Here is a 72,089-nt window from a genome sequence, read left to right on the forward strand (position 1 = left end):
AGCCAAGGAAGGAGCTCTGGTTCTGGTTACTGGATACAGGCAGTTGACTCCTTAAGTAGGACTCAATCTGTTGTGTCACTGGTAAGTTTCAGGGTTAAGGGAGTAAAGCCCATGTCGTGCTAGGCCCACAGAGGCTGAGTCACAAGAAGAGTGAGAACAGAGGACTTTTTCCTCATTCTTTTTTTTTTTTCATTTATTATTTATTTATTTTATTTATTTTTTTTATTAAAAAAATTTTTTAAGTTTACATCCAAATTAGTTAGCATATGGTGCAACAATGATTTCAGGAGTAGGTTCCTTAGTGCCCATTATCCATTTAGCCCATCCTCCTCCCACACACCCTCCAGTAACCCTCAGTTTGTTCTCCATATTTATGAGTCTCTTCTGTTTTGTCCCCTCACTGTTTTTATATTATTTTTGTTTCTCTTCCCTTATGTTCATCTGTTTTGTCTCTTAAAGTCCTCATATGAGTCAAGTCATATGATTTTTGTTTTTCTCTGACTGACTAATTTCACTTAGCATAATACCCTCCAGTTCCTTCCACGTAGTTGCAAATGGCAAGATTAAATTCTTTTTGATTGCCAAGTAATACTCTATTGTATATATATACCACATCTTCTTTATCCATTCATCCACTGATGGACATTTGGACTCTTTCTGTACTTTGGCTATTGTTGATACTGCTGCTATAAACATGGCGGTGCATGTGTCCCTTTGAAACAGCACACCTGTATCCCTTGGATAAATGCCTAGTAGTGCAATTGCTGGGTCGTAGGGTAGTTCTATTTTTAGTTTTTTGAGAAACCTCCATACTGTTTTCCAGAGTGGCTACACCAGCTTGCATTCCCACCAACAATGCAAAAGAGATCCTCTTTTTCCACATCCTTGCTAACATCTGTTGTTGCCTGAGTTGTTAATGTTAGCCATTCTGACAGGTATCAGGTGGTATCTCATTGTGGTTTTGATTTATATTTTTCTGATGATGAATGATGTGGAGCATTTTTTCATGTGTCAGTTGGCCATCTGGATGGCTTCTTTGGAGAAGTGTCTATTTATGTCTTTTGCCCACTTCTTCACTGGATAATTTGTTTTTTGGGTGTTGAGTTTGATAAGTTCTTTATAGGTTTTGGATACTAACCCTTTATCTGATATGTCATTTGCAAATATCTTCTCCCATTTTGTCGGTTGCCTTTTAGTTTTGCTGATAGTTTCCTTTTCTGTGCAGAAGATTTTAATTTTGATGAGGTCCCAGTATTCATTTTTGCTTTTGTTTCCCTTGCCTCCAGAGACGTGTTGAGTAAGAAGTTGCTGCGGCCAAGTTCAAAGAGGTTTTTGCCTGCTTTCTCCTCAAGGATTTTGATGGCTTCCTGTCTTACATTGAGGTCTTTCATCCATTTTGAGTTTATTTTTGTGTATGGTGTAAGAAAGTGGACCAGGTTCATTCTTCTGAATGTCACTGTCCAGTTTTCCCAGCACCACTTGCTGAAGACACTGTCTTTATTCCATTGGATATTCTTTCCTGCTTTGTCAAAGATTAGTTGGCCATACGTTTGTGGGTCCATTTCTGGGCTCTCTATTCTGTTTCATTGATTTGAGTGTCTGTTCTTGTGCCAGTACCATACTGTCTTGATGATTACAGCTTGGTAGTATAGCTTGATGTCTGGGATTGTGATGCCTCCTGCTTTGGTTTTCTTTTTCAAGATTGCTTTGGCTATTCAGGGTCTTTTCCGGTTCCATACAAATTTTAGGATTATTTGTTCTAGCTCTGTGAAGAAGGCTGGTGTTACTTTGATATGGATTGCTTTGAATATGTAGATTGCTTTGGGTAGTATCGACATTTTCACAATATTTGTTCTTCCTATCTAGGAGCATGGAATCTTTTCCATTTTTTGTGTCTTCTTCAATCTCTTTCATAAGAAGAGATTTCTTCATGCTCTTTCTTTTGGGGTGAATTCCTTTGTTTTGTCATTTTGAAGGGAGAAAAAGAATTAATGAGGTAGAAAAATTGAAATTAAGAAAATTAAAATTAAAAAATATTAAAATTAAAAATTAAAAACATTCCCACACCAAATCGAATAGATGACGCTAGATCCAGGTGTGTTTTGGTATGAGTGTAGAAAGTTGTTTGACAGATTAGAGAAACAAACAAACAAAAAGGATAAAAGGGGGGGAGAGAAAAGAAAAAAAAAAGGAAATCGTTTGAGAATTTGAAAAAATAAATACACTAAAGTAGACTAAAATACATAAAAGTAGAGAATATAGTAGAAAAATTATAGAAAAATATTTTTAATAAAAATTAAAAAGAAATATGAATTTTTTCCTTTTCTGTGTTTAAGAAAAAAGAAAAGAAACGAAAAAGAGAAAAAAGATAAAAAAAGAAAAATGGAAAAGAGAAAAAGAAATTGAAAATTTGAAAAAGTGAATACACTGTAGTAGACTGAAATAAAATGATGGGAGTAAGATAGATTTGAAAAAATATACATAAAATCAAAAAATATAATAATAAAAATTAAATAAAAATATTTAAAAAAGAAATTGAAAGTAAAAATGAAGTTTTTCTATTTCTGCATTCAAGAAAGAGAAAAGAAATGAAAAAGATAAAAGGAAAAAGAATGTAAAAGGAAATTGTTTGAAAATTTGAAAAGATGAGTACATTGAAGTAGACTAAAATAAATTGATGGAAGTAAAGTAGAATTTGAAAAAATTTACACAAAAGTAAAAAATATAGTAATAAGAATTAAAGACATATTTTTAATAAAAACTGAAAATAAAAATGAGTTTTTTCTCTTTCTGTATTCAAGAAAAAGAAAAGAATTGTAAAAGAGAAAAAGGAGAAAGAGAAAAAAATTTGAATAGATGAATCTGTTAACAGATTGAAGTAGTACTGAAATTGCTTCGTTTTCCCCTAGAGGTCAGTCCATGTAGCTCTTTATAGTCCATAGATGAAGCTGGCGGTGAGGTTTGTGTTCTTTAAGAGTGAAGTTGGCCCAGTTGGGCAGGGCCTGGTGTAACAGCTCCGCTCTCCACTAGATGGCGCTGCTAGCCTACTGGGGTGGAGTGTTGCGGTGCATGTTGGTGCGCATGCGTGGGAGCGTTGGAAAATGGCGCCACTCAGCCACCCAGTCTGTTCTCCTGGATCAGCAGTCGCGCACTGGTCCTCCGTCTTCAGCTCTCGTCCACTCCCCGCTTTTTCCACTCTCCGTGACCAGTCCCCAGGCAGTACCTCTCTCCCAAGTTTTATCTCAGATGCGGCAGTTTTCCCTGGCCCTTACTTCCGAAGGACTGCAGCTTTGACCCGCTCCACCCCTCTGCGGGAGGGTCTCTCTGAGCAATGGCTGAATGAGCAATGGCTGAATGAGCAATGGCCGAATGTCGGCTGCACCCAGGAATGCCTGCTGCATCCTGCTGTTGCCGGTGCCCTGAGACTGCACCCAGGTGCCAGCCCACCCCCCAAAAAAATCGCGAGACAGTGTAGCAGCAGCATTACAGGCACCATGGAAAATCGCCACACACATTTGACACCAGGCTTCACCCTCAACAACCTTGCTTCAGCACCAGCGAATGTGGCTGCCTTCCGGGGTCTGCTGGGACCAGGTGGCTTCAACAGTCTCTACTAAATGTCCTTCCAGCAGTGGAACCACTTTTCCCCGTGTGGCCTGAGAACCTCCTGGACCCCACTCTGTTCCTGGGGATTCACCTTTCCCCCCAGAGCACCACCAGGTATTGAGCTGTGGAGTTGCAGCCTTCGCTCTCCCCTTGTTTCAGTCTTAATGGAATTTAAACCCTCTCTTTTCTCCTTTCTCCCTTTTTAGTTTAGTCCCTGTGGCTGTTTCCAATTTCCACTTTCTCTCCAGCTGCTTTTGGGGAGGGGTGCTTTTCCCATATGCTTCCCCCCTCCCCAGTCTCTGTCCTCTCTCCACCTGCAATAACGGTTCCCTACCTTTCAGGCCTTCTTGCTTCCCAAGTTCAGCTCTTCGTGTTGCATATCTGCTGAATTCTATGGTTCAGGTTGTGCAGATTGTTGTGTTAATCTTCCAATTGGTTTTCTAGGTGTGTAGGATGGTTTAGTGTTGGTCTGGCTGTATTTCATGGACATGAGACACACAAAGAGCTTCCACGTTGTTCCACCATCTTGGCTCCTCCCCGATTCCCAAATTCTTAAAGGCATTCGAAATGTTGAGAGTACTGATTTCTTGTTTTCAACAAATATTATCTTGTCTTTGCAATATCTCTTGACTGGTAAATGGCAAATATTGGATATAAAGGAATATACTATATAGCAGGTGGAGAGTTGGAGAACTGCTTGATTCCTTTAAGTATAAAGAGTATGAAAATGTGGTTTAAAATATTTTAAGGAAATTTTTTAAAGAATGAGCAGAACTTGATTATTAGTTGGATGTGTTGAGATGTGTGAGAAGGAGGGAAAGATGACTATATATGCATACTGATAATTGTGTGGATTTTGTTATCTCCAGTTTTTGTTTATTCAAGGAATATTGGCATAAAGTTCTCTTCTTATGAGTAAAGATAGCAGTTGGGTTCCTTAGAGCCAAACATAATTAACCTGGTGGCCTGGTCATAGAGCTGTCCTTGCTTAACCCTGTGGAAAATAAGATTCCTAGGTACACGGTATTTCCTGAGATGCTCATGTTAATTCTGAGTATACATCCTATTGTCTCCACACACGAAGAAGAACATTTTGATAGATTCTTCCCTTAAAAATAAATCTAAGTGCCATTCTTAATCTTCAAGGTCCTGAACTAGTCACATATGTGATTTCCCACATATCATGTGTATACTACTGTCCTTCATCTAGTCCTAAAATCTATTTTCTCCAAATTCCTTAGGTGAATTTTGTAGTCCCCAAATCACTATGACCTCAGGTTCCCCCAGAGGTGTATTTTCCACTCTCCGTGACCAGTCCCCAGGCAGTACCTCTCTCCCAAGTTTTGTCTCAGATGCGGCAGTTTTCCCTGGCCCCTTACTTCCGAAGGACTGCAGCTTTGACCCGCTCCACCCCTCTGCGGGAGGGTCTCTCTGAGCAATGGCTGAATGAGCAATGGCCGAATGTCGGCTGCACCCAGGAATGCCTGCTGCATCCTGCTGTTGCCGGTGCCCTGGGACTGCAGCCAGGGCTGCATAGTCTGCATATTGTAGTGCATAGTCTCCTAAGATACTAAGGCATCAGTTATAAGACAGATCTCTTCTGATTTGTGGTGAGGGTATGGGGCTTATGTAGTCACACATCCAACCCTGAGCCCAGGGAAGGGTCAGAAGTTAGATGGTGCTTTCATCTGATTGGCCAACATGAATTTACATACTTGAGAGGAACTTTAGCTTGTTGAAATGAACAACAAGGAGTAGATTTATCCTCTCACCAAAGCAACAACAAAACATTGGACAAAGTATATGAAATAATGGTTCTGAAGACACTGGACCTGAAGAAATGGAAGACAATGATCCCTGAGAGATAGGAAACAAATGTCCTGTTTATTGGACAAAGATTGTTACAGCTTATTGGAGAGAGATTCCAAGCCATTTTGAAGAAAGGGTGAACTTAGGTGTAGTCTGGTAGTCTTTCTGTATTCAGGAAAAGGACATGGGAATCAGGGAAGGCCAAAGTATCTAGAGTTCACAGGGTAGAGTATTAGTGCAGAGAGAACTGCATAGAAAGAGAATTCCCAAGATCTACAGAGGGCTCTCTAACATGCATGTGTGGAAACTATGAGACTTGTGTGCCAGACCCTTTTATTCTCTCATCAACTCATCTTTGGATGGGGGTTTCCCCAGGGGGAGAGCAAAACCTTGGAGAAGACAACTCCCATTGGCAAAGGCAGTGCCGCTAGAAGAACACAGCTGAATGCCCTGCCCTCATCACTGTTACTGTTCAGTGTGAAAGAGAACATCCTGACCAACACAGTAAGTCAAGGAAGAAAGAAGCGTTTTAAGGATCAGAGTAAAAATGGTTCAACTGTAATTATTTTTATGTGATATAATCAGTAAACTTAATAGAGTTTTAGAAGTAGTTATATGTTCAATAAGATGTTTAGATATAATAAACTGTAAAAAAATCAATAGTTGTCTTTATACCAACAAAAATAATCTAGAAATAATAGACATCATCCGCCATTTATGTAATAGAAAACTTATTAACTTATAGAAATTGGCATCTTTAAATACACAAGAATGCTATTTTAAAATTATGCTTAAAGTATTACAGTGAAGACCTGATTAAGTGTTGAGATAAACCATGTAAATGAAAGACACATGAACATTTTAAAGATGTCTGTTTTCAGGGGTGTCAGCATGGCTCAGTCAGTTAATTGTCCGACTCTTGGCTTCGGCTCAGGTCATGATCTCATGATTCGTGGGTTTGAGCCCCGTATCAGGTTCCGCACTGACAGTGCAGAGCCTACTTCGGATTCTCTCTCTCTCCCTTTCTCTGCCCCTCCCCTGCTTGCTCACGCTCTCTCTTTCTCTCAAAGTAAATAAATAAAGTTAAAAACAAAAGATGCTTGTTTTCAAATTAACTTATAGGGTCAATGCAATTTCAAGAAACATTCCAGCAAAGATTTTCAGAGGATGTTTGGTACAGTTATTCTGAAATGTAAAATATATATGCAAGTTAAAATTTCACCAAATGGAAGAGAATTTTTAAAAAGATTTGTCACACCTTACTAGATAATAAACCATACTACAAACTCATTGTATATCAAATGATTGTGCCTAGGATGAAAGCATGGATATAACACAGAGTTTATAACAGGCTCATGTATGTGAGTTAAATTGATATGGGATAATATCATTTACATGTATATGATCTTAATATACACATAGAAACACAGATGAAATATACACAGTAGATTGTAAATACCAGTTATTTCTAATGGGTGACATTTTGCTGGACATTAAATGGTAGACAGTATTACACGATTTGAATGTTATAATGTCAGTATATTATTTCATAATCAGAGGAAAAATTAAAAACTGCCATTGGTGGGCTATATTGTTCAGAGTGAGAATTCAAAGGATGAGTATCAGATTGAGGAGAAAAACTGTCAGTTTATGTCAGTAGAAAAGAAATGTAAGAAGTCAGTGAATTCAGGGACACATTTAAAGGTCACCAGTTAGGAACTTGTGGAGAACCAGTAAAACATAAGGGTGGGAGGACTGGGAACTACAAAGCAGTTCTTTCACTTTTCATTGGCTTGATTGTAGCATCCCTTTTGAATTTCAGTTTTGGCCATCAGTTTGTTCCGGTGCTATCTTTGCATGGCCCTATTGTGTTCCAGGTGCATACTTCCCAGCACAAGTGAATAGATCGATGTTATTGGGTTCCCATCAGAAACAGCTCACACCCTGCTTGCCAGCTGAGTGGTTAGCTCTTTGTTCTCATTGTATCTATTTCAGATGGACCCAATCCTCCTGTGCAATATAAACCCACAGGAAGCTCCAGACTGCTACAATTACACCAATCCCAAACAAATTTATAAAGGGCACTAGGAGAATAAGTTTCTGCCCATTTTCTAATGTAAGGTAGCTTCCAGGTGAATTATGTTTATAGGTAGATCAGATGAGGCAATAGGGAAATTAAATATTTATTACCTAACTAAATTGTTTGTCTAAAATCAGTGGGAGATCATATGGGCTAAATATTCACATCTCAAATTATTTCTCTCTTGAACATATTCTTTGCTTGAAGTCTAAGCCTTTCCTAAATTCCTCTCAGAGGTATCCTTTATTTAAGTAACTATACCATATGTATCTCCTTCTGTAATTATCAATTACTTTATATATATTTATTTTTCAATGGATTTTCATTGCTGGGAAAATGAAATATTTGAGGACTTACCTCAACCTGTACTCAAAACTTAACCCTTTTTTGTTTAAACCTTCAATTTTGACATCTCATTTTTGTGGTTGATCCACCTCTAAAATACAGATTTGAAACATCTACCTTCTGACTATCACCTTCTACCTTTGGGCTCAAATTTTCGACTCTCCTTAGGACAGTCACAATTGTTGGACATCAAGAGTCACAAGCCATTGGTTGAATCCCTTTCATGCTATCTTTCATCCCTTTCTTGTCCTGACTTTATTTTTTGTCTAGCTTAGATTCTATAGCCCATCATTTAACTACACTCTTGGAAATAATATAACCTCCTTTGTTTGCTCCTTCCATTGAAGTTGTTTAAAAAAAAACTAAATTCTGTTTAAATATCTGTTTCCTCTGTGAAAGACTGAAATTTGCTAGGAAAAAAATCCCTGAAATGAACTTACAGATTTCACATTAAATTTATTATTAGAAACGTCAGATGTAATTTCAATACCCAGAAATCTTAAATGTGTGATATCATTACAGTAAATGAGCCCATATTCACCAAGTTGTCCAGGACAGAATTCTAAGATTTATATTTGATTTCTACATTAAATACTTCAGTTCTAATTCATCATAAGTATATTGACTTGACTATTCTTCCAAAATTTGTTTATTCAAAGTCATTTCCTCTGCTACCAATATGGTCCATGCCACTACCATGTCTTACCTGGACCAGGTAATGGTCTTCTGCCTGACTTTTCTGCTTCTACCCTGTTTTCCTTCTTATTCATACCTCTTTTTGCTAAGACTTTTTTGATTTGCATTACCTAAACTAATGCTACCATGGTAATGCTCTATGATGGTACATGATAGGATTTTGTATACTTTATTTTGTATAATTACCAAAACTTTTGGCATTTCTTTGTTTTATACTTTTATCTGTATGGTCAAAAGGAAAGACTTTTAAAAATATTTAATTAAAAATAGTGTTTGTATGTGATTCAAAATTTTAAACCTTAAAAAGAATATTCAGTAAAAGAAATTCATTCTCCATTTCAGTTAGTATATTTCTGACTGCATATAGTAGAAGCTCCAAATAATAGTGACCACCAAATTACGATTTTTTTTCCTTTCATGTAGAAGAGTTTCAGAGATAGACATCCAAGGCTGAAACCACAGCTTCACCAGTTTCTCTCTTACTTCTTTATCATACTTAGAATCTGACTTTCATCCTCAAAATTGCTGATGGTTTGGGGTACCTGGGTGGCTCAGTCTGTTAAGCATCCGACTTCAGCTCAGGTCATGATTTTGCGGTTTGTGAGTTCGAGCCCTGCATTGGGCTCTGTGCTGACAGTGCAGAGCCTGAAGCCTGCTTTGGATTCTGTGTCTCCCTCTCTCTGCCCCTTCCCCAGCTCACACACACAGTCACTCTGTCTGTCTGTCTCTCAAAAGTAAGTAAACATTAAAAAAAATAGTTGCTGATGGTTTAAGCTGGAAATTCAGGTGTCAATCCTGTGCCTGTTCCATGGGAAAGGAGTGAGGGCTAATGACCTTTGTTTCTCAACGGAGTTCACATTAAAGAGTCTTCTTGGAAACCCCACCAAAGGACATCTACTAACATTCAGAATCTGAGAATCTGAGAGGTAGAGTATTTTAGCAGTATAGATGGGTACCCAAATAAAATTATGTTTTTTGATACTAAGGAAGAATAGGGGCATTGGGTAAACAACCAGCAATCTCTGAGACACCATTCTATTCTTGTCTGCCAAGCACACAATTTTCTTTCCCAGAAGCAACTGTTCTTACAAGATTCTTGTTTATCCTTCCAGAGGTAATTTGAATATTATACACACACACACACACACACACACACACATATATATATATATATATATATATATATACATATATATATATAATGTAAGAATATATATATTATATATAAGGATATATATTATATATAAGAATATATATTATATATAAGAATATATATAATAAAGTATGTATATATTATACATTTATTTATATGTATTCTTTGTATAGCATTAGAATTATTTTGTACACAAGTTCATTCTCTGAAGTTTTTGCCTCTTCCTTACTTAACAATATATCTTAGAAATTATTCAAATAAGTACATTTAAAGTTGCCTGTTTTCTTTTAACAAGCACATAATTAGAATGAACTCTTGGTGAGGACTGGAACCATGTTTGCCTTATTCACCATCGTATACAGTGCCTAATACAGTTTGTGGAGCATAGGTGGTAGTTAGTAGTTGTTTAATGAATGGGTCACACAAATAGCAAATGTCAGAGCTAGGGTTCAAATCTTGAATGGTTTTATCCCCATGATCTTATCCAGAATCTTGATGTGTTAGGTTGACAGATTTCCTTATACTGAACTCTCCTTGCATTCTTCAAAAGATAAATATAGTTGTCAGTTAAAAAAATGTTAAGTTTACTAAACTCAACTTGCTAGGATTTTGTTTAGGATATTAATACCTATGGTCATATTCATCAGTATAGTGGAGACAGTAGATAAGAGTCATTTAGAACACAGATATTGGAATCAGATTGATGTGGCTCTAAATGTAGGCTAACTGCAGTGAGTTTGGGCAAGGCTTCATCTTTCCATTCATCCCGTACCCAGTGGGGATAATAGTTCCTACTTCAGAGTTGCTCATTCATATCTAAGGGAGATGATTAAATGAGAAAAAATATAAAAGAACTTAAATAGTTTATGGATTGCCTGGGTGGCTCAGTTGGTTGAGTGCCCGACTTTGGCTCAGGTCATGATCTCACAGCTCATGAGCTTGAGCCCCTCATTGGGCTCTGTGCTGGCAGCTCAGAGCCTAGAGTCTGCTTCAGATTCTGTCTCTGTCTCTCTCTGCCCCTCCCTTCCTCTCTCTCTCTCTCTCTCTCTCTCTCAAATATAAATAAACATTAAAAAAATAACAAAAAAGAACTTAAACAGTTTAGGTCACTCAGAAATGTCATTCAAAACTTTAGAATTATAATAAAAGGGGTTGTTCTATAGCCTCTTTTCTTATAGTTTTTGACCATGTTTGCATGTCAGGTTTGTGCACCAGATCATTGGCCTCTGGACAAGTTCTTACCTTAATTTCAAACCACTCCATTCTTCACACCCCAACTCTGTACCTGCAGGAGTACCATAAGACAGGTCCCAAAGGACTCAGCTCTTCATCCCCTAAGTCTCTGCTTCCCAAGCCATCTTTTCCCAGCTGGGTCCAAAAAAGAGAGGGTAGGAGTGGAATAGGAACTCATAAAACTCTTCAGATGTATTCAGCAAAATTCCAGCACGTTTACCAATACAGCTGATATATCACAAAGGACTCATCCTTTATAACTTCTGTAAGTTCCAGGGCCAAGAGGGGATAGGACAGACTGAATTGGATCTCGATAGTCTGATCATTACCAACCTATCCATACAAAATCTGTCGCCCTCTACCAGTCTTTCCTCTCCTCCTTGACTCTTATCCTCTCTATATCCTATTTTCTCATCCCTATTGAGTGCCTTTCTTAGCACTTTGTCCTCTTCTAGCATTGTTTGACATAATCTTCACACCTGTTTATGCTTCTTCTCAAAGGCCTTTAGTAATGATCAGACCGAGGAAATTCAAGAAAATTCTTACCAGCATGTTAGGAGCAATAGAGTTGTTTTGTGTTTGTATTAAGGCAAAGGCAAAAGGTTTCTTATGTCAGATACCTAGCCCAGGGTTTTACCATTAACCAAGGAGCAGGCTCTTGAGGCACACCTGTAAAGAGTGGCATGCAGAAGTCCCTGAATTCCCACATGCATTTTGTGCCTTGCCCTGCCCCCTCAGTGACCACCATTAGTGGTATTGATCAGGACTTCTCCCTTCCATTCCTCAGTGTCCTCTTTAGCACACTGAAACTCTCCTAAATCTCCCCTTTTATTTTCCCTCCTTGAAATTTTCCATTAACGTAGAACACCAAAGCCCAATAATTCAAAAATCGTTTCAGTAGATTTTTATTAAGAGTCTGTGGGGTGTTAGAGGAATTTGGTGTGTATAAATACAAAAGTGTACCTTGTCTATCCTTAGTTACTTCACAGGGGGTGGAGGGAGACAAATAGGTACAAAAGCTATATGTTAAGTGTTATAGAGAAAAATGATAATAATGGTAATAAAATTGCCTTCTCAATAAACTACTTGTTATCTTACTTTCTTTCTGAATTTTAACCTTTCTCTAAACAATTAAGCATGCTACAGTATGTTTCATTCCTGTCTTGCTTTTTTCTTCACTTACAAACTTGAAATGAGTCTCTTAGCTGTATAGTCAACCCTCCCTATTTACACTTCCTCACTTATTAATTTCATTGCCCTTCCTTCTGAGTTCTGTTCCACCAGTCCAATGAACTACTCTTGTCCAGGTCACCATAAAATTTAATGGTTATTCATATTTTCATGTTATTGAACTTCTGCCGTATGTTGGCCATACATTACTTAAAATTTTCTCCCCAATTTTTCTTAGATCATCATATTGTTCTGATTTTCTTCATACTTTTCCAGACCCTCCTTCTATGGCTCTTTTTTATTTTTTCACCCTTGCAATTGCCATTTTCCAAGGTTTCAATCTCAGCCTTATGCTATTCTGACTACTTCAGCTATATAATTTTTTTTGAATTTATATCTTAGGATAAGATCCTTCTCATTTGTTCAAACTGCTCATTTCCAACAGTCTAAGATAATTCTCTATATAGAATTGTAAACACCTCAGTATTGATATATACTCATACACACAAAACCTGCTAATTCTCCTGTGTTTCACATCTTGGTGATTCTATTTATTCAAGTCAGAAAATTCTAGGCTTTTCACCTACTGTCTCTTTCATAACTGTCTATATTACCATGGGAATATGCCACTTCTTCCCATCCTCAGTGCTCAAACTTTCTTCAGACAACACTTCTCATCATAGATATTGTGGCTTCCATTCTTTTTGCTGCTACTGTCTCTACTTACTCAAATAATCCATAGCATTGTATCCAAAGTGAACTTCCTATAGTCCATACCCAGTCACTTCTCTCCACTAATGAAAATATTTCTTTATATTCTCTTTATGTGTGTGTGTGTGTGTGTGTGTGTGTGTGTGTGTGTGTATATATAGTCTCTTTATATGTAAGATTAATTCTAAATTCCTTAGCATAGAAAAGGTCTATCATGATCTGCTTTTCTCCCCCACCGCCCCAACATCATTTTCTGCTCTTTCTTTCAACTTCCCACCCTCTTGGCTCCAGTCAAATTAAATATTTCATAGGATCTCCCCCTGAAATTCCTCAACTTATTTCCATGCTTTTACACAACCCATTTCATATGCCTTAAATACACTGCCCACAGTTTTGGTGCACATCTAAGTTTTCCACATCCATCAAAGCTCAGCTAAGATGTTAGTAACTTTGTGAAGGCTTCCAAACTTTTCGTCTCAGGCTGATTTAGGAAATTTTATTTTGTGTCCCTCTATCACTCTGCTCATAAAACTAACAATTAATTTATTCTACAAATATTATTTGGCACCACTTCATGCCAAGTACTGCGCCAACTGGTGAACATGGTCTCTACTGTCATGGCATGAAATGTCTAACTGGACTTGGGGGAAGGAGTATTTAACCAAATTATTACATACACATCAACTGTGTTGAGGGGGTACAAAGTGCTGTGAGAACATAAAATAGGAGACCTTGGTTTTGTCTGGAGAGGATTAGAGAAAACCTCCCAGAGAATGGAATATTCAAACTGAGATATTAAGGATGGAAAAAAGTAAAGGGATGTATGTGTGGAAACATGGGATGCACAGTCTTCCAAGAGAAGTGGGAGAAGAAAGTGCATGTTATATTTGAAGATCTGAAAAAAAGGACAGTGTGGCTGGGGCTCTGGAAGCCTCAGGAGAGAGAGAGATCAGATTAGACTGGAAAATGGGAAAGGAGGCAAATGATATATTCATTCATTCATTCATTCATTTTCTTATTTATTAAATAATTTATTCAAGTAACTATGAGCACCTATAAAGGAATCTACCTATACACTGTACATATAGTGATGAAAAACATCAACAGACATGGTTTCTTCTCTCATGAACTTGTATCTAATAAAGTTAAGGATTTTGTTTTTTTTGCCTATTAACAATGAGAAGCCAATAGCATATTTTAAGTTGATGAGTGGCAAGATAATATTTATATTTGAAGATATTTCTCTGATTTCAATGTAGAGAAGGGTTTTATAATGAAACCTAGAATGCATTAAGAGGCAATTCCAGTAAATTTCACTCAAGAGACAATGATACTGTTTTTTTGGCTGGTGACAGTGGTGATGGAGATGTAGATCCAAGAGCTAATTAAAAGGCATATTTGACAGGTTTTGGTGGTGGGTTTGTAATGGGAAGTATAGGTGAAGGATATGTTCAAGATGGTTTCTAGCCTATGAGTTGTGGAATAGCCCATACACATATGCTATTCACTGAGAGAAGAGATGCTAGACAACCAGGCTTGGAAGAAAAATGGTAAATTAATTTTAGAGTTGGTGAATTTTGGATATCTGTGAAAGATGCAAGTTGATATATCGAGTAGGCATTTAGGAGGTGTAGGCAAGATATATAATTTAGTAATCATCAACATGGAGATGGTAATTGAGCATATGGAAAAAAGAAATGGAAGACAGGGTAGAAGAGATTAGCACGGAGGAGAGAAGAAAATCAAAGAGAACTCAGGACTGAACCTTAAAACCGATGTCAAAGTGGTGGATAAAAAAACACATGTAAGAGAAAATGAAGACACCAAGAGTGTGAGATAAACCAGGAGATTGTGATGCAAACAAAACCAAATGGAGTATGTCAGGAAGAGGATCTGGTCCATTGCTTTAGCAAGATTTAGAATCGACAGATGATTTTTTAAAAAGTTTATTTATCTATTGAGAGAGAGAAAGAGAGAGCATGGAGGAGGGGCAGGGAGAGAGGGGGTGGGAGAATACTAAGCAGTCTCTCCACTGTCAGCATAGAACCCAACAGGAGGTTCCCTCTCAAGGGCTGTGAGATTATGACCTGAACTGAAAGCAAGAGTTGGGTACTTAATCAGCTGAGCCACCCAGTCACCCCAACAGGTGATCTTTTTGAGAGGCATTTTGTGGAACTAATGGAGAAGGAGGCCATGCTGATGTGAACTGTAGAATGGATGTGAGGTGAGAACTGGAGACAGTGAGGGTGGCAGTGCTTGGAAGAAATTTGGGTGTGAAGGGAGGGAGATGGAAAAATAGCTGGAAGGAAATAAAGAGCCTTTTTATTTTTATTTTTAAAAATGAAAGATACTGGAGAATGTTTGAAAGACAAGGCAGATCCACTGAAGAAGGAAATATGACCCCAAATTAGGGAACAATTGATAGTGTAATTGCAAGGCTAGAAGGGCTACGATTCAGTGTAGGAAGTGGAAAGTTTGATGCATTGAGTATGGGCAGATTCTATATCAATGGGGGGAAATAAGGAAAGGATGGGAGAATGTGCAAATAGGTTGGTAAGTTTTATCTTGGGAAGTTGAAGAAAAATCTCATTGCACACCTTTTTTCTCTGCAAGGTAGTGGTTGATGTCCTCTTTTAAGAGAAGAAGTAGAGTTTGAGGTTTGAACAGAATGAAGAAGTTTTGAAAAAGGTTTTGGAAGAAGGGAAAGTTGATCAGGAAAGTTTTTTAGGATGGACAGGAAGCATTGAGGTCTCATTTAAAGTTGGTAACTATATAGTAAAAGCCATTTCTGTTACTTTAGGCTTATTCTAAGACCACTTGGGATGATCAGGTACAGATGCTGAAAGGTGAGTGGTTGTATTCAAATAGATTGGGGTTTTAGCAAAGGACTGGCTTAATCAATTTGACATTCTATTTTCTTCTAGTATACCATGAGTTTGTGGAGGGGATACAACAAAATTATCAATCCAAAATCATATTGGATATGGTAGTAGGTGAGCAGGTAATTAAAGGTTTTCTATCCCACATCAATGCCAATAATTATCTCAAAAACGCCTATTGAAGGATATTTTTCTCCACCATAGGTTTGATGCCACCCTCATCGTACACTAGATAATTGTAAAAACTAGGTGTGCTTTTGGCCTTTTTTATACTATTAACATTTTATTTTTCTTACACTGGTATCATACTGACATAATTTGTTGCACATTTTTAATGTTGTGAGGTTATTCCTTATCACTATTCACCTTTCAAATCTTAGTTTATTCACTGATTCCTTTTCCTTCGTAGACCATAGCTTTTATTTGTTGAGTCTCACCAGTCTATCTTTATGATATTGATTGGGATTTGCCTATTCAAGAAGAGTCTCCTATATATCACTAGCTGCCTAAAGAGTAAGAGGCACACTTTTGAAGTGGACTAAAAGAAATTGCTTCTTGTATCTGCCCATACAAAGAGTCCAGAAAAACCTCAGCTCCAGATTCATTCCATGGCATCACCCAGCAACTACTCCACTGCTCCAGCCTCTGAATTCCTCCTCATCTGCTTCCCTAACTACCGGAGTTGGCAGCACTGGCTGTCCCTGCCCCTCAGCCTCCTTTTTCTCCTGGCCATGGGGGCCAACGCCACCCTGTTGACCACTATCTGGCTGGAGGCATCTCTGCACGAGCCCATGTACTGCCTGCTCAGCCTGCTTTCCCTGCTGGACATCATGCTCTGCCTGACTGTCATCCCCAAGGTCCTGGCCATCTTCTGTTTGACCTCAGGTCCATCAGCTTTTCGGCCTGCTTCCTCCAGATGTTTATCATGAACAGCTTCCTCCCCATGGAGTCCTGCACATTCAGGGTCATGGCCTATGATCGCTCCATGGCTATCTGCCACCCACTACGATATCCTTCCATAATCACTGACCAATTTGTGGCCAAGGCTAATTTCTTCATAATCACACGAAATACCCTACTCACTGTACCTATTCCTATTCTCTCTTCCCAGCTCCATTACTGTGGGAAAATGTCATTGAGAACTGAATCTGTGCCAACTTGTCTGTGTCCAGGCTCTCCTGTGACAGTTTCACCCTTAACGGCATCTACCAATTTGTGTCTGGTTGGACGTTAATAGGCTCAGATTTCATCCTCATCTTCTCCTATACCTTCATCTTAAGAGCTGTGCTTAGGTTCAAGGCTGAGGGGGCTGCTGTCAAAGACCTGAACGCATGTGACTCTCATTTCATCCTCATCCTGTTCTTCAGCACCATTCTGCTGGTTGTGGTGTTGACAAACATGCCCAGAAAGAGGGTCCCCATGGACATCCTCATCCTGCTCAATGTCCTTCATCACCTCATACCCCCTGCCTTGAACCCTATTGTTTATGAGGTTCAGATCAAAGAGATAAAACAAGGAATTAAGAAATTGATGGAGACAGGGATGTGAATATATGAAATAGATCTAATTTCTTTTCTTCCTTCTCCTCAGTGATTTTGCCTAGACAGTGTATTGGAAAAAAGCTTGATGAGTATTTACTATATACTCTGAAGCTCACTTCATAACTGACCCAGATTTCTTCCATTCCTCTCTTCACCTGATTTTGGTGAAGGTAGGCAACAGGAAGAAACTGAGATTCCTTAATTGTGTTGAGCCCAGGCAATTTTATGTAAGTAAATTTAATCTTCACAACATTTCTGCAGGTGTCATTACTTCCTTTTTACATAGTAGGAAAAAAATGATGCTTTTTAAGATTGGAAACTGCTAAAGACCACATTATCTGGAAAATGGCAGAGATCAAAATCCAGACTCCAAAGCCCAGGTTCCTTCTACAGAAATTCCCCTTCAAGTGCAGTTGATGCTGGATACCTGACCTCTACCTTACTCTCCTTTGCTTGTGGTTTGTCCTTCTGGATATCTATTTCCTGCCTATACACACTTTCTTGAGAACTAGTGGGTTCTTAGAGATGACAGAATCCTGCCCAACAAAGCATCTGCAACCCTACAGGAGAAGAACGTTCATAATAACATATAGCAATACCAACCTCCTCTTCTATCTTATGCATTCTCACCATCTTCAGGGAGTCTTAGAAATGAGGATAAGTTGGGGGAGAGAGAGATGGGAGAAAGGAAGCCATTTCCCAGAAAATGGGGAAACTGACCAGTACGTTGGGTTGGCCACTTCCCCTAAATGTTTAAGCTACACAACCAGTGAATTGAAAATCAAATCTTATTTGATTTGTTGACTTTTGCTCAAGAGCTCTAGTTGAAAGTGAGAAGACATAGCAAAGTGTCAGGTTTCTGGATAATAGTGGGTCCGGTGAGGAGAAGAAAAGTCATACTGGTTATTTTCAGATTATTTAATGTAAGCAAATGGTTAAATGGATATTGGAAACCTAGAAACTAAAACAGGGGATACTGAAGTAATGGAGAGGTAGCACCTGTGGGAAGAACCTTACACTTGGGAAGAGTTTGGTCATTGGGCCCTAGAAAGTTGGAAGTGGGCCCATGGGGCTGTGTCTCACAACACTGAGGAAGGTGCTGCCTTGAACTGGTACAGTGTCACAGGAGCTCAGAAGAGGGGCCCTCAGAGCTGGGACTCAGATCTCTGAGGATGAATCCCTATCCTGCTGCTACCTCTGAGGGAGCTCAGTGAGGCTGATTTGACCGTGGGAGTTCCAAAACCAAATCCAAACCAAATCCAAACCAAACCCAAACCCAAATAAAACTGAAACTCAATATCCAACCAACCAACCAACCAACCAGCCCTGGAGACTAGAATCAATTCCACTGCCAGGTGAAGAGCCAATGCTTGGGGATACTGACAAGATAAGAACAGACAGGAAGAAGCAAGTATCCCTTGCCCTGCTTCAGCCTTCCAGTCTTTTCCTGTTGTTCTCTCTGGGTGAAAACTAACAGGGAGCCAGGTGTCTAACTAACAGAAGAGTCCCAGTGTCCAAGTCCCAGATCCCACAAGATCTGCATCCCAAAGCAGATCTGGATGGGTAGGTTTGAGGCTGAGAGACAAGAGTTAATGATTACACAACTCTTGTTGGTTCTGAGTCTGAGGGCTTGTGACTTGCCAGTGTTCACTGGCTCCCAGGGACTGGACACAGAATCAAGTTCTCCTGTTCAGGTACACGAAGAGACATGACAGTATAACATAATATTACAGGGGAAGCTTTCATAGCTGTGAAAGAATTTGGAGTTAGCTGTCAGCAGGAATAGAGAGTGATTGCATCACATTATGGGGATTCCACAGAGTAACTGCATCTCAGTGCTGCTGTGGGCTCCAGGGCAGACTCTTCTACATGCAGTAACAGCAGGAAAGGAAAATGACATCCACTTGTCTACAAGAAGGTACTCTTAATGTCCTTAGACTTGGCTCTCATTTCCTCAAGCCCAGCCACAGGTGTGACTCAGTATTTGTCATTTTCTACAAGAGAATTCTCTCTTAGGGCTCCCTCCATCTCATGGCTGTTAGAAGAGTTTTATACAGCACCACCTTCCTACTGTCCCTCAGAGGACAGAAGGGCCAACTTCAAACACTGTGGCCTAAAATTATACTAATAATCCCAATGTTCTTATATACTGATAATAATCATAGTCATGACAATGAAAATAAAAGCTCAAGTGTTTTGAGCACTTGCAATATACCAGTATCTGTGCATGATTCTTCTGTGGATGATAATAAAAATTCTTTAAGAAATCTAACAGAAAGGATATAATTCATAGGAATAGGACAGATTGTCATGTGATATTGTCCAGCATTTGGTCCACTCTGTTGGTCTCTCTAGGAGTGCTTTGTCTACCTCTGCTATGCTTCTCCCAGGTGCAAACCCAGAAGGGACTCAGAGGAATCGCTGTTAGTTGGTCATATTCAGATCTTAATCCCTTCACTAGGCTTTTCTAGATCAGTGCAAATCGCCAACATAATTATGAGTGGGTATACACAGTTACAGAAACTACAACTTGTGTTAAGGATTTGTAAGGGATTGGGGGCCAGCACACCTGTTGTCATTACTCACAGTGACAAGCACATCTTCTGGTACATCAAACGATTTAGGAAATATCCCCTTGCTTATGCTATTGAAGTGGCTAAGAGAAGAGTTAATCAATAGTGTCTACAATGCATCTTTAGTTCTAAGTAGTAGATTTCTCAACATAAGAATGGACAAGATATATGCTTGAGGTTGGCTCTCAATTCTGGTCCTTGAGAGACAGGTTAAGAGGACTACAATTTTTCATAGAATTGTCAAGCCCAGTGCAGGTGGCTTAAGGAACTGGACACAATGGCTCTAAGACAGATTTGGGCTGAGTCCTCATAGATAAAGGGGATGGAGGAATAGGATTACCCAAAGAGCCAGATCTTGAAGGGCAGACACAACTTTGCCATGAGGCTCCTGTAGCAAAAAAATGTTATTGAACATGTCTTGAATGGATAGACTGAAGTAGCAGAAACTAAAGGCATTTTAAATAGGCATTTTAAAGGTACAAGCTTTCAGTTTTAAGATAGATAAGTACTGGATATGTAATGTATAACACGATGACTATAGTTAATACTGCTGTTTGGTATATTTGAAAGTTGCTAAGAGAGTAGATTCTAAAAGTTCTCATCACCTGGAAAAAACATGTTTTTCTTCTCTTTTTTTGTATCCATGTGAGACACTAGATAATTTGTGGTAATCATTTAATCGTATACGTAAGTCAAATCATTATGCTGTATACCTTAGACTTATATAGCGCTGTATGTCATATCTCAATAAATTGGAAGAAAAAAATAAGGTCTTTCGTAAGTTAACTGAAAAATCTGTGGAGTAACTTTGCTAACACAGACTGACTATGGCCCAGTTGTACTGGAAAGTGTGTATTAATGAGAAGGGGACAGGAAGAAGCCAACTGATAGCCACTCACCACACTCCCTGGTTTGCGGGTTAGTCACATTTGCAAGAAGAACACAGAGCCTTTTGGAAAAGAATATCTGAAGCCATTGAACACTGATTTTCAGGACCAGAGAAGATTTAAATCTAGAGCCAATAGCAAGAAAGAGCAGTGTATCTCCTGGAATTAAATTACCTCGAGGAAAAACATGACCAATGCTCAAAGCAATGAAAGAACAAAATTACATTTTCTGCATATAATAAAGTGGAGTTTGGGAGCCTCTTAGTACATATCTATCCTGATACACTGTTCCTCAGATATTTTCTAAGTCTTTGGGTGTTAACAATGAGAGATGTGACCTGAGAGGCCCAGTGTGGGACATCAAAGCTGTGCAGCCAGGGAATCTACAAAGGCTGAAGTTATTGCCAGGAGTAAATAAATGCTTCATAGCCTGCAAGTCAACACTGCTCTCTTGTGGCTACCAGTGGGAATAGCAATACTATGGTGATTTCGGCTCTCCATCTCTACTTGATGTTTGAAAGGGGACTGACATCTCTGTGTTGTGAAAATTCCTGGGATCTCCAACACTTAGAAAGAGGTAGGGAGTGGCTTCAAGTAGAAGATATTGTACTTCTTGCTTATTAGCCATATGGGTATTTAAATGATTAATTAAAAAAATAAAAGGAATATAACAATTTATACTCTGATTTTCTTTTCTTCAGTGACATCCAAAATAAAAATCAAATCAATGACATGAATCAGGTATCATAAATGTAGAATGTATTTCAGTATTTAATAAGAAGTTACATTAGCAATATTGGCTAAGGACTGTATATAATAATAACATTTATTCCTTTCTTCATCTACTCAACCAAAAATTAGTTGAGTGCTTTGTGTGTCGTTAACATGTTAGTAATTAGCATAGATAGTTACCAAGAGGTAAACTACTTTTAGAGAAATTATGATTATAATTTTTGGAATTATCATTATTCCCAATTTTACAATTGAGCAGAAAGGTAAAAATACTAATGGTCATTGAACTAACAGAATCAAGAGAGAAATCAGGCATGTTTGTTAACTAAATCCATTGTTTCTATCACTTTGCCTAGGGATTAAGATATATTTTTAGACTTCTCCTGGACAGCTATGTAGTTTTCTGAAGTTTTTGTGCTCCAGATTACAGATAGCAAAGACCATGCACGTCAAAACCCACCATATATGCAATTAATCAAAGCTAGTAAAGTTAGTTATTACAACAAAGATATCACAGTAATTTAATACAAAACTAGCTTACTTCTCATCTAAACCCATTCCAATATGGGGGCTTTGCTTCGTGCCAACATTTAGGGCCTGAAGCATCTTTCATATGTGGATTCTCCATGTATTAAGCTCTCAGGGATCTCCAACAGGTACTTCTGAATCTGACTGACATACAAGCAAAGAGAGAGAATGTTCAAGATCTTGTAGGAGGTTTTAGGGGCTCAATCTGGGAAAGATTTACATCATTTTTTCTATCATCCCATTGGCCACATTCCTCACATAAATCCAACTGCCTACAGGAGAGGCTGCATCATTGAACATTCATCTCTTAAAAAAATTTTTTTTTAACATCTATTCATTTTTTTTTTTTTTTGAGACACAGAGACAGAACGTGAGCATGGGAGGGGCAGAGAGAGAGGGAGACACAGAATCTGAAGCAGCTCCAGGCTCTGAGATGTCAGCACAGAGCCCAATGTGGGGCTTGAACTCAAAAACCACGAGATTATGACCTGAGCTGAAGTTGGATGCTTAACCGACCGAGCCACCCAGGTGCCCCTGAATATTCATTAAAATTTTTTTAAAACGTTTATTTATTTTTGAGAGACACAGAGAGACAGAGAATGAGCAGGGGAGGGACAGAAAGAGAGGGAGACCCAGAATCTGAAGCAGACTCCAGGCTCTAAGCTGTCAGCACAGAGCCCAATATGGGGCTTGAACCCATGAGCCGTGAGATCGTGACCTGAGCCGAAGTCAGTTGCTCAGCCGACTGAGCCACCCAGGCGCCCCATGAATATTCATCTCTTAAGAGAAATGATACTAGAGAGACTCTTGCATGTAATATATACTTCTTCCCAAGGGAGACCACCCAAGCTCACATGCAGTCACTGTGTGCCACACAAAGTCCAAGATCTTGAGCAGTGTCTTCTCCATCAGGTCCTGATATGATTCCTCACAGGCCATTTTCCTCCTCCTACCACATATGTAATGGTGGAGCAGACACTGGTACCAGTCATTAAGATTCCCAGCTGGAAGCGAGGCATGGAATTCATTCAGCAGGAACTTGTTCATGGTAATGCTGGAATATTTTGGGGGCAGACACTGCAACATTGTTACCCACTGAAGTGGTGGAAGTTCCCTAACTAGACACTGGTTATGTTCTCTGGGTGAAACTCTCCATCGTATCTACGACCTCTAGTTCTGTCTCTGGGGGGTTGCGTCTTCATCAGTGTTCTCCATGGCATTATATCACACAGGCATTGGAATGTGTGACTTCTTTTGCATTACTGCTTTTGGAGGCTGCTTCTAGCTCATAAAATATTAAGATCAATAATTGCATTAATTCTTGATAAAAACTTTCTTTAAAAGCCAAGCTCAGGTATCTTTGGCAATAAACATCCTCAAAAAACAAACAGGTGTCTGATCTATTTGTATCAGGGCAGTTCCATGGACTAGTAATCACACCCAATTATTTTCCTAAGCATAATTTAAAATTTTTCTTTTGTTTCCTATTGTCTTTTCCATGCCACTCCTTTGTAGGTAATGGTGTCTATCTAAAGCCATTGGACATGAGTAAGACAACTGTACACATAATCTTCTCTCTTCTCAGTGCTGGTTTCTATGAGTCTTTGTTTTTTAAAGACAATCTAAAACTTTCTCTGAAACTTTGACCTTCCAAGCAGTAGGACAGTTCTTCAAAACTCCACATCTATGGACTGTGTCTATCAACAGTAATATATGCTTGAAGACTGGCCAACTTTCTGCTAAGGTCATCTACTTACCATAATAACTTGTCAATGGGATCAACAATTGCAAGCACATACAATTTTTGTCAATTGTTCCAACCTTTCCCCTAGACTTACCATTTAGTAGCCATGTCAGCTTTCCTTGTTGTATAATCTTTCTAGTATTGGATGTCAGTTTCCTCATTGTCTGAAGCATTACTCAGGATCACTTGCCAGCTGTTGAAATGAACAATTCCAATGTGTCAGTGGTTTAACACATACAACTTTATTTTTGACAACATCCATCCAATGCATATGGAGGGAGGCTCTCTTCCATGCTGTATTTTAGGGACCTAGCTTCCTCCAGTGTATCATTCCATCTTTTCTAGGGCTTCATGTTTTAGTGGATTATGTGCAACTGGCCAGAGGTGGGGCACACCAAGGAGGCTATAAAGGTTGTACCTGGAAGAGGTACATGCTATCTTTTTGGCCAGGCTCAGTCGTATAGTCCCATCTAACTATAGGTGATCCTGGAAAATGTAAATTTATCTGTGCATCTGGGAGGAGGAAGAACTCTAGTAAACTTAGGCTTGTCTCTGTCATTTATATACATTGATTGTCGGCTGAACTCCAAGCTGTGTAGTGAGAAGGGTGAGAGTGGTAGGAGACCTCTGGAGATCTTGTGGCTCTTCTGGTCTCTCTGAGACATTGTCAGCCCTAGAGCCTGGTCTGCTGTTTGTTTGCCTCCACCAGAAGCCTCATTAGGTAGATCATCAGGTTTTATTTTAGGCTCATAAAGAGAAGAAAAGAGGACCTTTGAGGTCCCTTGCATGTTTTCCAGTCACCCCCATGTCAGTGGTATGAATGAAGAAAGGGACCTTGATATGCTGGATCAGTGGATGGGTACAGGGATTTGAATACCCATGCCTCCAGATCCAGTCCTCAGGACTGGACTGTCCAAACATATTCCTGAAAACTGCCCTGAGATTTGCTAGGATGATATCAGGAGCCTGACATGGGACTCAAATGAGCAGGGCATTTTCTGCTCAGTCCTTGAGTTTATGCAGAGTTCTTGTGGCCTGTCAAGAGACATTGCTGTTAGGACACAGGGGGAGGGGGACCTGATGAGTTAATATTCCAGGGAAGGATAGACTTTGGTGGATTTCCTCCACAAAGTTACTAAATTTATTGTCTTTACTTGGATGTTTATAACAGAATTAAGAACTGTGTCCTGTTTGAGAAAGAGGCTGCGAGTTTCCTTAGACCTGTGCTTGCTTCTGAAAAAGTAAATATTGATTTGTCTGTAGATGGAGCCAAAAGAAGTCTGTTTATGGTCCATGTGCTGTGCTTCCACAGAGCTGGGTGAGAGCAGTTTCCTTGACTTCCAGGCGTGCAACTGCCTTTGGAGGAGTCTGAGGAAGTCTGTACACTATGTTTGTCCAGCCAACCACTATCAGCTAGAACATTTTTCTGAGACTGTAAGATTGCACTTCTCTACATGTCTTTTTCCTATTGTGGGACAAATACTGCCTTGGTTAGTATCATCACCTTCACTTTCCTTTTGTACCAGCATCTTTTTTTCTCAGCCAAAGGAATTACATAGTTCACCTATACCCCTCCCCATCCTGCAGCCACTAGCTTTTCTCCATATTTGAGTCTGTTTCTCTTTTATTGTTGTTTGTTTGTTCATTCATTTGTTTTGTTTTTTTTAGATTCCACATATAAATGAAATCATATTGTATTTATCTTTCCCTATATGACTCATTTCACTTAGTATAATACTAAGTCCATCCATATTGTCACAAATTGCAAGATTTCATTCTTTTTAAAGGCTAAGTAATATTCTATTGTATATATAATATATATACCACATCTTCCTTATCTATTTGTCTATCAATGCACATTTAGGTTGCTATCATATCTTGGATATTGTAAATAATGCTGCAATAAACATATGGGTGCCATAATCTTTTTGAATTTTAGTGTTTTTGTTTTCCTTGGGTAAATACCCAGAAGTGGAATTATTGAATTATATGGTATTTCTATTTTAATTTTTTTAACACCTTGCATAATGTTTTGTACAGTGGCTGTGCCAATTTACATTCCCACCAACATGAGGATTCCTTTTTTCTCTATCCTTCCAGACACTTGTTATTTCTTGTCTTTTTGATACTAGCCATTCTGATTGGTGTGAGGTGATATCTCATTGTGGTTCTGATTTATATTTTCTTGATTATTAGTGACGTTGAGCATCTTTTTATGTGTCTGTTGGCTATCTGTATGCATTTTTTGAAAAACTGTCTAGGCAGATCCTCTGCCCATTAAAAAAATTTTTTTTAACGTTTTATTTATTTTTGGGACAGAGAGAGACAGAGCATGAACGGGGGAGGGGCAGAGAGAGAGGGAGACACAGAATCCGAAGCAGGCTCCAGGCTCTGAGCTGTCAGCACAGAGCCCGAAGCGGGGCTCGAACTCATGGACCGTGAGATCATGACCTGAGCCGAAGTCGGATGCTTAACCGACCGAGCCACCCAGGCGCCCCAAGAAGTGGTTTATATATACAATGGAATACTACTTGGCAATGAGAAAGAATGAAATATGGCCTTTTGTAGCAACGTGGATGGAACTGGAGAGTGTTATGCTAAGTGAAATAAGTCATACAGAGAAAGACAGATACCATATGTTTTCACTCTTATGTGGATCCTGAGAAACTTAACAGAAGACCATGGGGGAAGGGAAGGGGAAAAAAAGTTACAGAGAGGGAAGGAGGCAAACCATAAGAGACTCTTAAAAGCTGAGAATAAACTGAGGGTTGATGGGGAGTTGGAGGGAAGGTAAAGTGGGTGATGGGCATTAAGGAGGGCACCTGTTGAGACGAACACTGAGTGTTGTATGGAAACCAATTTGAGAATAAATTTCATATTAAAAATAAATAAATAAAAATTAAAAAATAAAAAAAAGAATTTGAAGTCTTGAATAGCCCTAACATTATCTACATATTAAATTTTAGGTACATTTTGAGTCAAAATAAAAATTAATGCTCAAAAAAAAAATAAAGATGGTTTCCTTCAATGTGCAAAAGATTTGTAGTCCCTGTTTATTTTTACACTTGTTTCCCTGGCGTAGGCATATATATATCCAGGAAAATATTGCTGATGTTAATGTACAAGAGATTAATGCCTATGTTCTTTGGTAGTAGTTTTATGCTTTTACATAAAAGGTCTTTAAACCATTTTGATTATAGTTTTGTGTATGATGTAAGAAAGTGGTCCACTTTTTTTTTTTTTTTTGCAATAGTTGTCCTATTTATTGAAGATACTGTCTTTCCCTGTGGTATATTTTTACTTCTTTTGTTGTAGATTAATTGACCATATAAACATGGGTTTATTTCTGGGCTCTCAAATCTATTTTTTTTTTAAAATCTGCACACATTTGCTAACATTCCAAAATCCTAAAGATGAAGTCTTCTGAATAGATCAAAAGAGATGATTCATTACTTACAAAGGAATACCAATTGAGCGGTCATATACTTATCAATAGCAACAAAAGATATCAGAAAGCTGTGTAAATATACATACAGCATAGATATAACATATATAATATACTATCCAATTTGTATGTATATAAAATACTTGTTAATATTCATGTTTTTATCCAGTTAAATTGTCACTAAAAAAAAAACCTGCTTGAATTTAAAAAATAGAGAAATATTTTTGAAAGTACTGAAAAGTTAAGGAAAGGTCAAAATCTAGAAGGTAAAAACTGAGAGAGAAAGCCAGGGTTTAAAGCTACTTCTGCTCTGAGGACTTCAAATCCTGAAGAAATCATTGTGAAATGGAGCAAAAAAATGGCAATTTTCTGGTTTGAGGAGACAAAACTCAAGGCCCACTAAGAATAGGGTCTGATAACTATCCACCCACACACAAATTCCAAACTGGACCTTGGGATGTATTCTCGGGGTTGTTGAACTAAAGTTCATCAGTCTTTGTGTTAACTGGTAGCTCTTAATTTGATTAGATCTACAAAGATCTTATTCCTGTATAAGGTCACACTCACAGGTACCTGAGGGTTAGGACTTCAATATATCATTTTGGGGGACACATTAAAATCCAAAACATGTATTTTTTTATTCCTTATTGGGAATTGGTAACTATAGTTGTTGCCTTTTGTAATATGTATCTCATTAGGTTGTTATAAGCATTAAATGAAAAATCAGGTGATATTCAGAGTAATATGACACATTAAGAACTCTGAAGATTTGTTTTTATTGTTACAAGCATTATCCTTGGTGTGGCTGTATGTAAAGTCTTGGTTTCCCTCTCTAAAGTGGAAGAAACCATTCCTTGATGTACATATTTCAAATATATAGTGCTTTGTCAAAGTAGGGTAAAAGTGTTTGCTCAATGAAAAAGTAAAAGTAATTTTTATCCTTGCAACAAATCTGTTTTGGAAAGTTTGGTATGCCTATATTTCAGGTAAGGATATTGTTGTTCTGAGAGCTAATGAAACTTCTTCAAGGAAAAGTAACCAGAAAAGGGTTCAAACGTAAGAAATGTAGAACAAGGGTTCAAATGTAAGCTTCCAATGATCTTTACCAATATCCCTATAATCTGACAGTGAAGAGGGATTATTAATTTATAAGAAACTCAGGGACCAGGGTGTTTTGCCTAGAGGAAATGGTATGCTCCAGCAACATTCTTTCATTGAACGATAATTCAGTAATGAGAGAGTTTTCTTCATTTAGCACATCTATCAACTCTATTTGATGCTGACAAGGTCCTTGGCACTTTCCCCAGCACCTTCAATAAGCAAGGCAGAGGTGGTACCAGGAGAGTAGTTAGTGCATGTAGGGAACAAGATTATTTTCCAGGTACATTCCTGCCCTGATGTCTTCTTCAGCAGTTGTGGGTAAGAAGTGTGAGACCTAGAACCAGACTCCACTTGCTCTCCTCTCTCCAAGATTCCTGTGCCCCAAACCCCAAAGATCCTACATTTAGCTGGAAAGTCCCTATCCTAAGACGCATCTGGGAAGGTCCACAGGAAAGGCTATTTTCTAAGTCCTACTGTGCATCAATGCAAAGAGGTGGCTGCACTGGTGGAAGTTCCACTTGTTCCCCAAGGAAGCAATGCCAAGTGTTGCCCTGTGGAAGGTGAAGATTGTTAACAGTTGAACTTTCCCATACTTATGTGACAGAGTTTAAACCAAGCACAGCCATGAAGGTAAAATCTTGGCCATGAGACCACGTGTGTGTAAACAGGACCCCTCCCAGGGATGTGCTTGTGTCAAGACCACTGGTGCTCCCACTGCAGGAGAGGGGCTCACAGAGAAAGTGCTCCTTGGCCCCTGGTTGCCCATGGTCCATGCTCCTCTGAGGCCCATGCTCCTTTGATTTCTGGGGATGTTCTCTGTCACCTCCTCCATGGAGTTATAGGGCTGAGGAGAGTTTACTCACTTCTTCCCCTCAGGTGCATCCGTATAAATTTTCCCTGAGAAGATTCTCATCATGCAGTTTCCTTACCCTTCTTTTCCCAGAGCTTCTTTATTTAGACTCCCCAAGAGCCCCCTGCCCTTACTTTATTGAAAATGCCGAATTAAGCCTTTTACAATACGTTCTCTTGGGAAATAGACCATAGGGCCTGAGGGCCCAAGTGTTTAACAAGGGCACCACCTCTGGTGAGCAATGGAAAGAGAGGGGGCACAGTGGAGCCAGAGTTCATAAAACCAGCCTCCAGAACTCATGGAGGGGTCAGTTTAGTGCTTTCTCTGGCAGCCAGAAACAGCAGCAGTGCAGCTTTCTGAAACTGGTGAGTCTCAAGCTGGACCAAGCAGGAAAACTGTGAGGAAGGAGATCATGAGAGGAGAGAGAAATCCAGGAACCTAGTACATAAAGGAAAAGGAACTCTTTCAATAGGGCCTGGTGTACATGCTGACCCTGCTAAGATGCTTAGATCTCGTGTAAGGCTGAGTGGCAGGGACTGACCTCATGCTGTTATTTCATTCAGGGATGAGGCTGAGTCATTTTGTGTCCATAAGTGTTTGCAAACTTCCGTAGACTCCAAGGCCCCCTCCCATACCATGGCTGGGTGACCAAGGTCCTGTGCCTGGCTGGGTGAGAATCTTCCTTTCTGTCCTTGTCTAAATTCATCTATGAGTCAAGGTGGTCACTCCGTTTTCCAGTCTTGGCTTGAGTCTTCTCTTGTAATTTTGTTTATTCAAGACTTGCCTGACCTTTGTAGACTGTCAGTGTATCATCATCACAGACCATGTTTGGTCAATAGTACTTAGCACACGGATCACCCCTTTGTAAATGTCAGTCCATCAGTACTGGAACTGGATACTGAATATCAGAACAATGTCCCAGATGCCCAACAAGTCCTCATTGCTCACATTAGGAGGCCTCAGTTTCACTGAGGAGAATACAGAAAGAGAGGAAAAATGGTCCCAGCTCTTATGGAATTTACTAAAACAGAGCCAAAAGTATATTGCTACCTGGGAGAAAATACCAGTGTTATAGGAGGTCTGAAAAGGACATTTTTCCCTGTATCACTAAAAGGTGCTTGGCGACATTCTGGACTCCAGTCTCTCTGCCTGCTCATCCTTTCTTACACTAAATCCTGTAGTTCTCCCCACACCTCGAATACATCCTTCTTCTCCACCTACATGGCCTGCATTCAGATCTTCATCACTTTTCCTTTGTACTGTTCAGGACTCTCTGAAAGCCTCCCTCCCTGCTGTGTGATTCCCTGTGTCCCATCTACAGCACATCACTTCCCTGTTTCAAGTTCTCTGGGCCTCCTTACAGTGTATGTGATAATGCCTGCCCTCAGGTGGACCTCACAGAGCTGCCCCTGCACACCTTAACCATGTCTCCTGACCCTCTGCTCTCCTGCTTGCTTCCCCCAAAGAACTTAGGATCTATCACCCCCTAGCACCTCACCACCAATCATACTGATCATCCACATTGATGTTTCTTCTCTTACCATTCCCTACACAGAGAGTCCTTCTTCTCCCCCAGGTGGATTTGCCTCATTTTTGTATCCTTCTCTGATGCTCTCAACTCCTTGTGTCTCTGGGCCTAGCAGGACTTCAGGAGATCATAGCCCCATTTTCTCTCCACAACACCTGAAGTTAAATATCATTTATCTATTTCGTAAATGAGGGATGTATATGTCATAGAGTTTAAATTTTTGTAATGTTTATTCTTGAGAGAGAGCGAGCGAGCAAGCATGAATGCGGGAGGGGCAGAGAGGGAGAGGGGGAAACACAGAATCTGAAGCTGGCTCTCATCTCTGAACTATCAGCACAGAGCCTGATGTGAGCACAAATGAGATCATGTCCTGAGCCGAAGTCACTTGCTTAACCGACTGAGCCACCCAGGCGCCCCTATCATAGAGTTTAAATAGCTCACAGAATCATACAATGAGTATAAGAGCCAGACTTGGAATTCACTTGTCGGAGGCCAACTTTGAACCATATCACATTGCTTCATTCATCTGTGCTTTTGTCTCTTTCCCACTGTTTGTAAGATCAACTTTATTAGAGTCACAACTATAATGTCTTAAAAGGGTTGTTAAGTCAATTTTCCTCTATTAATTAGGATACCAGTGTTTGGTTAATCCATGCCATACATTTGTATGCATAATATTAAGACCAGGTACAGGGAAGCCACTGAGTATTTTCTTGCTTATTCAAGTAGAGTGGGTCACTCTGAGGATATAGAACTTGAGGTTCATGGAAAGGACAAGCATTTTCTAAAAATGTAACTATGTTTTCTTTCCTTTTTAAATTTCTTTTGTTTTAATTTTTTAATGTTTATTTATTTTCGATGGGGGAGGGGCAGAGAGAGAGGGAGATGCAGAATCAGAAGCAGGGTCTGAGCTGTCAGCACAGAGCTTGACATGGGGCTTGAACCCACAAACTGTGAGATCATGACCTGAGCTGAAGTCAGATGCTTAACTGACTGAGCCACCCAGGTGCCCCAATCCTTCTTAAATTTCTGATTCACATTGAGAGTCATTTTCCTAATCACATATGAAAATGAAGGACAGAACTGATACATAATTGTTCCTTCTATAGTTTTAGCTCCTGAATCCTTGGCTTGTTTTAAAGCCCTATAATCAGTAGAAAGTGTGTGTGTGTGTGTGTGTGTGTGTGTGTGTGTGTGTGTGTGCACATTATATAATCTACATTTGGAAAGTCTGGGATTTTTGGAGTGAAATTCCTTGGATTTTATATTTTTTGACAGCTAGTCTAACACCTTCTCTCACACAATTTATTCTTTCTGAAGATATTTGTCATATAGGACAGATGAGCAGGGTCAATAATCCCACTTGATTATATTGATTATTTGCTGCCTGAGCTCTTTCTTTTAGTCTGTCTTGACTAGCTGACTCTCTTCTGCTTCTTTGGCTATGACAGCCCTTACTGTCAGTCTTCTTAGTACTTGGCCACTCTGTTCTTTGTTTAGTAGTGAGGTAAATAAGATGGTACCCAACAAAAGAAACAAAAAATCAAAGTATATGAGCATACAGATCATAGATTCCATATAGATAGGATAATTGGATTTTGGCTATAAGGAATCACAGACAGTGCTGCTTACCAGATAAATAGATCCTGTATAGGTTTATATACTTGAACCATACTTATTTATCTAGCTCATAATCTACCTTTGGTGAACCTACTGGTGTATCCTCAGTACACCAAAATATGAAATACATAGGCGTTTCTTTTTTAAAATTGTTTAAAACATTTATTTACTTTTGAGAGACAGAGAGATATAGAGCTTGAGAGGGGTAGGGGCAGAGAGAGAGGGAGACACAGAATCCGAAGCAGGCTCCAGGCTCCAAGCACAGAGCCCAACACAGGGCTTGAACTCACAAATGGTGAGATCATGACCTGAACCCAAGTCAGACTCTTAATGTACCCCTTAAACTGTAAGACTTTTCTAAGGAATCCAAACCAAAGAAAGCACTCTTGAGAGCACAAAGCACAAGAGAAACACAGGAAATAACCCAGTATGAGTGATAAACACTGTGTTTTTAAAAGGGCAATCCTGGGGCACCTGGGTGGCTCAGTTGGTTGAATGTGGGACACTTGCTTTCGGCTCAGGTCATTATCTTTTGATTTGTGGGTTTGAGCCCTGCATTGGACTCCATGCTAGATGTGAGGCCTACTTGGGATTCTCTCTCCCTCTGTCTCTGCTCTTCCCCCCCTCCTGTGCATTCTCTCTCTGTCTCGAAATAAATAAATAAACTTTAAAAAAAAGTGAAATCCTGTTTGGTACTAGAAGATATTATTCTTCTTGGGTGGAGTCAAGGGATGCCCTACCTCCATTCCAATGTTTCCTAAAGAATAAAAATTGGAAACCCTGAAGTCAGGCCCTGTCCAAGTATATGGATTAGGGGGCTGGGCTTTTCTAGGACCTCCATGTATTCTGCTGAACAGAGCTCTCCATAAGCTAGTCCTAAACTCTGAAGGAAAGTGGGGCTTAGTAAGTAATTGTGCTTGTTGAGGCTAAACAATGTATAGTGGCTGAAAGCAGAGACTTTAGAGTCAGACTCTTGTCACAGACTTGGTTGGCTTCAGTACTTACTGGATGTATAATTTTTATCAAAAAAGTTTGCCCCTCTTTGTTCCTTTTAATTATCTGGAAAATTAGGATAACAATACTATTAATCTTAAGTGTTTATTTAAAGGACTAAATGTGCTAATGAATATAAACATTCGGCATAATGTGTAGCACATGGTAACCGTTCAGTTAATGTCAGCAAATATTGATATGGTGATGATGATGATGATGGTGACGATATTGATTATTCAAAAACTTCATTGAGATAGGTTAAGAGACCCATGGAAACCTGAATTTTACTCCATATAGAACACATATTTTCTATGTTAATGTATTTTGTCCTACATTTTAAGGGACTCTGGATTTTTAACTTGTACAGAATACTTTACATGGCCTCACCCAGCAACTACTCCACTGCTCCAGTCTCCGAATTCCTCCTCATCTGCTTCCCTAACTACCAGAGTTGGCAGCATTGGTTGTCTCTGCCCCTCAGCCTCCTTTTCCTCCTGGCCATGGGGGCCAACGTCACCCTCCTGCTCACCATCCAGCTGGAGGCCTCTCTGCACAAGCCCATGTACTACCTGCTCAGCCTCCTCTCCCTGCTGGACATCGTGCTCTGCCTGACTGTCATCCCCAAAGTCCTGGCCATCTTCTGGTTTGACCTCAGGTCCCTCAGCTTTTCTGCCTGCTTCCTCCAAATGTTCGTCATGAATTGCTTCCTTGCCATGGAGTCCTGCACATTCATGGTCATGGCCTATGACCGCTATGTGGCCATTTGCCACCCACTACGATACCCATCCATAATCACCGACCATTTTGTGGTTAGAGCTACCATATTTGTTGTGGCCCGGAATGGCCTCTTTTTCCTTCCTGTTCCAGTCCTTTCTTCCCGACTCAGATATTGTGCAGGGAACATCATCAAGAACTGCATCTGCGCTAACCTGTCTGTGTCCAAACTCTCCTGTGATGACATCACCTTCAACCGGCTCTACCAGTTTGTGGCAGGCTGGACCCTCCTGGGCTCTGACCTCATCCTTATTGTTCTCTCCTACTCCTTCATCCTGAAAGCTGTGCTAAGGATCAAGGCTGAGGGTGCTGCGGCCAAGGCCCTGAGCACGTGCGGTTCCCACTTCATCCTCATCCTCTTCTTCAGCACCATCCTGCTGGTTCTGGTCATCACTAACCTGGCCAGGAAGAGAATTCCCCCAGATGTCCCCATCCTGCTCAACATCCTGCACCACCTCATCCCCCCAGCTCTGAACCCCATTGTTTATGGTGTGAGGACCAAAGAGATCAAGCAGGGAATCCAGAAACTACTGAGAAGGTTGTAAGAGGTAAAATGGATAACAACTAACCCAGGGAATAGAAATTGATAGTGGGCAATTGTTTTTATGATGCATAGGGACTTTATATTTTTTTAATTTTATTTTTAATTTTTTAAAATTACATCCAAATTAGTTAGCATATAGTGAAACGATGATATCAGGAGTAGATTCCTTAATGCCCCTGACCCATTTAGCCCATCCCCTCCTCCCACAACCCCTGCAGTAACCATCAGTTTGTTCTCCATATCTATGGGTGTCTTCTGTTTTGTCCCCCTCCCTGTTTTTATATCATTTTTGTTTCCCTTCCCTTACGTTCATCTGTTTTGTCTCTTAGTCCTCATATGAGTGAAGTCATATGATATTTGTCTTTCTCTGACTAACTAATTTCACTTAGCATAATACCCTCCAGTTCCAACCATGTAGTTGCAAATGGCAAGATTTCATACGTTTGATAGCCGAGTAATATTCCATTCTATATATATACCACATCTTTATCTATTCATCCATTGATGGACATTTGGGCTCTTTCCATACTTTGGCTATTGTTGATAGTGCTGCTATCAACATGGGGTGCATGTGTCCCTTTGAAACAGCATACCTGTATCCCGTGGATAAATGCTTAGTAGTGCAATTGCTGGGTCGTAGGGTAGTTCTATTTTTAGTTTTTTGAGGAACCTCCATACTGTTTTCCAGAGTGGCTGCACCAGCTTGCATTCCCACCAACAATGCAAAAGAGATCCTCTTTCTCTGCATCTTTGCTAACATCTGTTTTTGCCTGAGTTGTTAATGTTAGCCATTCTGACAGGTGTGAGGTGGTATCTCATTGTGGTTTTGATTTGTATTTCCCTGATGATGAGTGATGTTGAGCATTTTTTCATGTGTCATTGGCCATCTGGATGTCTTCCTTGCAGAAGTGTCTATTCATGTCTTTTGCCCATTTCTTCACTAGATTTTTTGTTTTTTGGGTGTTGAGTTTGATAAGTTCTTTGTAGATTTTGGATACTAACCCTTTATCTGATATGTCATTTGTAAATATCTTCTCCCTTTCTGTGGGTTGCCTTTTAGTTTTGCCGATTGTTTCCTTTTCTGTGCAGAAGATTTTTATTTTGATGAGGTCCCAGTAGTTCATTTTAGCTTTTGTTTCCCTTGCCTCCAGACATGTGTTGAGTAAGAAGTTGCTGCGGCCAAGGTCAAAGAGGTTTTTGGCTGCTTTCTCCTTGAGGATCTTGATGGCTTCCTGTCTTACATTGAGGTCTTTCATCCATTTTGAGTTTATTTTTGTGTATGGTGTAAGAAAGTGGTCCAGGTTCATTCTTCTGCATGTCTCTGTCCAGTTTTCCCAGCACCACTTGCTGAAGAGACTGTCTTTATTCCATTGGATATTCTTTCCTGATTTGTCAAAGATTAGTTGGCCATACGTTTGTGGGTCCATTTCTGGGTTCTCTATTCTGCTCCATCGATTTGAGTGTCTGTTCTTGTGCCAGTACCATACTGTCTTGATGATTACAGCTTTGTAGTATAGCTTGAAGTCTGGGATTGTGATGCCTCCTGCTTTGGTTTTCTTTTTCAAGATTGCTGTGGCTATTCAGGGTCTTTTCTGGTTCCATACAAATTTTAGGATTATTTGTTCTAGCTCTGTGAAGAATGCTGGTGTTACTTTGGTAGGGATTCCATTGAATATGTAAATTGCTTTGGGTAGTATCGACATTTTAACAATATTTGTTCTTCCTATCCAGGAGCATGGAATCTTTTTCCATTTTTTTGTGTCTTCTTCAATGTCTTCCATAAGCTTTCTATAGTTTTCAGCGTATAGAATTTTCACCTCTTTGGTTCGATTTATTCCTACGTATTTTACGTTTTTTGGTGCACCTGTAAATGGTGTTGATTCCTTGATTTCTCTTTCTGTCACTTCATTGTTAGTGTATATGAATGCAACCGATTTCTGTGCATTGATTTTATATCCTGCAACTTTGCTGAATTCATGAATCAATTCTAGCAGTTTTTGGTGGACTCTTTGGGTTTTCCATATAGAGTATCATGTCATCTGTGAAAAGTGAAAGTTGACCACATCCTGGCTGATTTCGATGCCTTTTATTTCTTTGTGTTGTCTGATTGCAGAGGCTAAGACTTCCAATACTATGTTGAATAACAGTGGCGAGAGTGGACGTCCCTGTGTTGTTCCTGATCTTAGGGGGAAAGCTCTCAGTTTTTCCCCATTTAGGATGATATTAGCATTGGGTCGTTCATATATGGCTTTTATGATCTCGAAGTATGCTCCTTCTATCCCTACTTTCTTGAGGGTTTTTATCAAGAAAGGGTGCTGTATTTTGTCAAATGCTTTCTCTGCATCTATTGAGAAGATCATATGGTTCTTGTCCTTTCTTTTATTGATGTGATGATCATGTTAATTGTTTTGCAGGTATTGAACCAACCCTGCATCCCAGGTATAAATCCCACTTAGTCGTGGTGAATAACTTTTTTAGTGTATTGTTGGATCTGGTTGGCTACTATCTTGATGAGGATTTTTGCAACCATGTTCATCAGGGGTTATTGGTCTATAGTTCTCTTTTTAGTGGGGTCTCTGGTTTTGGAATCAAGGTAATGCTGGCTTCCTAGAAAGAGTTTGGAAGTTTTCGTTCCATTTCTATTTTTTGGAACAGCTTCAAGAGAATAGGTGTTAACTCTTCCTTAAATGTTTGGCAAAATTCTCCTGGAAACCCATCCGACCCTGGACTCTTGTTTTTTGGCGATTTTTGATTACTAATTCAATTTCCTTACTGGTTATGGGTCTGTTCAAATATTCTTTCTTCCTGTTTCCGTTTTGGTAGTGTATATGTTTCTAAGAATTTGTCCATTTCTTCAGATTACCAATTTTATTGGCATATAATTGCTCATAATATTCTCTCATTATTGTTTCTATTTCTGTTGTGTTGGTTGTGATCTTTCCTCTTTCATTGTTGGTTTTATTTATTTGGGTCCTTTCCTTTTTCTTCTTGATCAAAGTGGCTAGTGGTTTATCTATTTTGTTAATTCTTTCAAAGAACCTGCTTCTGGTTTCATTGATATGTTCTACTGTTTTTTTTTTTTTTGGGGGGGTTTCTATAGCATTAATTTCTGCTCTGATCATTATTATTTCCTGTCTTCTGCTGGTTTGGGGTTTTAGTTGCTGTTCTTGCTCCTTAAGGCGTAAGGTTAGGTTGTGTATCTGAGATCTTTCTTCCTTCTTTAGGAAGGCCTGGATTGCTATATACTTTCCTCTCATGACTGCCTTTGCTGCGTTCCAGAGATTTTGGGTTGTGGTGCTATCATTTTCATTGGCTGCCATATACTTTTTAATTTCCTCTTTAACTGCTTGGTTAGCCCATTCATTCATTAGTAGGATGTCTTTAGTCTCCAAGTATTTGTTACCTTTCCAGATTTTTTCTTGTGATTGATTTCCAGTTTCATAGCATTGTGGTATGAAAATATGCACGGTATGATCTTGATCTTTTTGTACTTAGGGATGATTTGTGTACTGGCATATGGTCTATTCTGGAGAATGTTCCATGTGCACTTGAGAAGAATGTATATTCTGCTGCTTTAGGATGAAATGTTCTGAATATATCTGTTAAGTCCATCTGGTCCAGTATGTCATTCAAAGCCATTGTTTCCTTGTCGATTTTTTGATGAGATGATCTGTCCATTGCTGTGAGTGGGGTGTTGAAGTCTCCTACTATTATGGTATTACTATTGATGAGTTTCTTGTTGTTTGTGATTAATTGATTAATATATTTGGGTGCTGCCACATTTGGCACATAAATGTTTACAATTGTTAGGTCTTCTTGGTGGATAGACCCCTTGATTACGATATAATGCCCTTCTGCATCTCTTGATACAGTCTTTATTTTAAAGTCTAGATTGTCTGACATAAGTATGGCTACTCAGGCTTTCTTTTGTTCACCATTAGCATGATAAATGGTTCTCCATCCCCTTACTTTCAATCTGTAGGTGTCTTTAGGTCTAAAGTGGGTCTCTTGTAAACAGCATATGGATGGATCTTGTTTTCTTATCCGTTCTGTTACCCTATGTCTTCTGATTGGAGCATTGAGTCCACTGACATTTAGAGTGAGTACTGAAAGATAGGAATTTATTGCCATTATGATGTTTGTAGAGTTGGAGTTTCTTGTGGTGCTCTCTGGTCCTTTCTAATCTTTTGTTGCTTTTGGTATTTATTTATTTGTGTGTGTATGTGTGTGTGTGTGTGTGTGTGTGTGTGTGTGTGTGTATATATATATTTATCTTTTCTCCCCTCAGAGTCCTCCCTTAAAATTTCTTGCAGGGCTCATTTACTGGTCACAAACTCATTTAATTTTTGTTTGTCTCAGAAACTTTTTATCTCTCCTTCTATTTTGAATGACAGCCTTGCTGGATAAAGAATTCTTGGCTGCATATTTTTCTGATTCAGCACACTGAATATATCCTGCCACTCCTTTCTGGCCTGCCGGGTTTCTGTGGATAGGTCTGCTGCAAACCTAATCTGTCTTCCCTTGTAGATTAGGGACTTTTTTTCCCTTGCTGCTTCATGATTCTCTCCTTGCCTGAGTATTTTGTGAATTTGACTATGATATGACTTGTTGATGGTCGGTTTTTGTTGAATCTACTGGGGGTCCTCTGTGCTTCCTGGATTTTGATGTCTGTGTCTTTCCCCAGGTTAGGAAAGTTTTCTGCTATAATTTGCTCACATAACCCTTCTACCCCTATTCTCTCTCTTCCTCTTCTGGGACCCTTATGATTCTAATGTTGTTCCTTTTTAATAAGTCACTGATTTTCTAATTCTTAAATCGTGCTCTTTTGCCTTAATGTCCCTCTTTTTTTCTGCTTCGTTATTCTGTATAAGTTTGTCATCTATATCGCTGATTCTCTGTTCTGCCTCATCCATCCTTGCCACCGCTGCATCGATCTGTGATTGCAGCTCAGTTATAGCATTTTTAATTTCATGCTGGCTATTTTTTACTTCTTTTATCTCTTCGGAAAGGGAGTCTAATATGTTTTCAACTGCAGCTAGTATTCTTATTATCGTGATTCTAAATTCTGGTTCAGACATCTTGCTTGTGTCTGTGTTGGTTAAATACCTGGCTGTCGTTTCTTCGTGCTATTTCTTTTGGAATGAATTACTTTGTTTTGTCATTTTGAAGGGAGAAAAGGATTTAAGGAGGTAGAAAAATTGAAATTAAAATTAAAAAATATTAAAATTAAAAATTAAAAAAACACACAAATCGAATAGATGACGTGTTTTGGTCTGGGTGTTGGTCTACGTGTGTTTTGGTCTGGGTAGTGAAAGTTGTTTGACAGATTAGAGAAAGAAAAAAGAGGGGGGAGAAAAGAAAAAAAAAAGAAATCGTTTGAGAATTTGAAAAAATGAATACACTGAAGTAGACTTAAATGAGATGATGGGGGTAAAATAAATTAGAAAAAATATACACGAAAGTAAAGAATATAGTAGAAAAAAATTAAAGAAAAATATTTTCCATAAAAATTAAAAATAAATATCAATATTTTTGTTTTTTGTATTCAAGAAAAAATGAAAAAGAGGAAAAAGATAAAAAAAGAAAAAAGAAATCGTTTGAAAATTTGAAAAAGTGAATACACTGTAGTAGACTAAAATAAAATTATGGAAGTAAAATAGAATTTGAAAAAATTGCCATAAAAGCAAAAATACAGTAATGAAATTAAATAAGAATATTTTTAATAGAAATTGAAAGTAAAAATGAAGTTTTTCTCTTTCTGCATTCAAGAAAAAGAAAAGAAAGGAAAAAGAGATGAAAAAAGAAAGAAAAAGAAAAAAAGGAAATTGAAAATTTGAAAAGGTGAATACACTGAAATAGACTAAAATAAAATGATGGAAATAAAGTATAAATTGAAAAAAATTACACAAAAGTAAAAAATATTGTAATAAAACTTAAAAAATATTTTTAATATCTTAATATTTTAATAAAAATTGGAAATAAAAATGAATTTTTCTTTCTGTATTCAAGAAAAAGAATTGTAAAAGATAAAAAGAAAAAAAAGAAAGAAAATTGAATAGATGAACTTGCTAACAGATTGAAGTAGGACTGAAATTGCTTTGTTTTCCCTTAGAAGTGAGTCTATGTAGCTCTTTATAGTCCATAAATCAAGCCGTCAGTGAAACTTGTGTTTGAAGACCAAAGTTGGCCCATTTGGGTGGGGCTCAGTGTAACAGCTCTGCTCTCCACTAGATGGCGCTGCTAGCCTACTTGGGTGGATTGTTTCCGTGCTTGTAGGTGCATACGCGCATGCGTGGGAGCGGTGAAAATGGCACCACCCAGCTACCCAGTCTGTTCTCCCAGATCAGCAGTCGTGCCCTGGTCCTCTGTCTTCAGCTCTCATCGACTCTCTGCTTTTTCACTCTCTGTGACCAGGCCCCAGGCAGTACCTCTCTCCCGAGTTTTGTCTCAGATGCGGCTATTTTCCCCGGCCCCTTACTTCCAAACGACTGTGGCTTTGACCAGCTCTGCCCCTCTGTGGGAGGGTGTCACTGAGCAATGGCCGAATGAGCAGTGGCCGAATATTGGCTGCACCCAGGAATGCTTGCTGGACCCTGCTGCTGCCTGTGCCCGGAGACTGTGGCCAGGTGCCAGCCAGTCCCAGAAAAAGTTTGTGAGACAGAGTAGCAGCAGTGTTGCAGGGTTTATGGAAAATCACAACACACATCTGGCACCAGGCTTCACACTTAACGACCTTGTTCCAGCACCAACGAATGTGGCCATTTTCTGGAGTCTGCTGGGACCAGGTGGCTTCACCAGTCTCTACCAAATGTCCTCCCAGCAGTGGAACTGCTTTTTCCCATGTGGCCCGAGAACCTCCTGGACCCCACTCTGCTCCTGGGGATTTGCCCTTCCCACCAGTGTACCGCCAGGTATCGAGCTGAGGAGTTCCAGCCTTTGCGCTTCCCTTGTTTACAGTCTTAATGGAATTTAAACCCTCTCCTTTCTCCCTTTTTAGTTTAGTCCCTGTGGCTATTTCCAATTTTCTACTTTCTCTCCAGCTGCTTTTGGGGAGGGGGTGCTTTTCCCGTATGCTCCCACCCCCTCCCCCCCAGTCTCCATCCTCTCTCTGCCCACAAAAGCACTTCCCTACCTTTCGCGGCTTCAGTCTCCCCACGTTCAGCTCTCTGCACTGCGTACCTGCTGAATTCTGTGGTTCAGGTTGTGCAGATTGTTGTTTTAATCCTCCAATCAGTTTTCTAGGTAAGTAGGATGGTTTAATGTTGGTCTGGCAGTATTTCATGGATGTGAGACACACAAAAAGCTTCCATGCTTTTCTGCCATCTTAGCTCTCTGGGACTGTAAACAGTTACTGCAGGAATAAGTTTGGATTTCACATTCTCCAAATTTTCAATTGAATTATGGGGTATTCATATCCTGGGTCCTGTTGTCTCTGAACTGACTGGAACCTTAGTTTTGCATTATGGAGTTTCTGGCAGTTTCTTGGCCTCACCTGAGTGAGAAGGATGTGTCAAGCCATAATTACAGGACCTTAATTAGAACAATACTGTTTTCCAAGTAAAGAAGAAATGGTATTCCACTCACATTCAGTGCCTCTGAGTTTCCTCAATTGCTTAATACTTAGATATGTATTATTTCTCTTGTTTCTACCTGACACAGTTCAAGCTGGTTTTGTGTCATGAATGGGTCTCCTGTGGAGATACAGAAGTTGGCTCCAGAACTTTGATTCTTATCATGAGGGAATGACATGTGTCACTCACTGCCTTCTCTAAGCCCTCCCAGACATTGTCCATATACTTACTTAATGCCACTTCCCTGGAGTATGAATTTCCTGTAATTCTCTCCTTTAATATTTGATGAATTAAAACATTTTAAGATGACTCATTTTTGTGAGTTTGTGCTTTGTTTCAAGTGAAAGTGTGTCTCCTGTATTCAGATGTGCTTCACTAACTTTTGTCTTCATCCTCTCGTATATGACTGCCATCAGCCTTCAGGCACTATCTGCATCCCCACTTTTTTTTCTGTTTATCTTAGTTATACAGGTAAATTGACTTATTCAGTCTACTTTCAGCTCTGTTGTGTCAATCCTCACATCCTGTGCTGGTGCCAAAATAGTGTCCTCTGGGATCCAGACATCCATATTAGTGGGTTATTTGAACAAGGATAAGTGTGTTTCATTCTTTGCAATTCCCTTCCTGCTTATGCCCTGAAAATGGTAGGGACTCAGATATTGGCCAGTGTTTCCTGGGATTAATTTACCTTGGCAACAGATCCCCCTTTTGGATACTGAGAGTGTCACATATAAGAGCCTTTTGAGAATATCTTCTAACATACCTAGCTGATCTGTGATGACGGTAGTTATTTGGGGGGAATTTATAAAATAATTTATCATTCTTATAGCATTATCTTTCACCAAAGTAGTAGCTTTGATCCACTCTCTCTTCTCTGTTCCACAGGTCCAAAGATTGATCCTGACCAAAGTATGAACTTCTCAAGCACTGTCCTATTCGCCCATCATTTCAGTTACTCCTAGCTCATTATTTTCAGATTATGCCCACTGATATTTTTTCTTAAAGTCTATGTTCAAGAATCTTCTCCCACATAGAAAACCAGTACGTGTCTTCATTTGACAAACTGTAAGTTTCAATGGAAACTCCACCTACTTTTACAATCCTTCCCTTTATTCACCCCAGCAGAATTAATCTATTTTTAGCCACGTGTGTATCTCCCTCTGATACTAGATTATTAATTCCTCTGAGTTTGTTGAAGAGTTTTATTTGTCTTCTTAACTTTATGTACTGAGAGCTGGTAACACAATTATTTACTTATTTGTTATTTTGTTGAACTACAGTGAATAATTGATATGAATTATGTTTTTATTATTTCTTCTGAAAATTTCTTAGGGGAAGATCAAGTTGTTAATATAATGTATTTTTCAAAACACTTTACAAAAACCTTATATAGCTCAGAGTTCAGTGTGGTGTTATATACCAAAGAACTTAAGACTATTTCTCTTGGAATAAGATAAGAAGGAATCTTTATTTATTTGAATCCCAGGTATACCATTCTGGCCACTGACTAGATGTGTAACTTTTTACTCACTGATCTGAGCTCTCGTTTTCTCATGTAAGAAGAGTGATAACTGACTTTTATTATGTGATTTATCAGATTATTGGTTGACAATCTATGGAAAGCTTTTCAACCATATACTTAAACATGCTAATAACTTTTAGATGGCAACTCATTTCATCATTTTCCTATGAACATTGATTTCTCAAATGTCTTCAGAAGAAGATGCTCTTCATTATTTTATATACCACAATGCATTTCAGAGATGCTTTGCCTTTCCCTGTGTGTCATTCCTCTTCCCCAGTGCAATTTCTTGACTATTGTGCACCACTGTCTTATAAAATCCTTTCCTTACTTAAAGCTCAGGGTCATGTTGTACCATGGCACCCTCAATCGTTTCTTGTTCTAACTCATCTTTTAAAACCTTGGTCTTGCTGCCTCAGTTTAGATGTTGGCAGTTGCCTAATAGTCTGGTTGGAATGGATCCAGACTAAAAGCACCTCTATTCACAATGAAAGACTCTAGGCTGTACATGAACAGAGAACAGAAAAAATTTTAAAAATGATATGAAGTTACCCAGTGAGGAGCATATGCTCACAGAGTCGCTACATATATTTCTACAATTTTTTATGTTACTATTTTATTTTTTTTAATTTAGAAAGTTTTAATTTTTTTATAATTTACCTCTTAAAGCACACAAAAATGTTTGGTAGATTGTCCACATTGGCAATCACTTTTTTTTTTTTAATTTCTGGATACCCAGAATTTCATATCTATAGGGATTTTAAAGTCACAAAATCTAGAGTCCTCTTGGAATTTCCACTAAAGACTATTTGATAAATAAGAATTCAAGATTTGCTTAATTTCCTCATTGATAAGAAACTATCTTCTGCCACTTGGGACAGAAAGCGTTGATTTCTGTTTCGGATTTTAAAAAGAGACCCTCTCACTTGCCCGCAGTTTTTCCTTGGGCCCATATGGAAACTTTCTGGTGAATTAAATTTCTAGTACTAGCTTCAGTCATTTTAACAATATTCCATTTGGGAGCTTGCAGAACTGATAGTTCTAAAACAGGTATAATATTCACTCCCTTTCCACATAATTTCTCATTTCCTTATACCGTGCTTTCTCCTATATAAGTCCTATTAGGTTACTGATTGTTGCTCACTTTTGCATTTCCTACTGAGACAAGCAGAATAACAAACACATAAAAGATGTTTAGCAGATGCATATGAAATAGATTAACAAAATGTGAAATGCAGTAAAATGAGAGAATGAAATGATATGTGGAATGAAGTATATAATAAAATGGAATGTGAGAGGTAAATTTTATATTTAGGAGTGTGGTTCTAAATGACTGGTATCTCTAATACAGTCAAACACTCCAAGCATGGGATTCTCTGGGCAAAGTGCTACAAACCTCTGTTTTTTCTTTCTTTTTGTATTTAAATGCATACATCTTTCCTTCACCTTTGGAAGTATGTGGGTTTATGTAAGAATGTGTGTAGGCTTAGGCAGGTAGGTATGTTTGTGCAGGATGTAATACTTCAAGGAACCATGAGGACAGGAAACTCAAAGTATCTTTGTTATCTTTTGACTTGCAAGAGAGGCAACATTATATCTTTAGCAATTTCAGGGAGCCCAGCAAAGAACATAAGGCAAGAAGTTGAAGAGTCACATACTGGCAGCTGACTACTAAATGAATAAGACCTCCACTTAGAGGAGGAAACTTTACATAGTACCTTCAAAATATCCATTTAAACAGTTAGCACAAGATGAGTCAGTTAGAGAAAGAAAAGAACTGTATGTATCACTTGCATGTGGAATCTAAAAAATATCAAACCTGTAAAAAACAGAAAGTAGAATGGTAGTTACCAAAGGATGGAGGGTGGAGGGATAAGATTGATAGTGTTTAAGGGTACAAACTTCAAATGAGTAGTAAATAGGCCATAGAGATCTAGTGTACAGTATAAGGAATACAGGCAATAATATTATACTATAATTATGTAACATGATAAATATTGCTACAACAGCAATCATATTACAATATATAAGTGTAGCAAAGTAATACTTTCTGTACACCTTAAATTTATGCAATATTGTGTGTCAAGTTTATTCAATATGAAAACAGTTTTAGGAGAAGTAGTACTTTTATCTTAGAGTTTTCATTCCACCTTGTGTATAAGAGAATGAGAATGTACACCTTAGATATTCATGTTTGAGAATCCAAACATGCAGAGATTAATACCCACCAGACTATACATTATTCTAACAGGTACATCATTCCACTAAACATAATTTTGGTGGAAGGTCTGTGGGTTAGCCCAAAACATGTAAAGTGTAGTTCAGATGTGCATTTAGAAGCGATGTTGAATGGAGAAACTGAGAGAGGAAAATCATTAAACCAACTTTGAGATATAAGTATCTGGCTTTTTTTTTTCTGTGTGAAGTGATGAATGTTCAAAATGTCTAAGACTTTGATATTTTTCCTCATGAACTTTTGTATTACCAAGGAAGATGTCAGTTACACCAAGAACTACAGCTCCAAGTAGAGAGACAAAATTGAGAAAAGGATAGCTGTAGAGCTTTAAACATTGATTGGAGGAAAGGGTCGTCCAACTCGAGGGAATAGGGACAGGGAGATGCTAGTGTTCATGTCATTAGAACACTGGACAGTCTGATGTCTAACACTGCATAAAGTTGTGTCCAGACTTGTGCTAACTAAGGGGTAGGATTACATTAATCTGAAATCAGAGCCCACATGCAGAGATTTGAGGAAAGGGAGAAGTTACTTTCCTGATGAGAAAATTTGTCTTAATTTAAGACTCTCCTCTTCTCCCCACAGCTGTGGTGGAATGGAGCTGTGTAGAAGACCTCCCCCCCTTCCATAAGAGGCAACAGTTGGCTTGTGCTTTGGGGGGAAACATGGCAGAATTAGTAACTCAGGATGATGGATGGTCCAGGAATCATCCAAAGAGAACTAAAGCACCAACTTGAGTTTATCTGGGCTCTTCAACATTTCACTTGTTAACCTAAAAAATAAAACAGAAAGTTATTTTACCAGCCAAATGAGTTTATCAGGAATAGCAGAGAATCGCAATGCAGGACATGCTATGGCAAAACCATAGGCAAACCAAACAAACAAAGGAGAGGACCATTATTTTATGGAGACGAAGGAGGAAGCTGAGATAAGTTGTTTTGAACAAAAGTCCATTGGAGAAAGGCAAGAGTTCAGAGTGATGACAATTTCTCATTGGCTGAGTTGCCAGAGAAACTGGGGTGCCAGTTTCTCCTAGGAGATGCAATGTAGATCTTTCCCTGTTGGGAAATTGACATTTCTTCCTCTATTGATGTTGAATGGTATGGCTCCCCCTTCTGGCTACTGCGCTCTATTTTCATGAGGTTTCCCTTTATTAATTTTCACATACCAAGCATCCTTTTATGGACAACTGGCCATGTCTGCTCCTGTCTCAAAAAGCGTACTCTCTTACTCTGCATCTTTTACCCTGAAAGGGCCAAGCATTTAGAATAGCATCTCCCAAATGAACAAAGTGAGAGATTGAACACAGGCAGAGTGAGTTTGGATTTGGCCTCAATACCACTCAGTTTTATCCTGTTGCTCTGTACTGACGATAGGGTTTAGCTTTCCATCCAAGAGAATTTTCAGAAAGGCGAAGTGAGACATGGAGCAGAGGCTTGAAACTGGTGACCATTAGAAGACTGATAAAATAGATAATGGATTTAATGGTTTGTGCTCAAGGTTTTAATGGGTACAGAGGAGCAACAGACAAGGACAGGAATCTGACTTTGTCTAGGACTATGATATCAAGGAATATGTAACACTTAGACAAAATGAGACAAAAGGGTTTAGGAAAATGAAACAGGGAAGATTTTCTTTTTTTTTTTTCTTTTTTATTAATTTTTTTTAACGTTTATTTATTTTTGAGACAGGGAGAGACAGCATGAACAGGGAAGGGTCAGAGAGAGAGGGAGACACAGAATCTGAAACAGGCTCCAGGCTCTGAGCTGTCAGCACAGAGCCTGACGCAGGGCTCGAACTCACGGACCGCAAGATCATGACCTGAGCCGAAGTTGGATGCTTAACCAACTGAGCCACCCAGGCGCCCCAAAACAGGGAAGATTTTCAATGAGGGAAGAACGTGTGTAAAGTCACAGGGGTGAGGCCAAGCATAAAATTATATACTGGTGTAGCTGAATTAATGTATTTGTGGAAACAGCAAAATTTGAGCTTAAGAGAGTTATTTTTTGTTAATTTTTTAGCCATAAACTCATGGGAACCACAGATGGATGTTTGAAGGGCATGAGATAAATTACATTTTATTCTGGTTATTCCAAAAGAAGCATTGCAGAAGTATTTAAGGGGTTAGGCTAGCAGCAGATGGGTAATTCTAGACTATTGAAGGAATCATACACCAAAGAATGAAATCATATCTGTGGTATTTCAGCTAGACCTAGCCCTTCCTTCTCCCCACTGGTGATGGTGCTATTTTCTAAAAACACAGGGACCCAGGTGACCAAGATCTTGAGTTACTTATCAGGGATACAGGACACGCAGCACTGTCAATCTATTCTCATGACCTCGCTCGTAATTTTGTCCCTTGGAAATAATTTTGTGCTTTAGGGACCCATAAACTCACCATTATCTCCCTCATTGGATATTTCTCCTGCCCCCAAATTAAACACCCTTGAGACCCTCATCGAAGGCACTAGCTTTTATCTTTAACATTTAGAGAGGAAGTCCATCTGCGATATTTGTATATAGTGGATATCCAGTTAATTCGTTTAACATTTGTTAAAATGACTATTTCTCCCTAGGGCCCATTTAGTTTGCTTTTCTCATCAATCAGGTGGCTCTATCTATCTATCTATCTATCTATCTATCTATCTATCTATATGTATATCTATATATCTATATATATATCTATATATATCTATATCTCTCTATATATCTCTCTATATATCTCTCTATATATCTCTATATATCTATATATATATCTATATATATATCTATATCTCTCTCTCTCTATATATATATATCTATATATATATCTATATAGTTATCTATATATATCTATCTATATCTATATCTATATCTATATCTATATCTATATCTATCTATATCTATATCTATATATCTATCTATATAGATAGATAGATAGATAGATAGATAGATAGATAGATATATCTGGGCCTATTTCAGGGCTATCTTACTCTTTAGTTGGCTGGATTGTCTACCCTTGTGTCAATAGCACACCATCTTAATTCCTAAAGCTCTGTAATGTTTTGAAATCTGGCAGTCAATATAAGTCATGCAGTTTTGTTCATCTTTAAGACTGACTTTTTCAATTCCCATATGAAGTTTTACATAGGAGTTGGTAAAAAAAATGGTGGAGGAGAAACTGCTGGGAATTTGACTGGGATTGCATTGAATCTAGAGATTAACTTTGCGGGAGGGTTGACATCCATACCGTATTAAGTTTTCCAATCCATAACCTCATTTCTGTACGTTATTTAGGTTCCAATTTTGTATCTTTCAGGATAAATATTATGTAATCTTTGTTTAGACTTATTCCCAGGTATTAATTTTTCTGATGCTGTTGTGAATATGTTCTTTGTTTTCTGTTTATTGTCATATACAGCTAAATTGTGTTTTGCCCATGTTTTGGTTGATAAATCTAATCATGTATTAGTTCTAGTATTCTACTTTTGGGTTTTTGAAGTACATAATTATATGCTTTGCAAAATGACAGTTTTATTCCTTTCTTTTCAGTCCTGCTGCTTGCTATCTGTTTTTTTCAGATTTACTCACTGACTTGACTCTCCAGTGCCATGTTGAAAGGGAGTGGTGATATTGGACCTTGTTGTCTTTTATTTTGTTTCTTATTAAAGGACAAGTCTTTACCATTTAACCATTGATGCCTGTGACTTCCGTAGGTGTTTTGGAAATATCCTTTATCAGATCAAGGAAATTCCCTCCTATTTTAATATGCTAAGATTTCTAAATGGGTATTTACTTTGGTCAAATGCGTTTTCTGCTTCTCTTGAGATATTCACATAGTTTCATTTGTTATTCTGTAAATGGAGCAGATCACATTAGTTTTCAAATATTATATTATCCTTGTTTGTGGTCACTTACCATTTTCATATGTCATATGTCATTGCATTTGATTTGCTAATGATTTAAGAACTTTTATATACATGTTCATGTGAGAGATTGATTTCTTTTTTAAAGGTTTCATTTTTATATCTTCAATTTTTTTATTTTCAAAGTTTTTTTCCCTTCCTTCCTTCCTTCCTTCCTTCCTTTCTCTTTCTTTCTTTCTTTCTTTCTTCCTTTCTTTCTCTTTCTTTCTTTCTTTCTTTCTTTCTTTCTTTCTCTCTCTCTCTTTCTTTCTTTCTTTCTTTCTTTCTTTCTTTCTTTCTTTCTTTCTTTCTTTCTTTCTTTCTTTCTTTCTTTCTTTCTTCTTAGTAATCTCTACATCCAGCATGGGACTCGAACTCACCACCCAAGGATTAACTGTTGGATGCTCTTCCAACTGAGCCAGTCAGGTGCCCTTATATTCTTTTCTTGTAATGATATTTCTTCCTCCACTCTTTCATTTTTAACCTATTTTTATCTGTATATTTGAAGTGGTGTTTTCATAGGTAACATGTAATTGGGTCTTGCTTTTTATTCAGACTCATATTTTTGGCCTTTTAATTGGGTTGTTTAATTTATTTGCACTTAATTTTATCATTGATATGGTGGGATTTAAATCTACCACCTTGCTACTTGTTTTCTATACATCACACCTGTTATTTGTTCCATGTTTTCCTGTTTTTATGCTTTATATTGGATTGAGTATTTCTTTTCACTGTGATTCTTTTTCTCTTTTGGTTTATTAGTTATAACTTTTTGTTTTTTTAATTTAGTTGTTGCTTTAGAGTTTACAGTATGCATCACTAAGTTACCACAGAGCACATCAAGTGATATACCATTTCATATATAGTATGAAAATCTTACACTAGTTTGCTTATTTATTTACCTATGTAATTATCATATCTGGAACTGTTTATTTCTTTCTGCACATCCAGATTTTCATCTGGTATCATTTTCTTTCTGCTCCAAAGAATTCCTCTAATATATTTTGCAGTTCAGGGCTCCCGATGGTGAATGATTTCAGCTTTTGTATGCCTGAAAAAGGATTTTTCTCTCTTTAATTTTTGAAAGATATTGAAATTATTCAGAATTTTCTGAATGTTCAGAATGTTCTGTTTCACTAAATGTAGAATTCCAAGTTAACAAAATTTTTTTTGGTACTTTAAAGATGTTGCTTCTCCATATTCTGACTTGAATGGTTTCTAACAAGAAATCTGCTGTTATCCTTAACTTTTCCTCTTTGTATGTAATGTCTTTTTTCCTGTGTTTACTTTTATGATTTTCTCTTTATCATTGATTTTAAGCAATTTGATCATGATATGCCTTGGCATAGTTTTCTTCAGGTTTCTTATCTTTGGGAAATCTTTCTGATGTCTTAATTATTGCTTTCCTTCTTTTTTGATTAGTTCTTTTTTTTCAGATGGCATATTTAATCATTGATTTTTATTCTTCTTTTCATTCATATATAATATATTCCATTTTATCATATGTAATACATTAAAATATGTTAAATGTAATATAGAATATACATATATGTATATATATTTGACTATAGTTTTATTTTTATGTATTCTTTTATGTTTTATATTCATTATCATCAGTTCAAAATATTTTCTACTTTCCACTTTGATTTTTTCTGTTACTCGTAGGTTTTTTAGATATGTATAATTTGTATGAAGTATGGGATTTCCAGATACATTATTATTGCTTTATAGCTTAATTTCACTGTGGTCAGAGAACATTCTGAATAATTTCAATAGTTTGAAATTCATTGAAAATTTTTTTATGTTTCAGCATTTAGTTGATTTTGATAATGTTTTATTTACTTAAGAATATTAATACTGTTGTTACTGAGTACAATGTTCTGCACGTGTCATTTGGGTAAAGTTTGTTAATTACATTCTTCTAATGTTTCATATCTGTATGGATCTTCTTTTTATCAGCTGTTCTATCATCTTTTAGGAGAGTCATGTTGAAATCTCACTGTGATTGTGTATTTATTTCACCTTTTGTTTGTGTTAATGTTTTTGCATTATTTTAATAGAAATTGTGATATTGTTACACTTTCCAATTCATCATTATAATCACTTCATTATTATAAAATGTCCTTCATTATCTCTGGTTATGCTTCCTGCCTTAATGTTTGCATTAATCAGATTAGTATAGCTACTCACATTCTCCTGGTTAGTATTTTCCTGATATATTTTTTCCTTTCTTTTGTTTTCAGTGATTCTGGTGTTTATATTTAAAATTTGTCTTTCAGAGGCACCTGGGTGGCTCAGTTGGTTAAGCATCTGACTCTCAATATTGGCTCAGATCATGATCTCATGGTTTGTGGGGTCAAACCCCTCATCAGGCTCTGTACTGATGGCATGGAGTCTACTTGGGATTCTCTCTCTCTCTCTCTCTCTCTCTCTCTCTCTGTCTCTCTCTCTCTCTCCCTCCCTCCCTCCCTCTCTCCCTCCCTCCCTCCCTCTCTCTGCCCCTATCCCACAGGCGCTTTCTCTGTGTCCCTCAAAATAAATGAATAAATATTTAAAAAAGTAAAATGCATCTTTTGTAAGTATTATGGATATATTTAATCTGATAGTCTTAGTCTTGTACTTAGAATATGTGCTCTATCTACATAAATGCAATTGCTGATTGCTTTATAGCTACCATCTTATTATTTGTATATAACCTCAAATATATTAATTTCCTTCTACTTTCTTGTCTTATTTTGGATTAATGAAATTTTATGCAATCTTTTTTAGTATTATTTTGGTGACAATCCCAGCATAAAATCAGTCAAGATGATATTCTTGACTTACTAGTCTATTTAAGTATACTGTTTGAAGTACTGAGGATTCCATATAGTTGTTTTCCTTTCAGTGACATATTTTCCCTGTGTGAAAAACTTAATATAAATTAATGATAAAATAAATCATCATAAAGTACTCATTTTAAAAACAATTTTTTCTAGAGTGCAGCTAATATATAAGATGAAGTCATTTCATAAGTCTGATGTCATTTGTCTTTCTCAAGGGTCTTTTAGTTACATCCTCTGAGTCCCTGATTGATATTTCTTTCTATTACAAGTAATACATCTCAGTTCATGTAACTTGCAGATGCCTCAAAAGAAACTATGAGCCAATCACTGCTCTTTCACTTCATCTGAGTATAAATTCAGAAATCTCTTTTTACATTAGAAATGTGTGTGTGCATCTTCACGGAGGCAGGAACCCATGGGAGCAGGATGCCCAAACAAACTCTTCATGTTTCCAGCCACAGGAGAGTGGCTGTTATAGAGACATCTTTATAAAGTCGTCCAGGGGCCAAAGCCACAATACTTTGGTTTCTCTTCAGATCACATAAATATCTCCTGTTTTACCAGAGTCATATGCAGTGGGCTAGTGAGAGGTTGAGAAGTCACACTTTGGCTGATAGCAGCCGGATGATCAAACTGCCATTTGGGGCAGAATTTCTCTGTAGGTATTTTGGAAACAGTATGTTGGAAAGCCAAGCATAAGTGACACTTTTGAGTTTGCACTTCAGTTTAATTCACTGCTCATATAGAAGAATGTTATTGTATCCTCAGATGTTGGTATGTGAAGACCTGAAGATCAACCAATGTGTGAGCATGAACACATTAGGTTGTGGGTCAGCTGAGCTCACAGAAGGTCAGCTCAGCTTTGTCTCTGATTTGATTATTTGAGGCATATTTTAAGTGTCTGGATTTGTGCCAACTGCCACAAAGAAAAATGATGTGTACCTTTTTCTTGACTTTAATGAGCTTTGGTCCTCCTAGGAAAGGTGCCTAAGAACTATAGATCCAGGCAGAGGGATAAAACCATGAAACAGGAACCTATAGAATTCCCAGGGTGTCCCTGGGAGGAAGATAACTTTAAAATTGGGAGATCAGAAGTTGGCCAGAATTGTGGTCAAATTTAAGTAAAGATAATGGGAGAAGCAGTCAATGTGATGTCTGAAGCTGAGCAGAGCTGAGGCTAGGGCTGGCTGAACTGAGGTGGCAGTCTTGGATTAGGGTTAGCCTAAATCAGTGGTTAGGCCAGTTAATGACAGTTGGATGTAGCTTTATCATTCTCAAAGTATTGTCCCTGGAAAAGCAGCATAGGCATTACCTGGGAACTTGTTAGAAAGGTGAATTCTTGACTTTTCTCCCCAAACTACAAAATAGGTAAGTCTGGAGATTGGTATCAGCAATCTGTGTTTCAACCAGCTCTCCAGGTGATTCTCATACACACCCACATTTGAGAACCACTGGTCTAGATAAAAGAAAAGGCTGATAAGAAGCCCGCACTATATATTGAAGAAAAAAAAATGGAGAGCTCCAAATATCATTTGGAGGTGTGTGTGTGTGCGTGCGTGCGTGTGTGTGTGTGTGTGTGTGTATTCAGGGGCACCCAAACAACATGCGCCAAAATTCATCTGTAAGGGATGGTGGGATGGTTTTTCCTCTGCCTCAGAGGAGAACAACAGCAGAACCTGGCAACTTCTTCCCATCAGGGTCCAGGATGGTTAAGAAGATCCTTGAAGAGAACTGAAGCTCCAGTTTGTGCAGCATCCTGTCCTTGGGCATGTTTAACTATTCCGTTAGTTCTTCTCTTGTTCTTGAAGCCTTATTTCCTTATTTTTTCTCCTTTACCAAGGAAATATAATGGTTTTTATTTTATTATTTTTAAGCAGCTACTTACTGACTACAGATGCAAATAAGATACTGCACAGGTAATTTTGTATTTATTGTTTCCACCCCTAGGTTTCACCACTAATTGTTTTTTTTTTCTTTCCCATTCTGCTTTGTTCTGCTTTTTAGTGAGTATTAAGCAAGACTGCCAGTGGTTCACAGTACATCAAGATATGGAGATGCTAAATTAAAAGAGTCAAGGGTATTATGATGCTTTCAACAATCTGTCAGTTTCATATATCTGACTTGTACTTATTGAGTGCCTTTTATGTCAGCAGGTGCAGGGCGCTTTTCTCTGTGCTATTATAAAAAGATAAGATTTCATTGCTGACAAATGGAGCACAGACTTTTTGGCAGACAAATAGGACATACCATTTGTATAGGAGAGTGTTATTAATGCTTTAATAGCAGCATGCTCAGGAAGTTAAAGGATCATAGGGAAACAATGGAAAGGGGAGGCATCTAACCATGGATGCAGAAAGAGTAACAAGAAACACCATTTCTTTTTTTTTTTTTTCAACGTTTTTTATTTATTTTTTTTTTGGGACAGAGAGAGACAGAGCATGAACGGGGGAGGGGCAGAGAGAGAGGGAGCCACAGAATCGGAAACAGGCTCCAGGCTCCGAGCCATCAGCCCAGAGCCTGACGTGGGGCTCGAACTCACGGACCGCGAGATCGTGACCTGGCTGAAGTCGGACGCTTAACCGACTGCGCCACCCAGGCGCCCCTTCAACGTTTTTTTTTTTGTTTTTGTTTTTGTTTTTTTTTTTTTAAGAAAAACCATTTCTAAGACCTATAACTCTCGTTCCAGATAGAATGCAACAAGAAAAAGTTAGTTATTTGAGGGAAAGAGAGTTGATTCTAGGAGAAGGAGATGACATGTAAAAACACAGAGTTGAGACAAAGAGCAAAGCATGTTCTGTCAGTGGCTGGGTTTATGTGTGGAGTTGGAATATACTCGTGAAGGGAGTTATTTTTTATTCATAAGGTTATGAATGCTAAGGACATTGTTTTAACAAAGAGTCACTTGTACAATTTAAATTGTAGACATATTTCATGTCGACAGAATTGTGGAGAAACATGACAGCCTAGAACAAAAGCAGATACATCAGTTAGGAGATTGTTAATGAAACAGTCAAACCCTGAATTCATGTCTTTCCTTTCAGCCAGTTTCAGGCCCACCTGCCAGTCATGGTACTATTTCTCAACAACACAGGCACCCAGGTGACTGAATTCCTGATGATTTGCTTCCCAGGAATGCAGGAAACACAGCACTGGCTATCTGTAGTCCTTGCTCCCCTCCTGGTTTTGGCTTTGGGGGTCAACTTTGTGTTATTACTCACCATTCGGCAAGAGACATCTCTGCACGAACCCATGTACTACCTACTTGCCATCCTCTCCGTGCTGGATATCATCCTCTGCCTCACTGTCATCCCCAAGGTCAGACCCCTCCTGGATTGACTTCCAAGCATTCAGTTATTTTTCTTTAAATAGTGGTTTGTTTTGCTGCTATAAATCCTACTACCCCTGAAGGACAATCCTCAGTGAGTGGTCCATACCATCACACAGGGTCTGTCACAGCTCCCAGATATGTCCCCTCTCATTCTCAGTGTCCATTTTTTAAATTTTTTAATTATTTAAAAAATATTTTATTGTCAAATTGGTTTCCATATAGCACCCAGTGCCCATCCCAACAGGTGCCCTCCTCAATGCCCATCACCCACTTTCTCCTCCCTCCCACCCCCCCATCAACCCTCAGTTTATTCTCAGTTTGCATCCTTCCCTCTCTGTAACTTTTTTCCCCCTTCTCCTCCCCCATGGTCTTCTGTTAAGTTTCTCAGGATCCACATACGAGTGGAAATATATGGTATCTGTCTTTCTCTGCATGACTTATTTCACTTAGCATCACACTCTCCAGTTCCATCCACGTTGCTACAAAAGGCCAGATTTCATTCTTTGTCATTGCCAAGTAGTATTCTATTGTATATATAACCACAACTTCTTTATCCATCATCCATGCATCAATTGATGCACATTTAGGCTCTTTCCATAATTTAGCTATTGTTGAAAGTGCTGCTATAAACATTGGGGTACAAGTGCCCCTATGCATCTGCACTCCTGTATCCCTTGGGTAATTTCCTAGCAGTGCTATTGCTGGGTCATAGGGTAGATCTATTTTTAATTTTTTGGGAAATCTCCACACTGTTTTCCAGAGTGGCTGCACCAGTTTGCATTCCCACCAATAGTGCAAGAGGGTTCCCATTTCTCCACATCCTCTCCAGCATCTATAGTCTCCTGATTTGTTCGTTTGAGCCACTCTGATTGGTGTGAGGTGATATCTCAGTGTGGTTTTGATTTGTATTTCCCTGATGAGGAGCGACGTTGAGCATCTTTTCATGTGCCTGTTGGCCATCCAGATGTCTTCTTTAGAGAAGTGTCTATTCATGTTTTCTGCCCATTTCTTCACTGTATTATTTGTTTTTCAGGTGTGGAGTTTGGTGAGTTCTTTATAGATTTTGGATACTAGCCCTTTGTCCGATATGTTATTTGCAAATATCTTTTCCCATTCCATCAGTTGCCTTTTAGTTTTGTTGATTGTTTCTTTTGCAGTGCAGAAGCTTTTTATCTTCATGAGGTCCCAATAGTTCATTTTTGCTTTTAACTCCCTTGCCTTTGGAGATATGTCAAGTAAGAAATTGCTGCAGCTGAGGTCAGAGAGGTTGTTCCCGCTTTTTCCTCTAGGGTTTTGATGGTTTCCTGTAGTGTCCATTTTTTAAAGATTTAATTCTTTCCCAACTGACAGGCCCTCTCTCAATGTCTGAGTCAATGATATTCCAAGTTTTTACATTCTTTTTACTTCTAGGGAGATTTTCCTTGACTCAGAATGATCCCACCTTTACATCCAAGAGCTCTAGAATTTACTTTCTAAAGTGTAACTGGATGTATGTTTATATCATATAGTGAGATAGGAAGCAGAATTGAAAGAGATTTCTTATATGTCTAGAGAAGGTGGAGAGTATCCAAATGTAAATATTGAACTTACTGAGTTTGGTGTTCTTGTGATGCATTCAACTGGAGTTTGGGTAAGAACTCTGGGGATCAAGAGAAGACAGGCTAGAAGTAAACATTAAACAAGAGGCATGGTCTATAGATGGGGAGAAAAGGGTATAAATAAGGCTCTACTTGGGATGCACATAGAAGGTATTTTAAATTAAGATACTGTCCCAGCTGGGATTATAGGGCTGTGGTTTGGGGATGCAGATGGTTGAAGCCATTGAAAGTTTCCCCCAAGGTTAGGTACTATAGGGTGGGAATGAATGCAGTTTTTGAGAATAATGATTCTGGCAGGTCCTGCTCATCTTCTGGTTTAACATGAAGACCATCAGCCTTGCAGGCTGCTTTCTGCAGATGTTCATCATGAATACATTCCTTCCTATGGAGTCTTCCACCTTCCTGGTCATGACCTATGACTGCTATGTGGCCATTTGCCATCCTCTGCACTACCCGTCCATCATCACTGAAAAATTTGTCATTTATGCAGCCATCTTCATTGTCTTCCGCAATTTTCTGGCCACACTACCCACACCAGTTCTGGCTGCCAGGCTCAACTACTGTGCCAGCAATGTGGTGGAGAACTGTATCTGTGCCAACATTTCTGTAGCAAAGCTCTCCTGTGGGGATATTCACCCAAATAAGCTCTACCAATTTGTGAGTGTTTGGTGTCTACTGGGTTCTGACCTAGTGCTCATCTTACTATCCTACTGCTTCATCCTGAGGGCTGTTAAACGTCTGCAGTCAGGAGGTGCAGCAACCAAAGCCTTGAGTACTTGTGGTTCCCATCTCATTCTTATACTTTTCTTCTATACATTGCTGCTTGTCTTCATCTTCACAAACAAGGCAGAAAAGAAGGCGCCCTCAGAGGTACCCATTCTTCTCAATGTCTTGCACCACCTCATTCCACCAGCCCTGAACCCCATTGTTTATGGAGTACGAACCCAGGAAATCAAGCAAGGGATTCTCAAACTATTCAAGTACCAGTTTTGAGAGATATGAGTCAAAGATCCAGATTATGAGTCTGTTTTAGTGATAGATTCACCTAAATGCCTCGAGGAACACATATGACATCCATGCTGCTACCCTCATCTTGAACTTAAACCTTCTGCAGACACTGTCATAATATTTACCCTCATTATCACCTCCTCAAATCCTCACTGAACACATGTTTAGGCAACAATTACCTTTTTATTCTAACCCGTTGCCATCATGATCCTTCAATACCCATTCATTAAATAATTATTTAATACCTTCCATATACTTCTTAGTCTTTACATTCTGAGTAACTGTCACATTTAATTCCTAGGGCAAGGATGAGATAGCACTTTAAATATAACATGGGGGATGTGGGTAGGAACAGGGGAACCAATGAAGACAATATTTTCTTAAATATTTTATTTATTTATTTTTTTAAAGTTTTTTTTTTAATGTTTATTTATTTTTGAGACAGAGAGAGACAAAGCATGAATGGGGGAGGGGCAGAGAGAGAGGGAGACACAGAATCTGAAGCAGTCTCCAGGCTCTGAGCCATCAGCCCAGATCCCGACACAGGCTCGAACTCACAGACCATGAGATCGTGACCTGAGCTGAAGTCGGACGCTTAACCGACTGAGCCACCCAGGCGCCCCTGTTTTATTTATTTTTGAGAGAGAGTGTGTGTGAGCGAGGAAGGAGCAGAGAGAGAGGGAAAGAAGATCCAAAGCGGGCTCTGCACTGAAAGCAGTGAGCCTGATGTGGGGCTCGAACTCATGAACCTGTGAGATTATGACCTGAGCCAAAGTCAGACACTCAATTTACTGAGCCACCCAGGAACCCCACTCAACCCACTGAGCCTCCCAGAGACCCCAAGACTTAATTTAAGTAATCCAGGTGAAATGTAATAATGGCTTGGATTAAGGTGATGAGTAAAAATTGAAGTTATGGGTCAAAGATTTGCTGAGAGTCCATAAGTAGGATATAAAATATGGAGAGGAGTAAAGGATGACTCCAAGCCTTTATTTTTCTTAAGTTTTTATGTAAATTCCAGGTAGTTAACATTCAGTGTAATATTAGTTTCAGGTGTACAATATAGTGATTCAACACTTCCATACAACACCCCAGTGCTCATCACAAGTGCACTCCTTAATCGCCATTACCTATTTCACCCATCTGCCCTCCCCCACCTCCCCTCTGGTAATCATCAGTTTGTTCTCTATAATGAAGAGTCTGCTTCTTCAAGGCTGTTTGAAAAACAGTTGGAAAGGCAGAATTGCCATTAACTGAGGAGCCAGTTTTATATGTGATATCAGAAATTTGGCTTTGGACACCTAACTCTCTTTCCATACCAAACTCCTCCAAATGACTGTACTTTTAAAATGACTGTTAAATATCCAAATAGAGAAGTAAAAGTAAGCAACTGTACATATGGCACTATTCAGGGACCAGATCTAAGCTAGCGACAGAAGTTTGAGTCATCGGAGTATATAGGTGGGATTTAAATCCTATTTAGATGAGTGATATGAATTATGTTGATGAATTATCCACTTATTTCTATACCTTTCTTCAAGAAACTTATTGATGTGTTGGGTATCCTGGATCCATACTTGTTTGCCACTCCCAAAAGAATACAATCTCATTAAAATCAGAAGCTCTTTAATTCTTCTTTGTATCTGGCATTTTGTCTGGCACATAGTAGGTGCTTTTTCAATGAATAATTTTGACTGTCTCAAAACTTTTGATCACATTATGTGGCATCTGGATTATGGAATCTTGATCTAAAAATAGTACTATTTTGGGTGCCTGGGTGGCTCAGTCAGTTGAACATCTGACTCCTGATTTTGGCTCAGGTCATGATCCCAGGGTTGTGGGATCAAGCCCATGCTCATCATACAGCCTGCTTAGGATTCTCTTTCTCTCTCTCTGTCTTTCTCTTCCTTATTCCCTTCTCCCCCACTCAGGCATGCTCTCTCTCTCTCTCAAATAAAAAAAAAGAAAAAAAAGCACCAACCCACCCCCTAAATAGTACTATTTGTTGATGAAATTTCATATGCTGGTTTCAGCAAACATTAAAAGTTATGTCATTTTTGTTAGAATAAAAGCATTCATTAACATAATTTAGCAGAGTAATGGACTTCTTATATTCAAAATAGAGGATACAACTTTGTATTTTATTTTTTTAAATGTTTATTTTGAGAGAGAGACAGTTTGAGCAGGGGAGAGGGGCAGAGATGGAGAGAGAATCCCAAACAGGCTCTGCACTTATAGTGTGGAGCCCAATGTGGGGCTCAAGCTCATGAACCATGAGATCATGATCTGAGATGAAATCAAGAGTCACTTAACTGACTGAGCTACCCAGGCACCCCAGATGATACAACTCTAACATTTAAAGAGTTGCAAAAACGTAAGCAGTAAGTTCCTTGACATCAGTCTTGGCAATGGTTTTTTGGATCTGATACCAAAAGCAAAGGCAACAAAAGCAAAAATAAACTATTGGGACTGCATCAAACTAAAAAGCTTCTGCACAACAAAGGAAATCATTGACAAAATGAAAAGGCAACCTATTAAATAGGAGGAAATATTTGCAAATCATATATCTGATAAGGGGATTAATATTCAAAATATATAACAAACTCATACAACTCAAAAGCAAAACAAAAAAAACACAAAGCAATAACATCTGATTAAATAATGGACAGAGGATCTAATAGACATTTTTCCAAAGAAGACATACAGATGGCCAACAGGTACGTCAAAAGGTGCTCAACATCACTAATTATCAAGGAAATGCAAATCAAAATCACAATGAGATACCACCTCACACCTGTTAGAATAGATATTGTCAAAAAGATAAGATTTGTAAGTGATGAATCACTGGGTTCTGTTCCTGAAACCAATGCTACACTGTATGTTAATTAATTTGAATTTAAATAAATAAATTTAAAATAAAAAAGATAAGAAATAACAAGTGTTAACAAGGATGTGGAGAAAAGGAACTCTTATGTACTGTTGGTGAGAATGCAAACTGGTGCAGCCACTGTGGAAAACAATATGGAGGTTCCTCAAAAACTTAAAAATAGAACTACCCATGGGGCACCCTGTTGAGTTAGTTGGTTAAGTATTGACTCCTGATTTTGGTTCAGGTCATGATCTCATGGTTCGTGAGTTTGAGCCCCATATTGGGCTCTGTGCTGGAAGTGTGGAGCATGCTGGGGATTCTCTCTCTCCCTCTCTTTCTCTGCCCTTCCCTCCCCCCAAATAAATAAACTTAAAAAAAAAATAGAACCACCCAATGATCCCTCGATTCCACTGCTGGGCATCTATCTGAGGAAAATGAAAACACTAACTGGAAAAGGTACATGCACTGCCATGTTCATTGCAAAATTATTTATAATAGCCAAGAGACAGAAACAACCTAAATGTACATTGGCAGATAAATAGATAAAGAAAATGTGATACATATACACACACACAATGGAATATTATTCAGCCAAAAAAAATGCAATCTTGCCACCTGTGACAACATGGATGGGCCTTGAGGGGATTATGCTAAGTGAGATATGTCGGATAGGGAAAGACAAATACCATATGATCTTACTTACATGTGAAATCTAAACAAACAGCAAACAACTCCTCCCCTCCCTGAGCTTATAGAAACAGAGAACGGATTAATAGTTGCCAGAGGTGGGGGGAATGGGTGAAATGGGTGAAAGGGGTCAAAAGGTACAAACTTTCAGTTATAAAGCAAGTAAGTCATGGGCATGTATGGTTAATAAAACTATATTGTATATTTGAAAGTTGCTGTGAGTGAAGATCTTAAAAGTTCTCATCATAAAAATGTAACTATGTATGGTGATAGATGTTAGGTAGACTTGCCATAGTGATCATTTCGCAATATATACAATATAAAATCGTTATATTGTACACCTAAAATTAATATACAGTTATGTAAATTGTACCTCACTAAAAATATAAATTAAAGACATTAATACAGTAAGATGTTATTAAATATGTAGTCAATAGAAAACTTGAAACCACTTGGTAGCCAGGCTGAATGTGCCGCTGTCCCTGCCACCCCATCTGAGATCCTGGAATACCTGGTAAGGTGTATGGGAAAAGGTAATTGTTTTAGGTCTCCTTTATTTACAGCTACCCTAGCCAGATTTAATAATGTTCTCTTCAGCTCAGATCTGCCTCCACTGGCATCCAGTCTAGGAGTAATGAGGATGAAATTATGCAATCAACCAATATTTAAAGAAGATGCTTAATGTTGAGCACCATTCCAATTAAATTTTCCCAAGATATAATGTTCTCTGTGCTGTAGCATTCCATCTATAGTACCATGATAATAATAGGTCCAGCATTTGAACTCCAGCCTCTTCTCCTGTACGTCTCTGGTTTGTAGGATCGTGTCCCTGCTGTGGTTCTGATGTGAGTTCCCATTTACTAGCTCTACATTGATCTCTAGTCCTTTGCCAGGTCTTGACTGATAGCCACCTGTTTTCTTTCTAAATTTTATTTTTTAACTTTTTAAAGGTTATTTATTTGTGTCTTTTGAGAGAGGGAGAGAGAGGGAGCAGTGGGGGAGGGGCAGGGAGAGAAGCACCAGCAGTGCAGAACCCCAATGCGGGGCTTGAACACATGAACCATGAGATCGTAACCTGAGCGTGTTGATTTCTTAACTGACTGAGCCACCCAGGCATCCTGATAGTCACCTTTTAATAGCCATTTGTTCTTTGTCACAGGCCCTGCTACTTGCAGATCTCCCCTGTGGACAATGCCCTGGGCTTCTGCCCCACCCTCTCTATGGCTGTATTCCACCTACCTGTTAGGGGAGGAGGCAAGGTGTCGGAAAAGCATGGAAGTTTTTTTTGCGTCTCTTGTCTCTGAAATGCAGCCAGATCAACACTAAACCATCTTGCACACCTAGAAAACGGATTTGATGATTAACCGAGCCAGGTACACGGCTCAGAGAGGTGAACTGGGGAAGAGAGAAGCCGTGGAGGGCAGGGAGCTGTTTTTGCTTGTGGATAGAGGATGGAGACAGGTGGGCGTGGGTGGGTGGGTGTGGGGAGAGTATGGGAAAAGCACCCCTCCCCACCACCCCACCCCCCAAAAAAAGCAGCTGGAGAGACAGTGGAAAAGTGGAAACAGCCACAGGGACTGAACGAAAAAAGGGAGAAAGGAGAAAGGAGAGGGTTTGCCTATCTAAAGGCAAAACATGGTTTCATAGACTCTTAGAACAAGCAATACGTTTTAAAATAACTAGTTCACTGTCTTCATGTAACAGATGAAGGTGCTGAAACTCAGTGAGGCTACTGATTTGTTTCCAGTCACAATCTTGTATGTGGTTGTGCAAGTACTAGAGTTCAGAACTTTTAACTCACCATCTCAGGAATTTTCTCTTTTGTAAGTTGCTTACTGTGCTTATTTATACCTCATTTCTTTCCACCTCCTTCTATGTGGAAAAAAATATTTCTTCAATTTTATAGGGCCTAGATTGCTTTATATTCTGTCTAAAAAATAGCATATGCATTCCTCAATGATTGCATATTTGTTCTGTGCATCTTTGTGCCCTCAAACTCTAACAAAGTTTCTATACCAGAGCAATTGCCTAGGAAGTCTTTGCTTAATTAATAGTAGGCCCTAATAGCTTAACGTTTCATTGCTGGGACATCTTCTGATGCTGTGACATGTTAGTACACCAAAGCAGAAACCTATACGCACATCGCAGAGTGAGTCTTCGAATTCTGAAGATGAAGCTTCAAGCACAGACACTGGTGTGAGGACACCAAAGAAGAGGCTTTGTGTGATAACTTCTCTGAAACCCAGTAAATCTCATTTCTCCACATGTGAGCAATTCTTGCAAGAGCCTTAGCCCTCTGAGGGTTGCACCAGAAAAGGCGCAGTCTTTGCTTGGGCAAAGATGGGAAGAGAAGAAAATTACTGGCTTAGTTGGAGGTAATGGAAAGAGATTTACTTATGGACTCTAGCTATTATTCATCATTCAGACCTGACATTTAAATACTGTGGTCTTTTTCAACTGCATTATGCAACTAGGTTAAAAACAGTAATAAATTAATAACAATGTTACAACCAAGGGCATTGATACCCACAGTTTTATATTTAAAAAATTACTTGTATAGAAATGTAAATACAGTATTAACTGGGATTTATTTCTCAACTATAGAGTTCATCCTCCTGAGTTCTCATATTTCGGACAGAATAGAACTCCAAAGATTGGGAAAAATTTTTAAAAAGTCACAGAAATGCGAGATTTTTCTTGGGGGAGCATTAGGATTTGAAGCAGAGGGATAGAGTCAAGAAATTGTTTCAGATTTAAATTTACTTCTTTCCTTGAACTTACTATCTCAATTTATTTGAGCTATGAGTTCCAACCCAATTTTCCATTAACTGATTTATAAGTCGTCATGTATTAGAAATGCAGAGATCCTGTTGTCCTTATTACCACCCTTTCTTCAGTAATCTCTGGATTCCTTGCTTGACCTCCTGGGTTCGCACTCCATAAACTATAGGGTTGAGGGCTGCAGGGATGACATGGTGGAGGACGTTGAGCAGGACTGGCACATTGGGTGAGACCTTCTTATTCACCACATGAGTGAGCACGAAGACCAGAAGGATGGTGCTGAAGAAGAGGATAAGGATGAAGTGGGAGCCACATGTGCTCAGGGCCTTGGCCACAGCACCCTCTGCCTTGAGTCTCAGCACCGCTCGCAGTATGAGTGTGTAGGAGAGGAAGATGAGGATGAGGTCGGATCCTAGCAGTGTCCAGCCTCCAGCAAACTGGAGGAGGCGATTGATGGTGACATCATCACAGGAGAGCCTGGAGACAGACATATTGGCACAGATGCAATTCTCAATGACATTTCTCCCACAGTAATGGAGCCGGGCAGAGAGGATGGGAATGGACACAGTAAGAAGTGCATTCCTGGCCAAAATAAAGACAGCAGCCTTGACTACAAATTGGTCGGTGATGATGGATGGGTACTTCAGTGGGTGGCAGATATAGCGGTCATAGGCCATGACCATGAATGTGCAGGACTCCATGGAAAGGAAGCAGTTCATGATGTACATCTGGAAGAAGAAGGCATAGAAACTGATGGACTTGAGGTCAAACCAGAAGATGGCCAGGACTTTGGGGATGACAGTGAGGCAGACAACAATGTCCAGCAGGGAGACAATACTGAGCAGGTAGTACATGGGCTGGTGTAGAGAGACCTCCAGCCGGATGGTGATTAGGAGAATAACATTAGCCCCCATGGCCAGGAGGAATAGGAGGCTGAGGGGCAGGGACAGCCAGAGCTGCCAGCTGGGGGACCTGACAAAACAATTCAGGAGAAAGTCTGAAACCCTAGTGGAGTCATTTCCATGAGTTGTCATCTTGTGGATTCTGTTTCTACAGATTTTCTTTGATGATCTAAAAAATTAGGATCAAAATTAACCTCTGACTGTGGTTAAAATGAAATAAAAAAATTCGAGTTCATTGGATGTAACTTATGGCTCCATCAGGTTATTTTGCCTTAACTGGGGATTTTGCATGTTACATACAGAAAAAGAAATTCATTTAAATCTTCAGCAAATTTTGTTTCTCCTCATTTCCTGAATATTTCTAATTTCTTAATGAAACAATCTTATAAAATCGAATTAGTAATTTCAGTTAGCTAGGAGCAGCATGTTTACTTTTGAACATTGTGATAAAATAGACCCCCTGATTTCAGCAATGTGAAGGTGGTGAGATTTGTCTTCAGTAATTCCTCTCTCAATCTCTCTACCCAGTTGCCTAGATAATGTCCCCAGTTTCCACAGCAGGTACTGCTCAGTGTTGTGACTCCTTTCTTTCTGTGTGCTTTTTATTTACCCTTTATATACAGGAGACACAAAGATTATCTTTGTTCTCAAGGAAGTGACAATCCACTGGGGGTGATAAGGTTAGATAAATATAAAGACAATGATAAGAATCATGACAGAGCAGTATGCAGAATATTTTGAGAGGGGGTAGGTGAAGATGAACTTCATTCACATGAAAGTGAAGTGTTCCCAGGACTCCTCTCCTGCTGACTTTTAAAAGCAAGTCCAAAGAAAGTCATGAAAAAGAGTTGCCTGTTGCAGTGAGAGATGCCTGCAACATGTTTGAGATCAGCATATCTGGAGTCTTAAAAATCATGCTGTGTAGGGTCCCTAGATTTGTTCACCTGGCACTGGTGTTCTGTTCAGATGTCATCCCATGTGTGGAAATTACTCTGCTTCCTCAGTATTTAAACTTAACTGTTTTGCATTTGTTTAGCTAACAAGAAAATAAAAATGTCTGCAGTGTATTCAATGGATTTTCAATACTTACTAGGCACTGTGTTAATCTATATTTGGAGCATTATCTCACTTGAGATTAAAACAACTATGTGAGGTATGTCTTACCTGACTTTACAAATGAGGGAAATGAGGTGAAGAAAGGTTGAGAAAATTCCAAGATCACTTACAATAATACTCAGTCTAGATGCAAAGTTCTATTTCGTTTAAAACCCAATTTTTAGCCACCTATACTGTACTACTTCTAATCAGCAAAGGAACATTGGTTAGATAGTCTGTCAGAATTCCTGAGCCGTATAATGCCATGATATTGTGTTTCGTTCTTCAATCTCTGTAAAAAGAAACCTATCCCCCTAGGGTAACAACAATTTTTGAAAGTTGATTACCATAGTAGCGAGGCATTTTTGGAATGGAGGCTGAGGTGATAAGAAAGGATTTTTAATAGAAGTATGAACCAAGAACTGAAACTAGTTTTCAATGATCAGAAGCCATTGGATGTAGCTGTTAAAATGACACATTTGTTTTCATCTGTGTATGTCCTTGCTCCCACACTTCCTGTCCTGGTCACTTTGTTTTTTGTTAGACCTCAACCCTTCTTATCAATGGCCCTGGGAATTGCTGGGTCAGAGAAAGGTAGTAGGAATTACCCTCTGCTTCGCCAACTCCTCTTCATTCCTTTTGATGTTCTGCTTCAAAACCAAGGGAGTGTTGTCCTATTAGTGTCTGCCAGGAACTGTGTGTCTGTCTTGGGAAGCAAAAGTAATTTCAAAACAAGCTCCCACTCCTTTTCCTGTTTTTAAGGACAGCATATGTTAACAATGCCTTGGTAAATTTCAGAGTGGTTTGAAAGTTGTCTCATCTGTGTCAGTGAGACAGTATATACAAGGTAGACTTGCTGTTATACCAGCTAATTTTATCCCAGCACATGCAAATTTCAGTGTCAAATTCTGACACTACTTCCTCCTGTCAGGATTTGTCTTTTGCACTTAATTTTTTGTTCCAGCTTCTTCTCTGCTCACATCTTATGTAGTAACGTTATAGCACTCTCATTCTTAGCTCGGCCTCAAATCTCACTGTAGTTAAACTGGATGTAGGATCCCTGCTTGATTTCTAGAGGATTCAGCCACATGGAAACACCTCTACTGCAGGAAAAGAGGATCCATAAGGAAACCTAGAAGAAGCAGATTTTTTTTTTCTGAGCAGTCTTGGAAAGCTTATTTCCAGCACTAAGATAGAATGCCTGGAGAGCACAAAGGAATAATTTTCCATCTTATTTTTAAGTCTTTTTTTTTCTATTTTTCTCCTTTCTCTGTTTTTTTCAACCAATAATTTATTCACAAGCAATGAGTATCTACTCAGCTCTAGGGCTAAAGTACTTGGATATACATATATATTTTTCTTTTCCTTTTTCAATCTTCCTCTGCAATGAGAGACTCTCTGTGGCAACAGTAAGACTGAGGCCCCAAAGCTAGTTACTTCTTGCTTCCATCAGGGACAGGCTGAGGAAGCCAGTTGAAGCTGGAGACCAGTGCAGGGAATTAACTCAGGCTCCAGGATGGAACTATGTTATGGAATTAACCCCAGTCTCCAGGATGGAACTATGTTATGACACCCTGGAAACACAGACTTGGAGATTTGGAGGGGATGAAAAGGATTGCCTAGCCTCATGGTATTTGGATAAATTTGTGAAATATTCCCACCAGTCTATCTTTCAAATTTAGACTGGATCCAGAGACAGAAAGAAAAGCATCCCCCTGCTCCCCGCCCCCGGAAGCCTTTTCTAGTATTAGCATTTCAGCTTTTAGAATATATTGAATTAAGTTATTCTCCCTCTCTTCACTCTTATACGCATCTTTGTTTTCTGATCTTTGTCATGACATAGAGTGAGTTTATTTCTCCCCCTGATGAATCAAGTATATATACACAGATTTTCTCTTGTGTGGCCTCTAGATTTCCAGACTTCAGACTGAAAAATCAATTCATTTTTTGGGGTGCCTGGGTGGCTTAGTCAGTTGACAGTCCAACTTCGGCCCAGGTCATGATCTCACAGCTTGTGAGTTCGAGCCCTGTGTCGGGCTCTGTGCTGACAGCTCAGAGCCTGGAGCCTGCTTCTGCTTCTGTGTCTCCCTCTCTCTCTGCCCCTAACCCACTCTCATTCTGTCTCTGTCTCTCTCAAAAATAAATAAACGTTAAAAAAATTAAAAAAAATCTATTCATTTTACAGCTATCCTAAGACATTGATTAATTTTCCATAGATAAGCGTCAGTTTAACTATATCCCTGGTACATGAAACCCCCAGATGTGGTCAAGGCAATTAAGAAGGATCCTTTTGTCACACAGGACACAGGCTCTACTACCTCTGTTTAGACCACTCAAGCACCCTTGACTCAGGAAACAACAGGGATACACATCTGGACTGAAGAAATAAGGCTCCTGCCTTCTGGCAAATCTTGGTGTCTTTGCCCCGCATGTCCCTCTCTGGGATTTCCCTCGCAGACTCACTTTCAGAGGATGCTACAGCATGGGTTCTGGCTCCATTGGTGTTGGAAATCTGAACAGTAAAGCTGAGACTCTTATAACCTCAGTGGCCTTAGGGATGCTGCCTTGGGGGAACCTGTCCATTCCTGTTCCCTTGAGAGGGAGATGGAAATCAAGAATATCAATCTCATGAGGCCCTTCTAGAATAGATAGGCATATAGTTAAGGAAGAGGATGGTTATCTCTACCTGAGAAAAAGGAGCCTTTGGGAGCCCAGCCCTATGAGGCACTATATTGTTTATATGCCTGGGGTGGGTTATTTCTCTGCATGTCAAAGACTTACATATACACCTGTGCATTCATTCGTGTACATATATGCTATCATCTCCCTCCAAGGATGCACTAAGTTTGTCTACACATTCTTGTGGATTCCAGGCACATGCTCAGTGAAGGACTGGTATTGCCTGTCCATGTTGTTGAATGGTTAGATACTCACTTATGGTGACTTTAGCCATGACATTATAATGATAAAAGTGAAATGAACAACAATTTTACCTATTGAGAAATGAAACGCATTTTCCAGAGAGGATACCCATGTGAAAGTATTTTTGTTACAATGAGACCTTACAAAATGTAATTTGATTTTAACTTAATAATTGTTGTGAAACATGAAGCCTACCTTTATTTTCCTTTGGGGACTTTGGTGCCCTGAACTGAGATAGCCACACTTTTCATATTATTATATACTAATATCATGCCCTTCATATAGCTTTATGCTAATGCTTTTATTTATTAATATTAATAATAAAATCATTTATTATCAATGTGCTTGAACTCGTGAATTGTGAGATCATGACCTGCGCTGAAATCAAGAGTCGGATGATTAACTGACTGAGCCACCCAGGCTCCCTGCTTAGTGTTTTTTAAATAAAGTTTTTAGTCATTCTGGTTTTCCTATCTCTGAATTATCTACTTATACTTTTTACTCATTTTTGCTCTTCTTTTTTCTTGATAACGTACATAATTTTATATTAAAAAATTTAAGTTTTAGAACATTTAATTCTTGTTTTAGACATTGCTAACATCCTCTCCTAATCTGTCACACATTTGTCTATTTTTGAACATGATGTACTTTTTTATTTCAATTTTTATTTAAATTCTAGTTAGTTAATATATATGGTAAAATTGATTTTAGGTGTAGAATTTAGTGATTCATCACTTAAAAAAACACCCAGGGCTCATCACAACAAATGCCCTCCTTAATACCCATTGTCCATTTCCCATCCACCTTTGTCCATCAACCCCAATGTATAGAGAACATTGTCCTTTGTTCTCTGTAGTGAAGAGTTGCTTATGGTTTGCATCCTTCTCTTTCTCTTTTTTTCCATTTCTCTATGTTCCTCTGGTTTGTTTCTTAAATTCCACACATGAGCAAAATCATATGTTTGTCTTTCTCTGACTTATTTCCTAGCTCCATCCATGTCATTGCAAATGGCAAGATTTCATTCTTCTTTTTTTTAATGTTTATTTATTTATTTTGAGAGAGAGAAGGAAAGAGAGTGGGGAGGGGTAAAGAGAGAGGGGCGGATAGAGAATCCCAAGCAGGCTCCATGCTTACAGCATGGAGCCCAATGTGGTGTTCGATCTCATGAACCATGAGATCATGACCTGAACTAAAATCAAGAGCCATACACCTAACTGACTGAGCCACCCAGGTGCCCCAAGGTTTCATTCTTTTTTGATGGCTGAGTAATATTCCATTGTATATACCTATGTCTATATCATCTATATCGTCTATATCTATATCTGTATCTCTATAATCTCTATCTATCTATCATCATCATCATTATCATCATCATCATCATCTATCTACATGTATCTATCTATACCACATATTTTTCCATTTATCAGTCAATGGACATTTGGGCTCTTTCTATAATTTGGCTGTTGCTGATAATGCTGCTGTAAACATCAGGGTGCATGTGCCCCTTCAAATCAGTATTTTTGTGTCATTTGAGTAAATACCTAGTAGTGCAATTGCTGGGTCATAGGGTAGTTCTATCTTTAACTTTCTGAGGAATCTTCAAACTGTTTTTCAGAGTGGCTGCACCAGTTTGCATTCCCACCAATAGTGTAAGAGGGTTCCTCTTTCTCCACATCCTCACCAACATCTGTTGTTTCCTGTGATGTTAATTTTAGTCATTCTGACAAGTGTGAGGCAGTATCTCATCATGGTCTTGATTTGTATTTCCCTGATGATGAGTGATGTTGAGCATCTTTTTATATGTCTTTTGGCCATCTGTATGTCTTTGGAAAAATGTTCATATCTTCTGCTCATTTCTTAACTGGATTATTTGTTTTTTAGATGTTGAGTTTGATAAGTTCTTTCTTTTAATTTTTAAAAAAATGTTTATTTTAAAAAAATTTCAATGTTTATTTTTGAGAGAGAGAGAGACATGGTATGAGCGAGAGAGGGGCAGAGAGAGAGGGAGACACAGAATCAGAAGCAGGCTCCAGGCTTTGAGCTGTCATCACAGAGCCCAATGAGGAGCTACAACTCATGAGTGGTGAAATCATGACCTCAGCTGAAGTCAGATGCCTAACTGACTGCGCCACCCAGACACCCTATTAAGCTCTTTGTAGATTTTGGATACTAACCCTTTTTCAGATATGTCATTTGTGAATATCTTCTCCCATTTTGTAGGTGGTCTTTTAGTTTTGTTGATTGTTTCCTTCACTGTGTGGAAGGCTTTTACCAATAGTTCATTTTTGCTTTTGTTTCCCTTGCCTCTGAAGACATGTT

At 38.8% G+C, this 72,089-nt stretch overlaps 3 protein-coding genes and 1 pseudogene across 3 annotated transcripts; 3 read left to right on the forward strand and 1 right to left on the reverse strand.

Moving 5' to 3' along the window:
- Window positions 1-16,207: 16,207 nt before the first annotated feature.
- Window positions 16,208-17,230, forward strand: LOC109261335 (olfactory receptor 56A1-like; annotated as a pseudogene).
- Window positions 17,231-33,535: 16,305 nt separating this feature from the next.
- LOC109261601 (olfactory receptor 56A4-like) lies at window positions 33,536-34,718 on the forward strand. Its single transcript, XM_019440103.2, has one exon. The coding sequence runs from the start codon at window positions 33,536-33,538 to the stop codon at window positions 34,541-34,543; it is 1,008 nt and encodes a 335-aa protein (XP_019295648.2). The 3' UTR covers window positions 34,544-34,718.
- Window positions 34,719-55,646: 20,928 nt separating this feature from the next.
- Window positions 55,647-58,499, forward strand: LOC109261876 (olfactory receptor 56A4-like). Its single transcript, XM_053900046.1, has 2 exons — window positions 55,647-55,895; window positions 57,804-58,499. Exons 1-2 carry the CDS (start codon window positions 55,647-55,649, stop codon window positions 58,497-58,499), a joined length of 945 nt encoding a protein of 314 aa, XP_053756021.1.
- A 6,450-nt stretch (window positions 58,500-64,949) lies between these two features.
- On the reverse strand, window positions 64,950-65,891 carry LOC109261333 (olfactory receptor 56A3-like). The gene has a single exon (XM_019439886.2). The coding sequence runs from the start codon at window positions 65,883-65,885 to the stop codon at window positions 64,950-64,952; it is 936 nt and encodes a 311-aa protein (XP_019295431.2). The 5' UTR covers window positions 65,886-65,891.
- Window positions 65,892-72,089: the final 6,198 nt, after the last annotated feature.

This window comes from Panthera pardus, unplaced genomic scaffold, assembly GCF_024362965.1.
Source record: "Panthera pardus isolate Hobbes unplaced genomic scaffold, ASM2436296v1 HiC_scaffold_12, whole genome shotgun sequence".
In the NCBI taxonomy this organism is placed as follows: Eukaryota; Metazoa; Chordata; class Mammalia; order Carnivora; family Felidae; genus Panthera; species Panthera pardus.

Bases quoted from the DNA above. Each gene is read 5' to 3' on its own strand.
- LOC109261601 (XM_019440103.2), top strand. From the start codon at position 33,536: ATGTTAATGTATTTTGTCCTACATTTTAAGGGACTCTGGATTTTTAAC.
- LOC109261876 (XM_053900046.1), top strand. From the start codon at position 55,647: ATGGTACTATTTCTCAACAACACAGGCACCCAGGTGACTGAATTCCTG. The intron at 55,896-57,803 runs GTCAGACCCCTC...TGATTCTGGCAG, and splicing joins GCCTCACTGTCATCCCCAAG to GTCCTGCTCATCTTCTGGTT.
- LOC109261333 (XM_019439886.2), bottom strand. From the start codon at position 65,885: ATGACAACTCATGGAAATGACTCCACTAGGGTTTCAGACTTTCTCCTG.